This window comes from Squalius cephalus, assembly GCF_949319135.1.
Source record: "Squalius cephalus genome assembly, chromosome: 9".
Classification (NCBI taxonomy): domain Eukaryota; kingdom Metazoa; phylum Chordata; class Actinopteri; order Cypriniformes; family Leuciscidae; genus Squalius; species Squalius cephalus.
In genome coordinates, this window is record NC_137130.1 from 39,506,575 (window position 1) to 39,578,663 (window position 72,089).

The 72,089-nt window shown below is 39.8% G+C and overlaps 1 protein-coding gene and 1 long non-coding RNA gene across 3 annotated transcripts; both read right to left on the reverse strand.

Annotated features, from left to right (window-relative positions):
• Nucleotides 1-10,737: 10,737 nt before the first annotated feature.
• LOC307164364 lies at nt 10,738-21,118 on the reverse strand. 2 transcript variants are annotated; one of them, XR_013822264.1, is made up of 6 exons: nt 21,059-21,118; nt 15,829-15,990; nt 15,117-15,236; nt 14,974-15,030; nt 11,951-12,029; nt 10,738-11,275 (listed from the first exon to the last, which is right to left on the reverse strand). It is a non-coding gene; the product is annotated as an uncharacterized lncRNA (long non-coding RNA). The 2 variants fall into 2 exon arrangements; XR_013822265.1 differs by having other exon boundaries at nt 11,890-12,029.
• A 1,025-nt stretch (nt 21,119-22,143) lies between these two features.
• LOC307164535 (membrane-spanning 4-domains subfamily A member 4A-like) lies at nt 22,144-27,562 on the reverse strand. Its single transcript, XM_079881469.1, has 7 exons — nt 27,521-27,562; nt 25,111-25,281; nt 24,838-24,963; nt 24,696-24,752; nt 23,425-23,571; nt 23,098-23,235; nt 22,144-22,646 (listed from the first exon to the last, which is right to left on the reverse strand). The coding sequence occupies exons 2-7, from the start codon at nt 25,261-25,263 to the stop codon at nt 22,638-22,640; spliced, it is 630 nt and encodes a 209-aa protein (XP_079737595.1). The 5' UTR covers nt 25,264-25,281; nt 27,521-27,562; the 3' UTR covers nt 22,144-22,637.
• Between the last annotated feature and the right edge of the window lie 44,527 nt (nt 27,563-72,089).

Here is a 72,089-nt window from a genome sequence, read left to right on the forward strand (position 1 = left end):
ACGTTCAACTTGAAAGGCGACCATTACCTTTGATGTGTTCAAAAGCAATTTACAATGAACATAAAAGGGTACATAAGCACCATAAAAATCTCATTAATGTTATATATATTTATAAGGAAAAAGGTTGACTTATGTCCACTATAAATTAGACCAGAGGTTCCTACATTGATAATTCCTGTTTATTATTGTAAAGCTGCTTTAAAAATATATATATTGTATAAAGCGCTATAAAAATAAAGGTGACTTGACTTGAAGTGAATCAATGGATTTAAAAATGCATCCCTCACAATTCCACACAGTGAAATAAATGACCTAAATTATTATTGCACTTATAGCATTGATCAGGAATATTAGGCTTGCATTTATTTAACGTCACAGGGTGAAATGTACTGTAACAAACTTTCAGTCTATATCCACCTTTTCCCTGACGAACGTTTTAGATTAAGGGTGGCACTTCCGGTTTGGGGAATTTCCACACAAAAAGACTGAAACAAATCGTTTCAGATCATAAAGTTGTGCTACAAATAACCATTATCCAAATATCAAAAGCGCTTTTGCTTTCCATTTCTATTCCTCATGATTATATTATTTTTTTTCATTTGTATTCTGCTGTTACATATGAAAAAAAAAGACATGACATATACTGCACATTTGTCTTCTGCTCTCCCGATTTAAATTTATGATATATGCCATGAATAATTAATTGTAATGCACAAAAAATCTCTTGTTTTTCCCCCTAAATCCTTACACCTCTTTCCGGGTTTTTCACACGGATGCTTTAAAATGTACTTCTCTCCCCTTTTAACTTCTAATCTGTGTTTACTGGAATGCTTTTAAAGCGGATGAATACAATATTTACTGTCAAAATGACAGAAATATCATCACTCAATCTTCCCGTTAATGAACATTTTTGATTCGGCAATGTATGTTACATAATACAGACTTATTACTACAGTGACATTTAACACATCAGTAATATTTGTGTGGAAAAATCAAGCTTTTGGGGTTATTCATTGTCTGTTGTAGTCATTTATTAATGCTTTTGCAGTTTTAAATCATGAGGCGTAGGGAAATGGTGGATAGATCTAGGCTTATATAGACTATTAGTTGACCAAATGTAACTCTGATGTGTGTTAATACTCAGGAGGTGGCGCCCTCATGTGGCATGGTGGAACATGTCCTTATTATACAATTACATTGCATTAATCTCATTCGAGTATTAATGATTTGTGTGGTAAACCCCATGCAATGAAATATCCTCCAATATAAATCTCTCTCCATTATATTGTATAATTGGGTAACCCCACCTTTGCTGAAACAATTTCGAAACCATAATGCGTAATTCTAAAAACTCTAAAAATACTGAGTTTAATCATGATTTTATGATAAAAAACAGATACAGATAGGACATTTGCTTTGTTTTCTTTGTGTAAACTATAGGAGCCCTAAAGTTTGGAGTCATACTTAAAAAAAAAAAAAGAGTTTTACCATTTCAGAGCTACTGATAAACGCATTTATAAATTAAATAAAATAGAAATAAAATAAAAAATTGTTGTCCTTACAGGACCCTGGAACATCTGATGAAAAAGCTGAACTCTTTTTTTGGACACAAACAATGCCAAGACACATGTTATAGATATAGAGAATATTAAAGAGAGCCATGAATGTGCCGTTATTCTGAGTCTTGATGCAGAAAAGGCATTTTACAGTGTCAATTGGGCCTTTCTGTACCAGGTGCTAGAAAGATTTGGATTTAACGAAAATTCAGTACAGTGTATTAGAACAATTTATTCATAACCAACAGTCAGAATCAAAGTTAATGGTCATTTATCAGCCACTTTCAATCTAAGTAGGGGTACAAGATAGGGCTGCTGTCTGAGCCCCACTCTTTTTGCTCTTTATATTGAACCCTTGGCCCAAACAGTAAGGCAAAGTGAGGAATTGGGTGGGATAAGAACTGGAAATGACCATCATGTAATTGGGTTGTTTGCTGATGATGTCATTATTTATCTTAAGGAGCCTGAAACTGATCTCCCATTACATATGAACCTACTGGAAGATTATGGGAAACTATCTGGATATAAATTAAATGTCTCAAAACTCAGGTTCTATCATTTAATTATTCCCCATCACAACTAATTAGACAAAAATATAACCTAAAATGGGATGCAAAGCACATCAAGTACCTGGGGGTATTTCTAACAAAAGAATATTCAGAACTCTATTGTAATAATTATAATATTATTAATAAGGACATCCAAAGAGACATTGAGAGATGGACGACTCTACCTATGGAATTCAGCTCGCGAATAGAGGTCGTGAAAATGAATGTTGTCCAGAGATTATTGTATCTTTTCAAAGCTTTACCAGTGTTGTAAACTTTTTCAGCAAAACCAGGAGACGTTTGGGATCACGTTCAAGAAGTAATTCTTTATTGAGGACGTTGCTGCAGGTCTTCCAAACAGTCTGACTAACTTACTTTACATGGTTTCTTTATAGGCCTTTCAGTGGGCTGTCCTTAAAAACACCTGTGAATTCAAGTTCTTCTATGGCGAGCAGAGTGGCGCAGCGGAAGCGTGCTGGGCCCATAACCCAGAGGTCGATGGATCGAAACCATCCTCTGCTAAACCTTTTTTACTTAAATACATGCTCTTCTCCTACTTGAAGAAAAGTTGCCTCAACTCTATGCTAAAAAATTCTGTATCTTTCACCTGATCTAATTTATGACAGGAGCACTTCAAATGTGCCTAAACGCATGTCCTTTTGAAAAGTTGTGGGTATGGCAGTTTTGTTATCAGGAGCAGAGTGGCGCAGCGGAAGCGTGCTGGGCCCATAACCCAGAGGTCGATGGATCGAAACCATCCTCTGCTAAGACTGCTTCACTTATAAACATGCTCTGTTCTTACTTGAAGAAAAGCTCACACATGTTCCCTTCATGTGTGCCTAAACACAAGTCCTTTTGAAAACACCTGTGAATTGGAGTTCTTCTACGGCGAGCAGAGTGGCGCAGCGGAAGCGTGCCGGGCCCATAACCCAGAGGTCGATGGATCGAAACCATCCTCTGCTAAACCTTTTTTACTTAAATACATGCTCTTCTCCTACTTGTAGAAAAGTTGCCTCAACTCTATGCTAAAAAACTCTGTATCTTTCACCTGATCTAATTTATGACAGGAGCACTTCAAATGTGCCTAAACGCATGTCCTTTTGAAAAGTTGTGGGTATGGCAGCTTTGTTATCAGGAGCAGAGTGGCGCAGCGGAAGCGTGCTGGGCCCATAACCCAGAGGTCGATGGATCGAAACCATCCTCTGCTAAGACTGCTCCACTTATAAACATGCTCTGTTCTTACTTGAAGAAAAGCTCACACATGTGCTCTTCGTGTGTGCCTAAACACAAGTCCTTTTGAAAACACCTGTGAATTGGAGTTCTTCTACGGCGAGCAGAGTGGCGCAGCGGAAGCGTGCTGGGCCCATAACCCAGAGGTCGATGGATCAAAACCATCCTCTGTTAAACCTTTTTTACTTAAATACATGCTCTTCTCCTACTTGATGAAAACTTGCCTCAACTCTATACTAAAACACTCTGTATCTTTCACCTGATCTAATTTATGACAGGAGCACTTCAAATGTGCCTAAACGCATGTCCTTTTGAAAAGTTGTGGGTATGGCAGTTCTGTTATAAATAAAAAAAAATTAAAAAAAAGATGGCGCTGGTGAGGTCGGCTGCCGTCACGACTGCTCCGACCACCTTTTCTTTGTTTTGTTTTTAAGTTAGTTTTTAGCGTTTTAAATCAGTCAAATTACCACCATTGAGTACATTAGTTATGATAGAGACACTCTTGTTTCTATTGGTGTACAATGTACTCACAATTCAACGTTTTTAACTCTGGATCCGAGCTGGCCGAGTGAGATCCTGAGGGAGAAAAATGGACGCGACGCGAAGCGGCGGCCACGAGGGAAACGAGCCGGCGCCAGGAACAGGCTGAGAGCCCGTGCACACCGCACACCTCTGCCCAGTATCCTGCTCGCCAACGTCCAGTCACTGGAGAACAAACTCGATGACCTCAGGGCCAGGATAAAGTTCCAGAGAGACATTCGGGACTGCAATCTCCTCTGCTTCACCGAGACATGGCTGAATCCAGCGGTGCCGGACCACGCCATCCAGCCGGCCGAGTTCTTCTCGGTTCACCTCATGGACAGGACGCGGGACTCGGGGAAGTCAAGGGGAGGCGGCGTGTGCTTAATGGTGAACAGCAGCTGGTGCAACAGCGCGAGCGTTGTTCCTCTCACACGCTCCTGCACACCAAATCTGGAGCTACTGTCCATCATGTGTCGCCCTTTTTACCTTCCTCGGGAGTTTACATCGGTCATAATCAGCGCCGTTTATATTCCACCACAAGCGGACACGGACACTGCCTTATGTGAGCTGCATGAGGCACTCACACAAGATCAGACACAACACCGGGACGCTGCGCTTATTGTGGCGGGGGACTTTAATAGTGCCAACCTCAAACGCGCAGCGCCGAACTTTTATCAGCACATTACCTGCCCCTCCAGGGGCGAAAGGATACTGGACCACTGTTACACTACGGTCAAGGACGGCTACAAGGCACATTCTCGCCCCCCGTTTGGTAAATCCGACCACGCCGCCATCTTCCTCATGCCAAAATACAAACAAAGGCTGAAACAGGAAGTTCCGGTTCAGAGGGAGGTCGCGTGCTGGACGGACCAATCGGTGGCCGCGTTACAGGACGCACTTGATGACGCAGACTGGGACATGTTCAGGAACAGCTCCAATGATGACGTCAGCGTGTTTATGGAAGCGGTTGTGGGATTCATTGGGAAACTAGCGGAAGATACCGTGGAGAAAAAGACTATCAGAACGTTTCCCAACCAGAAGCCGTGGGTGGATAAAACCATCCGCGACGCTCTGAGATCTCGCACCGCTGCCTACAACACGGGACTTGCGTCGGGGGACATGGAACTGTACAAGGCTGCGTCATACAATGTGCGGAAGCCGGTGAAAGAGGCGAAGCAGCGCTACGGGAGAAAACTAGAGTCACAACTTCAACAGAGTGACTCTAGGAGCCTGTGGCAGGGACTACGGACAATAACGGATTATAAAGCAAAAAAAAAACGGTATGACGAACGCGGACGCGACTCTGCCAGATGAGCTGAACACTTTCTATGCTCGTTTCGAGGCTGCAGCTAAAGACGCTAGCGATGCTAATGCAAGCGGCGCTAATGGCTGCAGACAGGAAAACACTGCCAGCACCGGAGGCGTGTTCGTCATCACCGAGCATGACGTGAGGAGAGCCTTCAGGAAAGTGAACACCAAGAAAGCAGCAGGACCAGACGGCATCTCAGGCCGTATTCTCAGAGCCTGCGCAGACCAGATAGCACCTGTGTTCACTGAGATATTCAACATCTCTTTATCTCAGTCGGTGATCCCCACATGCTTCAAAGAGTCCATCATTGTTCCCGTTCCAAAGAAACCTTATCCTGCTTCCCTCAACGATTATCGCCCTGTAGCCCTCACTTCAGTGGTGATGAAGTGCTTTGAACGCCTGGTCAGAGACTTCATCATTTCTTCATTACCTGACACACTGGACCCACTACAGTACGCTTACCGTTCAAACCGCTCTACGGATGATGCAATCTCTCATCTCCTTCATACATCTCTTACTCACCTGGACACTCGGAGAGGGAATTATGTGAAAATGCTCTTCATCGACTATAGTTCTGCATTTAATACCATAATTCCCTCCACACTCACCACCAAGCTGGAGCACCTGGGACTTAGCTCATCAATGTGTCAGTGGATCTCCAATTTTCTGACTGGCAGACCACAGGCAGTAAGGATGGGCGGACATGTCTCAGCCTCACTCACTCTCAGCACTGGAGCTCCCCAGGGGTGTGTTCTGAGCCCCCTGCTGTACTCTCTGTACACCTACGACTGTGTGGCCACTACCAACTCCACCACCGTCATTAAGTTTGCTGACGACACTGTCGTGGTGGGCCTGATCACGAACAACGATGAGTCGGCCTACCTAGAGGAGATTGGAAATCTGGAGAATTGGTGCCAGAGGAACAATCTCCTCCTGAACGTCAGCAAGACAAAGGAGCTGATAGTGGACTTTTGTACAAAGCAGGAGAGGAACTACCAGACCCCCGTCATCAACAGGAGCCCAGTGGAGAGAGTGGACAGCTTTCGATACCTCGGTGTATATATCACGCAGGACCTATCATGGTCCTGTCACATCAAAACCGTGGTGAAAAAGGCCCGGCAGCGTCTATGGCCGCGAATTTTATGGCCGCGAATTTGAAATTTGTTATCAGGAGCAGAGTGGCGCAGCGGAAGCGTGCTGGGCCCATAACCCAGAGGTCGATGGATCGAAACCATCCTCTGCTAAGACTGCTTCACTTATAAACATGCTCTGTTCTTACTTGAAGAAAAGCTCACACATGTGCTCTTCATGTGTGCCTAAACACAAGTCCTTTTAAAAACACCTGTGAATTGGAGTTCTTCTATGGCGAGCAGAGTGGCGCAGCGGAAGCGTGCTGGGCCCATAACCCAGAGGTCGATGGATCGAAACCATCCTCTGCTAAACCTTTTTTACTTAAATACATGCTCTTCTCCTACTTGAAGAAAAGTTGCCTCAACTCTATGCTAAAAAACTCTGTATCTTTCACCTGATCTAATTTATGACAGGAGAACTTCAAATGTGCCTAAACGCATGTCCTTTTGAAAAGTTGTGGGTATGGCAGTTTTGTTATCAGGAGCAGAGTGGCGCAGCGGAAGCGTGCTGGGCCCATAACCCAGAGGTCGATGGATCGAAGCCATCCTCTGCTAAGACTGCTTCACTTAAGTACGTGCTCTGTTCCTACTTGGAGAAAAGTTGCCTTAGCTGTGTGCTAAAACCCTCTGTAGTTTTCACATGTTCTAATAGATGACAAAAGAACCCTTCAAGTGTGCCTAAACGCATGTCCTTTTGAAAACAGTAGGGTATGGCAATTTTGTTATCAGGAGCAGAGTGGCGCAGCGGAAGCGTGCAGGGCCCATAACCCAGAGGTTAATGGATCGAAACCATCCTCTGCTAAGACTGCTTCACTTATAAACATGCTCTGTTCTTACTTGAAGAAAAGCTCACACATGCGCTCTTCATGTGTGCCTAAACACAAGTCCTTTTAAAGGTGCTAAACTTACACACAGACTTAGGGCTGACCACTACATCTAATCATCAAAAGACAATAGAGGCAATTACCCCCAACTGAGATAATGGTATAAACAACAAATGGTCACGAGACCTAAGACTATGTAACATTCACACACAGTTCAACTCTTAGTTGGAAGATCAAAGACTAACCAAACTCCTGACTATTACAATGTTTAGACAGCTGACTTACAGCGGACTTCTGATCAGTAAATTGATGCCATCATGTTCACCTTGAATGCCCATTACAGTGTAGTTCATCTTAGTTTTTCATGTGATGTTATGTAAGGAAGTAGGATCCGCAGATCTAAAACATATTCTTAAATTTGAATACTTCACCAGTAACGATCCCTAAGATTCAGTTCAGGGCTTGGGACATGATGATTTCAAGATTTATTTGGGAGGGGAAAAAACCTCGAATAAGATACACAACGCTACAGCTAGCAAAAGACAAAGGTGGACTAGCCCTACCAAATCTACTGGAATATTTTTACGCTGCACAAATTAGACCATGTTTATGCCTATGTAACCCTAGCTACATATCGAAATGGAAGGATATAGAGCTCGCAAACCAGAGTGTACCTTTTAGGTGATAAAGAAAAAATGTTGGCATCAAAAAAGAATCTAGATCAAATATCAGTCACTACACTTGAGAAATGGTTTAAACTAGTTGAGCAGTATAACCTAAAAAATAAGATAAAATTGTTACGATGTTTGGCATTTGATAACATTTTTAAACCAGGGCTCCTCGATGTAGGATTTAGGAGAAGGGTAACTAAATGTTTGACTGCTTTGTGCACCTTTGTTACACATGGAAAATGTAAAAGTTTTTCTGAATTAAAAGAAAATTATGATTTTGAAAAAAAATGATTTTTATCGGTATCTACAAATAAGGGATTACTTTGAAAAGGAGTCTAAAAAAATGGATAGTACGGGGCTGAATACACTGGTAGAGTTGACTCCTATACAAAGAATAATCCCAGAATAATCTCTTCTCTCTATCGGGCTATGATGGAGAATAGAAAAAACACATCTAGTTATATTAAGCAGAAATGGGAAAGAGAATTAGGGGAAGAAATTCCAAATGAAGAATGGTATTTTGCTTGCAAGACACAACATACGATTACCTATTCACAGAGATGGAAAGAGTTTGCATGGAAAAATTTAGTGCGTTATTTCATTACCTCCAAAATTAAAAGTAAACAATTATCTACATCACAATTATGCAGGAGGATATGTGGGCATACTGATGTTGATCATTTTCATGTATTCTGGAGTTGCCCAAAAATATTACCTTTCTGGAACATGGTTTTGATGGAGATCCAAAAGATTTTAGGTTATAAAATATCAAGAAATTTCAATACATTGTAACTGGGAAACACTACACATTCAGTGTTGAAAGGAGATATATATCTTGTTAATATACTGAGTGTAGCATGTAAGAAGAGTATTACAAGGCATTGGTATAAGACGGACACCCCCTTGCTTGGAGAATGGATAAAAAATTGTTAAAGAAATATATAATATGGAAGAAATGACTTTTATTTTGAGACTTAAAAGGGACTTATTTCTAAAATACTGGAAGAAATCGATTGAGTACTGCAATGTAAACAATCAATGATTATATGTAAAACTATGCTTGCCCCTGAACAGAATGCATACCCCCTGTTCTATTGATTGCTTCTATTTTCTTTTCTTTCTTTTTTTTTATTTTCCTCCCCCCTGTCTTTCTTATTGTTGAAAGCTTGAAAAATCTTCAATAAAAATACAGAAAAAAAAGTACATTTTCCCCGTAACCGAATAAGCGTTCAACGGGAGCAGTAGAAGGCAATGTGGTGTTATACTTCATGAAGAGCTGCTTGACCAAGAGATAAGAATTAAGAGATTTCATGTTTTTTCAGGATCATCAAGGAATCTCTGAACCTCTTCCTCCACTTCCCGCACTTTCTGCCTTTTTCGAATGCTTCATGGCTGATGGCATCAAAGCGTTTGTCAAGTGCTTCGAGGACTGCATGATGTTAGCTGTGTAAGACATGTGGACGTTTGTCAGAAAGTTTTGATTTGAGGATTGTTTGATTGTTGGGATAAGAAGGTAGTATATTTTCTCCCCCTGTAGTAGATCAGTGGAATGGGAAAGAGGTTGTAACACATCCACATACTCTCTCAGAAAAGTCACCTCAGTTTGGTAACGCCAAGTTTTCCACAGATGTCAGTCAGCTGATCCTCTCGGAGACCAGTCAGTTTGGAAATGGCTTCATACTGTGATTTCCATCTAGTAACACATGGAACAGTAACTCTCATGAAGAAGACCTTCTCTCCAGAGTGTAATAAACATTATATTTTAGTTAACATGATTTCTGACTAGTCTTACCTGCAAATGCTTCTTTAGGTTGGATGTTGAGCCCTTTGATAAAGAAAGAGTTTTTGTTGCTGTTGTTTGCATTTTCTTTTATTGAAAACAAAATATTAGCGAAATTTCCATGAACTGAAAGTGTCTTTCCCCGTGGGCAGTCTCGTTTCAACTAGCATTAGTGATTGGATCTGCGTCTGATAGACAGCTGTTATTTGCGCATGCGCCAGCGGGTGGCGCACGTGAGTCACGACTGGCAACAGAACCAGGAACTACTGTATAATCTAGCAGCGCTTAATATACTGTTATTATGCCAAAACACTGATTTATTTATTTTTAAATGAAACCATTGTAATCTTGATAGTATTCCCTATTTTTACTATTACTATTCCCTATTAAACATTACTATGTTTTTTATGTAACTGTAACAAATTACAGTTACTGGATTTGTGTATCCTGATCCTACAATGCTGTCGTCAAAAAGGCAAGGCAAGTTTTATTAACTGATGTTGTTTACATTGATGCCACAGGGAGCATCTTACAACAAGCCAAAGGAAGATCAGCCCTTTTTTAATTCAGTTTATTTCAGAAGATTTGAGCTGCCATGGAAAAGGTCCTGCCTACCAAAATCTCTCAAAGAAAGTTGAGAGAATGTAATCAGTTGGACACACAGGTCTGCGCTTCACTGTTTGTACAGTGCATCTCTTCTTTAATACATCTGTGACGGTTGTTAAACTTGCAATGTATGTTTTAATTAGTTTTTTTTTTTTTTTTAATTTTTTTTTACAATTATAGCAATGGCAATAAAACGCAAGGCATTATGGAGAAAAGCCATTCTGACCTGAAATATGTGCGCTTTCAAAGACGCAAGCTCACAAGGCTGGATGATTTTTTCCATATGTATCAAAGAAACCATAATGCCCTGCTGAAGGAGTTTTCAGAGTCTACCCCCAATAAAAAAGTTCTAGTAATAATTTGTCTCTAAAATACTAAATTTATGGCTAATTCCAATTATTATGTAATCATGTTTTCAAAAATGTTTCCAAACATATTTGTAAATGTAGAGAGACAGAGTAGATGACTACAATAGATTTCTGGCTAGAAATGACATCATAAGTTGAAAACGATGATCAAAAATGTACATTTACACACAAACTGACGACCAGCCACAACTTTCAGATGACATCTTTATTTTTCTAGCTCAACTGTCACAGAATGGAAAGCACAGAATTGTGGGATATCAAAGGCAACAAAGGATACATCTATGCTGCCTTCAAAATCCATCAGATGAAGGAATCTCAGGAGACAAGTGAAACTAACTATTGTATTCGGACATGCCTTGATGCCTTCTCGACCTCCTCCGAAGGCAGCATTTGTCAGTTTTCGGACGCAGCCCAGGACTGATGTTGCCCATCCCTGGCCCTCAAGGTCCTGCAGAGTTTTGCTCCAACCCTGATCAAACTCCCCTCCTGATAGTTTCTAGAAGTCCTGAAGACCTTGATCAGCTTGTTCAGATGTGTTTGACCAGGGTTAAAAACAAAGCTCTGCAGGTTAATCTTACAATAATTATAAAATATGCACAAATATTCTTGCTCTATTGTTACAGATTATTTTTTTTTCTGTTCAATTCCTGTAAAACTGAGATCCAGATGGAGATGATGAACTGAAGGATGGAGAACACCAGCAATATTCCTAAGATCCCCACATCATATCTCTAAAAACATAAAATAAATACATAGCACTCAGGTACAAGTCCTGGGAAAACATGAATCACAACACTCCATAAAAGAGCTCAAAGCTAAAATGGCATGGTTGCTTTAGCAAATGCTTTTTTATCTCACGTTCGATTTGTTAATACTATCGGCTAGGTTTAGGGCAAGGTTTAATTTAGGTGGTACTTTATTTTTTAAACTTTTAGCACCACTCACTAGACGTCATTTCCGAACTGCATTCACATATTCATGTCATCTCAGGAGAAAATTTAACATCACTTGCAGCACATATTACTTCTAAAGTGAAAAAATAAGCTGGATACTGCCATCAAGATGACAGCTTTTATGGGAAGCAAGACAATGCCAGACCTCATTCTGCACATGATAAAACATGAGTGGTTTCTAGATACTCTGCACCACAGAAGTGCTTGACTGCCGGCCTGCAGTCCAGATCTGTCTCTTATTAAAAATGTTGGTCATTGAAAACTTTGCAAATCTTTTCTTTGCACTTAAAGGTTCAAGAGAATTAATAAAATCACAGATTCTTGATTTTATTGTGTTTAAAAAGATGTCACAACTTTTCTTGATTTGGGGTTGTAAATTATACATTTAGTACCTCAAACTTTAAACACATTGAGTCTTCAGTTCGACCAAAGAGTCTGGGACAACTTTCATACTTGCTGGTCTCTGAGCTGAGTCCTATCTCCATGGATATGAGAAGAATGGCGAGAGAGGAATGACAAGAGAGGAATTCACCTACACAGAAGGAAAAGCTGAAAATTGAAAAATGACATGGCATACACTTGTAAAACGTCCTCAGCTCAGTTTTTAAACTGTCTTGATCTGGTGATTAAAGGATGAATGTTTTATTGAACTAAGAAAACTTCAAGCAATGTCTAGAGAAGCATTAGCCACACAGCTTGCACTCTTTGAATTTAGAATTATTCTATGAATTTTCGTTGTTAAAAATCGACTGGTATACTGTGAGTATAAAGCTCAATGTCTGCACTTGTAGCAGGCCTTTCTCTTGTTAAACACCAAAGCATCAGTGCATCAGTTCTACAATAACAGTATGTGCTAGTTACAGACACTGAGGTGAAAGAGAGTTTACCATGGAAATAATTGTGGTAGCCTTTTATATTGTTTATGCAAATCCACCAATGGAGTTCAGTGAGTCTAAAAGGCTTTGCATCTCTAAGAATGATGACTTTTTCTGATCCCATTGTATGCATGCACATACATATGAAAACCCATTCTCACACCCAAGTCATACAAAATTGAAGCATAGTCAAGCTACCTGTGAGTAACGATTAACCCTCTATGTGATATTATATTTTGTGATAGAAGTGCTATTTGGACAGAGTTTGTTACGACAGAATACATAAAAAAAAAATAAAAAAAAAGGAATGTGAGTCACCTGAGTCAATGTGAGTTTGTGATATCAACATCAAATTTGGAACACAACTTGGTTAGACATATGGTTTTGATTTTATAGTAATTTTATAGTAAAAAATATTTAGTAAAAAAAAAAAAAAACATTTTAAATAAAAGAAAAAAAATATTTAGTACATTTGATTTACAGTAAATTTAAACTTTTTTATAGAGACGGAACTGACTATTTTCTTTAGCTGAAGCAATACAATCGTTTTTAAATCAATAAACTCCTTTTATTTTGTGTCAAATTATTGATTTATTTGGTAGGTAGCCATGTAATAAGCTGGATATTACCCGCTTTTTACATGGCTATTACACAGGATATACCCGCGTGTCGAGGTCCTGATCAGCCTGTCGGGGTTGTATTCGCTATAACAACCACCTGGCTCTACATTATCCCTTACTTAATATATATTTAATCTGCTGAGTGTCTTCTTTACAACAAGACCAAACTTAGGTCTTAGGTCCAAAGCATTCTTGAATTACAACCATTTAGATTTGGATAGTGCATTTTCATGTCCATTCTCAAAAAGGGTGGTGACATTAAGGGGTGTACATTTCCATAAAGATATGACACATTATTTAACATTATATTATTATAATATTATTTATTTTGCATTTTTAGACAGGCTCCTGTACAGCCATGTTTGAAATCATTTCCCAGAACTCAGCATGATACCAGGAAAAGGGCTTCCAACAGCTCCTGGTATAAGAACAATTCATGGCTTGAATATTCTGTAAGCCAAGATTCAGCTTACTGGTTTGCCTGTAGGTATTTTCTCTGCCCATTATAAGACTCAGTGAAGTGCAATTATTTTTAAGTGTTTTAATTTTTAATTTGTTATTTTGATCTGTAAGTTTGTGATTGTAAATGCTGCCCATTCTTGGCCAGGACAGAGATTTCTTGTGAAAGAGATTATCCTGGTTAAATAAAGGTAAAAAAAAATATATATTAGATGTACATTTCAGTGGGATTTTGGTTAACTTCTCAAAGTGCTTAGTAATGCCAAATGTCTTTCTGACATGCTCCAATCAAGCTCTCTTGACCTAGCAAGTGCTGTGGACATAGTAGGTGGCTTTACAAACACATTACATAACTACAGTAGTGAAGGTTTCTTTGGAGAACTAAGGAAAGAGACTGTAGAGCACTACAAAATAAGTGTACAAACAGTGAGTAAAAGACAATCTAAAACAAGCTTAAGATTTTGTGACTCATTGATGATGAGCACTGTAAGACAGAAAAATAGTGACCAAAGTGATGGTGAGAGCTTCCAAAGAGCTATATTTTATCAGGGACTTGACAGTCACACAGCTGAATTACAGAGGCGTATTTCAAAGAAGAATTGTGAGATAATGCAAGGGGTCCAGTCTCTCAACCCAAAGAATACAACATTCTTGAATGAGGAATCTCTGTTTGCCTTTCCTCGGATATTTGAGGACCTCAAACATGAGGTTCATCAAACATAGAGGCTTCTTGATAGGAGAGAAAAATGTGGAAGTGACAGACGGTCTGCTCTTGATACTGTGGACAGGTCTGGGCAGTCCTTCTGGGTTGAGTGTAGGGTAGAACCCTCCCCCCTACTGTCGGGATTTTAAAGAAGGCCCCTTCATTCCCTGTTGGAGCCTAAACTGATCTCTTAGAACCTGGCAAGTAGAGATTAATTTGCCTTCTGGCAGCTCTTCCTGTTATCAGGAAGAGATGGAGTACAAAGAAGGCAGGAAGGTTGAAAAGGCGGGGACTTTCCTTGTCATGGGTCCTTCAGACAAAAAAAAAAAAGGTAATAACGTCTATTGCAGGCGTTCTCTTATACACATGGGAGCTCCTGTATTGACGTCATGTTGGCCAATTAAATTGTCGTGTGTATACACATGCTTCAGACATCAGTCACATTGATGGCGTTCCCCACAGCACTGATCCAAGACGCAGTGTCTCGTTCCCCTTCTCAGGGAACCATGGTTACATTCGTAACCTGAGACATTTTCTAGCCCAAAGTTATGATCCAAAATGCAAATTGCTTTGTTATACCTCTACCTCGTGTCAGACGAGTGTGTGTTTGTGCGCCTGAGTAATGGTGGGCCAACTTAAACCCAAATTTCTTTAATATGCATTTTGTCAAGTACAATTCAACAGATATCCTGTGCTCAAAGAATAGGGAGTGGTAAATAACTGCATAATGGAAATCCGCATCGTACCAAACAACACCCGTTAGGTTTTCTAAAATCACTGTAAATCACAACTTTTTGAGGCTGGGTATTATGTACATACCACACACGGATTAGGTTTATTATGCGCAGCAACAGACAGAGCTCCAGCACTGATGTTCTGAGAAAGAAACAAAGGACACTTCAGAGTTCATTCTGGAAATTAAAATGAGACACAATAAAGCAAAACCATTAAATACAACTTACAACAAGGGATCCCCAGTAGGTTATGCCACTAAACAAAGAAACAGCAGGGAAATTGTAGACATCAGTGGTGCGTACAATACCAAATAAGAAAACCATCACTCCAGTCATTATCTGGACAGCCTAGAGAGGGCAGATATGGGCCAAGTGTTTATATTTTTTCCATATTATATTTCTGTCATGTTATGTCTTTCATGTTTGGACACACACACACACACACACACACACACACACACACACACACACACACATTAAAACCTAATGCATGGATCTAATATCCTACTGGTTTTTACTCAACTGTTTACATTTACTTAAGAACCAATTGCATTTACATAAATGGTCCACACAATGGGCATTTTAACATAATTGTGTGTGTATGTGACCGTTCAAGTATAATAAGACATGAAAGAGAACTGAATTTGGGATTGCACACTGTCTGAGAGAGGCATGTTCTGTGTGTGTGCTTCAGGTGTGTCAGTCAGCGTAAGCACAACTCTGAGTTCTTTATGCATGACTTATTGAGCTTAACTCTTTTAAACTTCATGTGCATACTCTTTTTCTGATTTAGGGATTTTTCTTTATCTCTCTAATGTGTCAATAGCTTTATGTAGTACTATGTTTACATACCACAATATAAATGAAGATAAGTATAACACATTATATTGTCACAACAATATATCGTCATACTGTCCAAATTCATTATTAAATGCATTACCCCCAGTGCCTTTGGTTGTGCTTTAAGAAATGTGTGATATGCTCCTCTGGCCTCCTGTCCATCATCACTAATAACCTGTGGATTTACTTGGATGACAACTGTTGCTTTGTTCGTTGAGATGACCTTGCTGGTTTCCATTCTAGGCAAAGTTTTGGATTTCCCCTGTAATTAAAGGACAAGTTTGCACATTTTATGAGATGTTTTATGTGTTATGAGCAATGTGTTATTACAATGTCAGTAATAGGGGTGAGCAACCTAATGAGGGGCTAGTTATAAGTAACACACATGGTTTACAAGTGTCCACATAAACCAGCATGACAAAACGTAGTGAATTTACTAGTTGCTATATCAAAACTATATAGAGAAAAAAATGTGCTAAAATTCAAAAATCTTTCAAAGATATCACTGTACATTTATTTAACCATAGCAAAAGTAAATTTAATTTAATAATAAATAAATAATACATTTAATTAATTGAATAATAAAAAGTTAATTTTTGTCACATATAGTTAGTAGTATAGTATAAATACAAAATATATAGTTTGTCTTGTATATGTTTTTGTATTAGATCAGATAACATTTTAAGCTGTAATATGGTCATGTTACAATGTGGGGCATGTTGTCACATTTTCCTTCCATTCTTTTGGGGTACATAAGAAAAAAGTAATGCACTGTATTGATGAAGAAAAAAAAACATACTAGTCGTGTACATTTAATGTGGGAAAAAATAAATACTCTGAACCCCAAGTGGATTTTTCACAAACTGAGAAAGTCAAAAAGCCCTGCTCTCCCTAGATGTAAAATAATGTGTATTATTTCTTGGTTACCTGGACCCAGATCTACAGCAAACATCCACCAGATGTATATAACTAACTAAGTTATAAGTAACACACATGGTTTAAAAGTGTCCACATAAACTAGATGTATATAACTAACTAACTAATATATATATATATATATATATATATACAACCCCAAATCAGAAAAAGTTGTGACACTGTACAAATTGTAAAAAAGGAAATGGAATAATTTACAAATCTCATAAACTTTATTCACAATAGAATATAGATAACATATCAAATGTTGAAAGTAGGGCTGTCACGATATTAGATTTTTCACACCACGGTTATTGTGGCCAAAACAATTCACGATATTGATATATTGCGATATAGTAGTTATCAGTCAAATTAATTTTTACTTTGTTTATAGTTTTTCTTTTTTACCCAACAAACATAAGGATACTGATAAACACAAGGCACATGCATTTTTACTTCTTGCGTACTCAATCTATGGCAAATTTTTGTGATGGAAGACAAGCATGTGAAGTTTATCTGGTTTCAAAATGAAGCAAAACACTGTCTGAAGGTTTCCTGAAGATCTGAAAAGCTCTTAAACCTATTGTTGCGCCGGCGCCAATAAAGTCATGCAGATAGCAGATTTGAACAAAAAAAAAATCAAGTGCAAATACAAAAATAAGATGAGTAAAGAAAACGGGGTTCTTAATTTTACTAATCACCCTTTATTAAATATATGAACACAGAAACCCCCTGTTAACAGTTAATGTCACGTTTCCCATTCCATGACTAGTAAAATAATAGCCATGTCGCGCCTCTCCGTCTATGACAACTCGAGGTATCGCACACCGGACGCGCACTTTCTCAGTTTATGGCCAGCAATATCATTATGTTTAAGGACATTATGGAATTGAGATAATGTCTGTACTATGTTATTATTATACTGTACAATTAAATACAATAGTTGCTGAGTCTGTGATCTGAACACTTTACCTCAGAGCATCCGTTAACTGAATGAATTGAGAATATCACCTGAAAATCCGATAACATCAGCAATTTTCATTCAAGCAGCTGATTTCTGTAAATGAATGTAAAATGTATATCGCAGCAAAGGGTGAAATCATTTACGATGATTTGAGACAAATATAATGTAAATTTAATATAAAACGATGGCGCTCTGTGTCGCGGCAGGATTTTGAACAAGGTCCTGAGCTGTTGCTGGGCGCCGCGGACAGACGCCGAATAGAACCGCGCTGTGCTTCTCGTCCGGTGTGTGTGTACACTCATACAGAATGTGTTCGAATTTTAAAGACGTGGCGCTGCGCTTCTCGTCCGGTGTGCGACCACCTTTAAGGTGCTGTTTTCTTTGAAGCCGAAGAACTCTGTTGTTAATACTGGCGAGCTCACTTTTTTCGGGTGTGGACAGAGTGTTTCACTCTAGCTGTGCGGGCGCGGACGAGCGCTGCGTCGTCGTCGTCTTATTTGATAGGTGTCCGCCTGTGCAATACAGACACCTGAGAGGTCAACGAGGTACTGGCACTGGAGTATTTACGTGTCATGTTATCATAAGAGTCCTATTCATTTTAAACATTGTGGTTATCGCCAATACCGGTATATTGTCACACTCTAAATTAACACGATTTCGATATTTCATGCTTTGAATATCACGATTATCGTCAACACCGGTATATTGCGACACCCCTAGTTGAAAGTGAGACATTTTGAAATGTCATGCCAAATATTGGCTCATTTTGGATTTCATGAGAGCTACACATTCCAAAAAAGTCAAGATGGGCAGAGGATCACCAATTCCCCCAATGCTGCAGCGAAAAATAGTGGAGCAATATCAGAAAGGAGTTTCTCAGAGAAAAATTGCAAAGAGTTTGAAGTTATCATCATCTACAGTGCATAATATCATCCAAAGATTCAGAGAATCTGGAACAATCTCTGTGCGTAAGGGTCAAGGCCGGGAAACCATACTGGATGCCCGTGATCTTCGGGCCCTTAGACGGCACTGCATCACATACAGGAAGGCTACTGTAATGGAAATCACAACATGGGCTCAGGAATACTTCCAGAAAACATTGTCGGTGAACACAATCCACCGTGCCATTCGCCGTTGCCGGCTAAAACTCTATAGGTCAAAAAAGAAGCCATATCTAAACAGGATCCAGAAGCGCAGGCGTTTTCTCTGGGCCAAGGCTCATTAAAAATGGACTGTGGCAAAGTGGAAAACTGTTCTGTGGTCAGACAAATCAAAATTTGAAGTTCTTTTTGGAAAACTGGGACGCCATGTCATCCAGACTAAAGAGGACAAGGACAACCCAAGTTGTTATCAGCGCTCAGTTCAGAAGCCTGTATCTCTGATGGTATGGGGTTGCATGAGTCAGTCCCTCCAGTTTTTCGCGATTCCGCGATCGCTGAATACAACGCAAAATCAACAAATTGTCGCATTTTTTTGCGATCCTGCATAATTCCTAATTTAACCGCAAAATAATCACAAAAATGAAAAAGACCTCACAAAACATTAAATTATAATCACCCAATTGAAAAATCTCTAGTTTAATTAAAGTTTCAATGCATTTTACGTGGATACAGATGTTGCGCACGCGTGATGTCTGTGAGCGGTCTGTCAGAAACATGGCGAAAGAAAATTTCTCACCTGCCCTCTCATATAAGCGCCAAGGAGCGGGCTAAGCAATATCCTGATATATTGCACGAGAGCATGCACGAGAGTGGGGGTAAATTGTTTTGTGTTGACCGAGTGACTGCCTGACTGCAGTGTGTGTGTGTGCGTGTGTGTGCGTGCGTGTGCGTGTGTGTGTGTGTGTGACTGACTGCTTGTCACTGCCTGTCAGCGTAAATTCTCTTTATAGCGCTTGAACAAATACACATAGCAACAATTACTTCAAAATATTCATCTTGGCGAGTATTTACGTAAAACTATCAGTAATAACTGATTGGGACGTTTGTCATTACTGTAGTAGGTCTTAAAGTGACAGTAACCTAATTTACCTGCTGTTGTCAGTGTTGTTAATGTTAATCAAGCAACAACAATAGGCTACAGCACAATTTAAAAAAAAAACTAAATTATCCACTGTTTGTAACTGTATCCTTGTATTTATTTGTCCTGTTTTGTTTCTTTTTGTTATTTGTTCCTGTGTTCTTATTTCATTACTGAGTGTTTACTTGATTATTTAAATCATTTCTTGGATGTTCCTGGTTGTGCCCATAGGTTGTTTTAAAAGTTAATTTGATGAGAATTTGATTAGACAAAAATAAACAAGCTTTATGCATTTTGTTTGTGATTTATGTCATGTATGACTATTGTGCATCTGACATAATACTTTTATGGTAAATGTGATGTCCTAATTATAAAATATAAAAATCGCAAATTTTTTCGCAAATTTCTGGAAATTACCACCACAAAATCAGTCATTTTGATCGCAAAAATCACACAAAAAAATCGTGAAATCCTGGAGGGACTGATGAGTGCGTGTGGCATGGGCAGCTTACACATCTGGAAAGGCACCATGAATGCTGAAAGGTATATCCAAGTTCTAGAACAACATATGCTCCCATCCAGACGTCGTCTCTTTCAGGGAAGACCTTGCATTTTCCAACATGACAATGCCAGACCATATACTGCATCAATTACAATATCATGGCTGCGTAGAAGAAGGATCCAGGTACTGAAATGGCCAGCCTGCAGTCCAGATCTTTCACCCATAGAAAACATTTGGTGCATCATAAAGAGGAAGATGCAACAAAGAAGACCTAAGACAGTTGAGCAACTAGAAGCCTGTATTAGACAAGAATGGGACAACATTCCTATTCCTAAACTTGAGCAACTTGTCTCCTCAGTCCCCAGACGTTTGCAGACTGTTATAAAAAGAAGAGGGGATGCCACACAGTGGTAAACATGGCCTTGTCCCAACTTCTTTGAGATGTGTTGATGCCATGAAATTTAAAATCAACTTATTTTTCCCTTAAAATTATACATTTTCTCAGTTTAAACATTTGATATGTCATCTATGTTGTATTTTGAATAAAATATTGAAATTTGAAACTTCCACATCATTGCATTCTGCTTTTACTCACAATTTGTACAGTGTCCCAACTTTTTCTGATTTGGGGTTGTGTATATATATATATATATATATATATATATATATATATATATGACAAAACGTAGTGAATTTACTAGTTGCTATATGCTATATATATATATATATATCAATTAACAAATCAATTAGCCCATGATTTGGCGCAAGTCGACTTGCATACAGTCGTCTGCCGGAAGCTTATTTTAGTCCATAAATATTTAAATATAGTTATTTTTCTTGCACAAATGCATCGCTTCGCTTCAGAAGGCCTTTATTAAAACAAAAAAAATAATAAATCACAAATGTTAATTGATGCATAAAATATTTTACCTGAAATGAAATGAGTAGTTGATGTGGTTGTCTGCTCGCTCTTATGGCGTATCTTTGTGTGTGTGAACAGTGAAGAACCGCTGAGGAGGAGCTTGCTGCATATGAACTGGCTTAATACTTTATTATGTTCATGCCTTTCCTCCTAAAATTCAAAGGGATTTACATATAGATCAAAATTAAAAGTTGCATAAATTATAGCCATTAAACAAAATCTGTGCTTGAAAGCACCAGCAGATGTGTCTGTGTTCCTATTAATAATCCTATTGTTGGGCACTTATTTATCATAAAAAAAAAATGATGGAGAAAGGCTTTAAATTATTTATAAATTCAATTCAGTTGGGATTTTTCTGTATCTTTGAATGGCTGAATTGAATTATGATATCCCCTATGAATGATGAGTGTAAAACAAATATAATGGATTGAGGCATTTCTAAAAATATATATCATTAGGATGAGCTAATAAACTATATACCTTGAATGCAATCTAAATTGCTCTGGAAAATGATCATAATTATGTGGGTGTAATGTAGAAATGTAAAAGGGAATCGTGTAGATGTCTTGTTTTGCTAAAACTATAGCAGAATGCCCTAGTTTCACAGTGAGGTGAAAGGTAGATTTCCATTGTGGTTGCTTTATTTCCTTCCCATTCTGCGAACTGTAACTTTGCTCGTGTGAACAGAACTGTGGGGAGTGCTGTGTTTGATCAGACTGCAGTAATGTAATACTTGTACAACCTAGAAGATTTAGCTAACCCCTTCATGAGCATAGATAATAACATATAGGTAAAATTTCACCTGCTCTCCTAGTTATGTTTGTCACAACATGCTAACAATTATCATTTAGTTAGTTTAGTGAAATATCGGCACTAGATGCAGGTGTCTTTGCAGATACGGATGCCCTATGCGATGTTATGCCCTAAATTAAAACATGATTAACTAACTTTATTTTTCTATGTACATTTCTGAAATGCACTTTCTGTAAAGCTGCTTTGAATGTCAATTTCAATGTGTATTGTGAAAAGCGCAATACAAATAAATTTGAATTGAATTGAAAATTGAATTGAATACTGAGACTGGACTCAGAAGATGAATTGACCACAAACTTTAATGAAGTTTTCTTTTCATGCACAGGGACAACTTCTTGTTCATGGAACCTGGGTATTACTTGGCTAAACAGTTAAAAATTATGTCTTTATTGTAATTATTATTATTATTATGGGTTAAAAACCTACAAACATTTGATGTATACACATTATTTGATGTTCTTTCAATTCTCAATTCTCTTTTTTTCAGTTGAGTTCCTGTAACAGCTGAAAGGACCCAAGGACAGAATCCAACGGGTGGGCGAACGTATACTGTGTGTAGGTCTTTACAGCGCTTCTGTGAAGTTCACTTAATATAGTTTCAATTTGATTCTAATGCCCTGCTGGAGAGGGCGGGGTGCACAGATGGGTGAGGAGAGAAGTTTTATATAAAGAGAGAAGAAGTTCAATAAACTGAGTTTTATTGTTTTATTGCAGGGGGTTTGATCTCATCTTCTTACACTTGATATTGTAATTCCTGGATCTCCTCACTGTGACTCAGTATCCCTGGAAAGTAACAGACAAAACTTAATATCAGTTTTAATTTTACCATTGAGATCCACGCGCCACACAGACTGACTACTGTCACATCATGTCAAGCAAGGACAAGGATCTGCAGCTTTTTACTTTATTAAACAAAACAAAAACAGTAATCCAACAGGCAATCATAACCGTGACAGCTTCACACTACAGACAAAGAGGTGAATGAAACTGAGGGCTTAAATACACTCAAGATAACGAGAACTAAACAAGACACCGTAGTAACCATAGTTTAGACTAGGAAACGGGAATTAAAAAAATCAGGAACATACAAACTAAAAGTCCATGGAAATGAAACTGTAACCAAGACATCATCATTAAATTAATGAAGTGGAAAACCCTACTCTAACCCACTTCAACAATCTAGCAATAGGAAAGAGGATGTAGTTTACAATGAAGCATTATTTGAAATCATTACCTGGTTTAGTGTCACATTAACCACTGTAGAGTCTCTGTTGCTGGTGGCTTTGCAGGCAAATGCTGAGATCCAGATGGAGATGATGAACTGAAGGATGGAGAACACCAGCAATATGCCATTGACCCCCAGATCATATCTCTAAAACATATTCAACATGATCATATGAAAGTTGTTTCACAAATAATATCCCATCAATTATATTGAGTGAATTCATATATATATATATAGATATATATAGAGAGAGATTTTTTAGATGTCATCATTCAGTGTCATCATGTCATCATTCATATAATATTAATATAGTATTGCACACTGTACATTTAATACCTTAAGATCGAAGCAGATGCGAGGAGAACTATCATAAACATCATTGCAAATTTCATCAGAAACCAATCCTATTTCTATTGACACCAGAAGAATGGCGAGTCCTGCAGTTATGGCACTGATCACATTCATTATCAGAGAAGCTTTCACCTGCAGGAAGAGAATCTGACATGTGAAAGGCGAAATAGTAATGGTGTACACTTATAAAATGTCCTGAACTAACTTTTTTAATATGTAAATGGATAATGAGTCCTTTCCACATCTTTATAGGATGAATGTTTGGTAACACTTTACTTGAAGGGGTGTGCATAAAACTGACATGGCACATGTCATGAATATGAAGGAGGTTTTATGACATTTTTAATGCAAATATGACATTGTTTGAGATGTCTTTGTCATGACAACTTGACATTACCAATACATCATAACCTGTCATAAATGTGTCATAAACATTAAATAGCAGATTAATTGGTATATATTAATGGGTTAACATTACATTAAACTGTCTTGTGGTTAGTTTTGACACTGGCTGTCATGAGGCCATTTCAACTGTCATGAATATATTTCTTGACCTCAGCTACAGTGGTGCTAATTGAATTTGTCATTGTCAAATGTTGTAATGGCCTCATGACAGCCAATGTCAAAACTAACCACAGGACAAGTTAATGTTATGTTAACCCATAAAGCTAAGTGGTTTCTTAAGTTTGACAATTAATCTGCTATGTCATGTTTTTGACACATTTATGACAGGTTATGATGTATTGGTAATGTCAAGTTGTCATGACAAAGATATCTCAAACAATGTCATATTTGCATTAAAAATGTCATAATTGAGCGAATGACACTTAATGACAGTTGTCATAAACATGCATAAAACCTCCTTCATATTCATGACATGTGTCATGTCAGTCTTATGCACACCCCTTCAAGTAAAGTGTTACCCATGGGCTAAGAAAGCTAAGTTTTCATAAATTAAATAAATAAATAAAAACCTATAAATGAAGCAAGAGAAAGGTAGATATAGAAACATGCTGTGTAGAGTTTTGTTATTTAGTGTTTAGGGATGAAAATAAAATCACACAGGCCTTTTACCTCGTAGCCCCATTTTACCCTACTCTTTACCCTAAGTCTTTACTTAAAGAACAAGACGACTGAAAACACTTTGTGCTCGCACAACAACTCATGAATGATAGCATATGTATACAGTAGAAACAATGTGACAAAAGAAGAGTTATGAGCAACAGATTTCAGCACAGCATACTGTATGTACATACCACACAGAGATGAAGTTTATTCTGCGCAGCAACAGACAGAGCTCCAGCACTGATGTACTGAGAGACAAACAGGACATTTCACAGTTCATTCTGGAAATTCAAATCAGAGGCAATAAAGCAAAACCATTAAAGGAGAACTTACAACGAAAGATCCCCAGTAGGTTACTCCACTTATGACAGAAAAAGCTGTGTAATAGTTATAGAGGACGCTGGTGGTGCGTACAATACCAAATAAGAAAACCATCACTCCAGTCATTATCTGGACAGCCTAGAGAGGGCAGATATGGGTCAAGTGTTTATATTTTTGCAAGATGGCATTTCATTGTGTGATGTTCATTTGATCACAGAAGAAAATGAGATACTAAAAATATTCCCAAAATCATGCATACTTATAATTCATCATTGAATGCATTACCCCCAGTGCCTTTGGTTGTGCTTTGAAAAATTCAGTGAGAGCCGTATTGTGATATGCTCCTCTGGCCTCCTGTCCATCATCACAAATAACCTGTGGATTTACTTGGATGACAACTGTTGCTTTGTCCGTTGAGATGACCTTGCTGGTTTCCATTCTAGGCAAAGTGTTCACCTGTAATTAAGATAGCAACTCACTTAAGATAGCTTCTTTCTGCTTTTCATGTACAGTACAGTATTTATTTTTAGTCACACTTTATTTCTGTGGTCTGCTTTAGGCACTCTACTAACCATCAGTAACTTTGCAACTACATGTCAACTAACTCTCATTAGAGTATTAGTAGATTGTAGTAGACGGTTAGTAAGCCTGACGGGACTAGTTTAACATGGAGAGGTGGGGTAAAGTAATTATTACTAGAGCCTTTCAGTGATTTTAGTCCCGTCTGAATGTGCATCTCAGTGATCATTACAGACAATGTCAGTAAAGATTACGGCGACTTTTACCTTCTATAAAAAGGTCCGGACATTAATGACTTTAGATAATACTAATTACAGACCTGCTGTAAATACGTAAATATTCAGGCATTTCATGTTTAAAAGTAGTTTTCCGAGTTTTTACAAGTATGGATGCGTTCTAGAAGGACGAGCCTGTGGCAAAACTCAAGTGTTTTACACACACCATTCAGATCACAAAGAAGGTCGAACGCACTTTTTAGAGGCACAAAACTTCTTTTAGCTTTAGGTAAGTGCCTATTACCAACATAATGACTATTATGTTAAACGCGTCAGTTAAACGCGTTATTAACGGCGTTAACGCAAACCCGTTTTAACAGCTTCAATTTTTTTATTGCGAGATTATGTTCTTTTTGACCTAGCAAACTTTGTCATTTTTTTCACATGCTGTTGCAACAACTAGTAACGTTAGAAAAACTACAACACCACACCGGAGCTAGACCGGACACAAAACAACAGGCACACACTTGTTTGGGCTTGCGAGCCGGCCAAAGAGTAGAAGGCTAACGTTACGTTTGAGTGGATGACGAGCGCGAGACGCCGAATTGGATGCCAATAAGATTCTGAATGGAAAGTTTACTTTCCAAGTTCCATTGACAAGACCAAAGTGATCTGTGTGTTTTGTCGCTGTGAACTGAGTGATCATCGCAGCACGTCCAGCCTGAAACACCACTTGACGCGAATGCGAATTCTCTGATGCGATTATTTGCTCCGAGTGAGAATGTTAGTGTGAAACTGAACACTACAGTATATGCCAATGTTGTTTTCAATAAAAAAAAAAAACATTTGCACAAAGCAAGCCGATCCACTTTTCCATGTTGATAAGAGCATTAAAATGAGAAAAAAATATCAAGAGACATTTAGAATAGATAAAAATGTGAGTTTACTATGACATTAATGCAATTATTCGCGATTAAATACTTTAATCATTTGACAGCACTAATGTATATATATATATATATATATATATATATTTATTTATTTATTTTTCCATTCCTTAAGCAACCTAATACACACATGACGACAGGAGTGTCGGCGGTGTGTAAATCGAGTTCCTCTCCCACTTCTGCTGGTTTTACTGAGATTTCTTATCCTGTGTGAACTGGCCATTAATATGTGGTAAATGTGGTAAAATTACATGACTCCATCTACCCTTTAAAAACAAATCCTGTCCGAATAGGGTTAAAGTTGACATGTAGTTGCAAAGTTGCTTATAGTCAGTAGACTATAATGACCATCACAATAATCAGCAGATATTAAGCTGACAGAGCGTTAGTTTACAAGTAGTTTTAAAGTTAGTTGTAGTTTGTAGAATGTCTAAAGTGGACAATCAAAAATAAAGTGTTATCTTATACTTAACGCATTTGCCAATGCCCTTGTCCAGAGTGACAAACTGATACTATATAACAAGAAAATTACTAATGCTTACATTAGCTTACAATGTAATACAAAAGTAAAAGTAAAAAGGACTCTTATAATAACTCTTATAATACTCTAATATATACTCATTTCATAATCATTTGTTTTTCTGAGATAAACAGTTAAGATAAATGCAGTTTTAGTAAGAAAGCCTTTGGAGTTTCTTCTCTCTTCTGAAAAATCAGAGAATAAAATTGACATTGTTCGCAAATATTTTGCATGATTGTATTTTCTGAAGCCTAATAACCAAACAAATCCCAAAACTTTTAAATGAAATTTTATTAGCCAAAAGTATATTAATGAATGAGCAACAATTAAAACAATCACTGGAGTGAACGATCACAAAAGTAAAAAAGATAGATAGTTTAAATGATGTATCAAAGTGTGTAAATAATTATAGGCATTTTAATGTAAATAATAATAATAATAATAATAATAATAATAAACTTTAAAAATGTTACTTGATGCTTGAAATATTTTACCTGAAATGAAATGAGTAGTTGATGTGGTTGTCTGCTCGCTCTTATGGCGTATCTTTGTGTGTGTGAACAGTGAAGAACCGCTGAGGAGGAGCTTGCTGCATATGAACTGGCTTTATACTTTATTATGTTCATGCCTTTCCTCCTAAAATTCATTTTTACATATGAATAAAAAAAATTAAAGTGGCGTAAATCATGGCCATATCTGTCATTTCATGAGTTCATATGTACATCAGACTAAAGGTTATGCATATCTGGAGTCCGAGGGATTTGTCCTGATCCCAGAGAACTCCCTCCATCCCAGGCTGATTTCACGAGTTCACACGTATATATAATCAGATGGACTAAAGGTTATGCATATCCGGAGTCCGAGGGTTGGGCTCAGAGCTCGGGATTTGGAGAACTCCCCCCATCCCAGGCTGTGAGAGGAATAGTAGAAGTGAGGAGATGTGGAGGAGGAGGGATAAACTGTCAATGAACAGAGGTAAGTCTGCTGGATATAGACCTCTTAATTCGTCAATTGAGTTGATTAACGAAACGTGCTCCTCCTGAACTTGTTAACGATGTTAATAAAGCATCATTAAAAGCACCAGCAGACGTGTCTGTGTTCAAAACAAACACACACACACATACACACAAACTCATTATGTAGACTTTCCATAGACAATGGTTTTTGTACTGTATGAACCGCATATTCCATTCCCTAACCCTAAAACAACCCCTTAACATAGAAACAGAAAACATTCTGCATTTTTATATACAAACGTAATGGCCTAGTTTCACACCAGTGAGGTGCCAGGCAGTTCACCATTGTGGTTGCTTTATTTTTCCTTTACATTCATCACTTACCAAGCCAAAACCATTTTCTTTGTTTAGAGGAGCATTTCTCAGTAGATGCAGGTGTTTTTGCAGAAACTGAAACCGGATGCAGAGAATCAGTTGACCTCAAACATTTCCCAATGTCATGAACCGGGACAGCTTCTTGGTCATTAAACTGAAACCTTTCATTTTTAGTTGAAAGCAAAATAAAAGAAAGAAAGTGCAAGTCTTTGTTACATCAAGTAGTTTGATATACTTCATTTCTCAAATTACCTGTACATCAATTAGTATGCTGGTATCCCTGACCTAGAACAGAACTGTGTGTGTGTGTGTGTGTGTGTGTGCAAATATTCAAAAGCAAATATTCTTGCTTTTTTGTTACAGATGTGTGTTTTTTTTTTTTTTTTTACGTGATATTATTGCAACCTTTAAAGGGTTGGATCTCCTCATTGTGACTCAGTATCCCTGGAAGTAACAGACAATATATATATTAGTACACAAGAGATTAACAAGATCCACACACCATAAATACTGTTGTAGGCTATACAGTGATGAATAATAGGAGGAACGCCTATCACCCACTTCAACAGTTTAGATGGAAACATTTACTGTAGTTTACAATGAAACATGCTGGTTTTTGCAAATTAGTTCTTTTCTTTGTAGCATAACTACATTTCAACAATTAACTAGAATAAACTTCTTTTGGTAACTAACAAGAAGTACATTAACACCTAAGTTAAAACTATTAACTAATATGGAAGCAAGATTAACTAAGCAGTAAGTAATAGAAGATTTAGTACAAAGGTAGATCCTTATTAGGTATTTGATTATTACAAAATAAATATATCCTCATTGAGAACTACTGGTGAACTATGACCATTTAATAAAGAATAACCAATTAATTGCTAATCACAAAAGTAACATGTCTAAAAAGTGAGCAATCTTTTTACTCTTAACATGGTCATAACATTTCAGAAGCTTGTTTCTCAAATGGGTTCTTTGTGGAAACCAGTTTATGAATATTATATCCCCCAAATACGTCAGCTACAGGTTGAGATTGTGACTACAACTCCTACCAAAGGATGGATGTATGTTCTCTGTTTATTTCAAACTAAAACATTGAATAATACTAATAATGATAATTTGTTTAAAAGTTTCAATAATTAGGAAGTGATGCTGACACTCTCTTGATTGGATTAGTTCACTATTATGAGCTCTATACGCTGATTTCACGCAGCCGCCATTTTCAAATCGAAAGCGAGGCTCCGGTGGGAAGAAAACCGGAAGTGTCGCCTTTAATCACAGGAGAGTCGTGAATGCGATGGCGTATTGTTGTGTTTAATGATGTTATGTCAATTCTAAAACTGTACATACATTTCTTTCATACTTTAGACTATATACAGTGAAATTCATTTATAATTTTTTTTTTTTTTTTTTATATAATTCAGAAAGTAAAAAAAGAAGCAGGAATGAACTATATACATATCCTATATTGGATATTAACATCCAAAAGTGTAAATCGCGGCAGCAGCTTCAGGTTGGTAGTCCAAAGGCATTGTTGTTTATCTTTACTTCCGGGGTTTTTCCCACCGGAGCCTCGCTTTCGATTTCAAAATGGCGGCTGCGTGAAATCAGCGTATTGAGTATCAGTTCAATGTCTCAGACTCCAAAGACCTAGCTTTAAGTTACAATAGCCTCTTCAGGATATGAATATAAATATTGATGTTCTCTTGTCAAAACAATTTGCATCCTTAATGAAGACATTGGCTGCATTTATGTTGCGTTAAACACAAAACCACATCTTCCAGATTACAACGTTTGTTAGAATATCAGTAATGCCTCACAGAAATGTATGCCTGTACAGTATGTGTCAAATATAAAATTAAATAACTTATTATATTACTCGTGAAAACATGTCAACCTCTCACTTATTACTCAATCGTTACCTTGTCATCCCGCAGGACCTACTAGTGATGTGGACCATTATTTTAAAGTGAAAAACATGTTCAGTCCTCACTGACATGTCACCCTGCAAGATCTACAACATAACACAACTGCAGTGATTGGGTCTAACATCTTTTAATTAAATGCACTGGAACATTTCCATGAAATCGTAAAAGAAAATAGTGCATTATTCAAAAAATGCACAACTGGGCGTGCAAGAATAAAGCACTGTGCAAAATATAATGTCTGAATTAAACATTCTAAATTAAATTAAATTTGGCACAATGATGAACCCTAGCCATAAACTAAACAAAAATTGTGTATTTTGGAATGAAACATTCAACACATTCAACAAACTGTGATGAGAAACTGAGCCAAACATAATGGCTAAATAAAGAAAATAACAATTAGATTGTGATGATAAACAGAATGTACATACAGCCACTGATAACATGTTATTTATTATTTTGTGGAATGTCTATTATTAGCTCTCCATTTCTCTTTTTGTCCTCTATGGGTTACACTGGTTCCCTTGTGCACAACTGTCAGCAACAGTCTGCGAAGTCGGACAGCTTCTGCCGTTTCTGAAACGCAGCACGTGATTTGACTGAAAACTGACTGAGACCCTGGTTATAGACATTACATCATCACCACTAAATCATTAGTGCCACATTAACCACTGTAGAGTGTCTGTTGCTGGTGGCTTTGCAGGCAAATACTGAGATCCAGATGGAGATGATGAACTAAGATCCCCCAACCATATCTCTAAAAAGACACATTCAGCATATCATATATGAGAGCAGTTCGACAAATAACATCCTGGCAATTATATTAAGTAAGTTTCTAAAAATGACATTGCATTACACAATAATCTATCATTCTGATGATCAGGGTTTACAAAATTTAAATTGTGTCATCATTTACTCACCCTCTATTCATTTTAAAAACTGCATGATTTTAAATAAAAGGATATTTTGCCGACTACTTCTAATCACAATGAATGATAAGTGGAGCTTTTACACTTCAAAAAGACCATAAAAAGACCATAATAGCATTTTCAGGGTGTATCTGTGTTTGTTTTGGGTGAATTGTGTTTAGTTCAGTGTTATATACCATTGGTTATTCATGAAGTTATGGCGCTGAACACATTCATTCCAAGAGAGGCTTTCACCTGCAGGGAGAAAAACTTTTTAAAGGGGTTATGATTATGAAAATTGATTATGATTTCACTTTTCTAACTTTAGTTAGTGTGTAATCTTGCTGTTTGAGCATAAACAACATCTGCAAAGTTACAACGCTCAAAGTTCAAAGCAAATGGAGATGTTTTCTTTTACAGAAATCGCTTTTTAAGGACTAAAACGAACGGTTATTTCAACCTAGAAAATTGGGTTATTCTTTTTGACCCAACTTCTGGGTTAAATACCTGACACAAATGTTGGGTTAAAAAAACCCAAACATTGAAGTTAATATAACCCAACTTCTGGGTCAAAAGAACAACCCCAATATCTGGGTTGAAATAACCCAAAAATTTGTTGATCCTCTTTTAACCCAGGAGTTGGGTCAAAAATAACCTAACTTGGGTTACTATGCCAGTATGCCTTATTTAAGAAAATAAAACTTTGTTTTACATTATATTACACACTTCAAGCACTTTTACATTTTTATTGCATTAAATTAAATTAAATTAAATTATATATAAAAAAACACACACTTGGACATATTTATTTTCCTATTTATTTTAGGTCACACTGTATTAACAATTAGAAATTAGAAAGAAAAATAGAAAAATTAACAACTCCCAAACATTCTCTCTCAAACATCGACAACATTCAATAACTGGACAGGACTTGAGGCTTAAAGTCTTCAAACATTGGTTGTGTCATTTACTGCAGCTTAACACAATTAAACAGTTCTGCAATTAAGCAAGGCAGTCTTAAGAAATTTGACTGGTTTTGATTCAGATTCCTCAATCTGATACACAACTTGCTGCAGAAACTCCCATGCGGAAGCACACTGATTGGGGTGGTTGATATCAAGAGCATAAAATGCCTTGAAGCACACGTCAACTGCCCCAAGCAGTGTGCTCTGAGGGAGTGCCTGACCAGCTAATATCACAAATGCCTGAGAGACAAATGCTGGGGATCTCCCAGCGCCAGGACAGAGGGGAATGGCTTCAATTGCTTGAGGTATTCCACCATATTTGTTCCAACCTAAAACAGACAGACAGAAAGATAGATAAAATAAAGTGAATATTGTGTAGAAGGTGAATTGTAAGCAAGATAATAGACTACCAGTTTGTTATAATGCTGATACTAACTGTACAAGGAAGCCAAATGAGCTGTGGTTCTTAATTGGTGTGTTCATTTTGAGTGGGTCATGAATGTGTACAAGAAAATGTGGGTTGAGAACCACTGAGTAATAAAACTAGTCATATTGCTACCTTGGATGGCATCACCCAAAACTGAAATACAACTGTGAGGAACCTTGGAGTTGTTGTTTTTTAAAATCAGGATTCACCCTTTAGCTTTCACATGAAACATGTCACTTGGATTGCCTTCTTTCACCTGTACAGTATAGTTAGAATTAAGAAAATTCTCTCAGAGTGGTGCAGAGAAACTGGTCCATTGTACTTACAGGCATTTGGTGTATGAACGCTGTCCGGGACTCTTCAGTGGAGTGCCGGATAGTCTTCTTCCCAACCCTATAGATGGCCTGTGGCACCATGGTGGGTAGCAGTGTTAGAACTAGTTCCCCTTTGGCATCTGTAGGTTAACAATATTCTAGGTATCAGTCTATGTGTGGAAAATAAAACTGTATAGAAAGACTGTATAGAAATATGTAAATGAACAGATATTTGTGTCTCAACATACAGACAAATGTGACCAAAAGGAAAGGAATCCCAGGACCCTTGCCATATAGTGTCCTCATCTAAGAGAAGAAATGCCTCCTCATCTATGTCTTCAACTAAAAGACAGAAAACAAGACAACATGAGTATTGTTAATAAGTCGAGACAATTGTGAACCCCTTAGGTTCATGTGTTCGAATTTTAAAGATGTGGCGCTGCACGGCCATAAACTGAAGGGGGTCGCACACCGGACTTAGCGGTGCTGCGCTTCGTGCCACGTCTTTAAAATTCAAACACATTATTCTCTATGAGTGTACACACACCGGCGGTTGTATAGCAACGATTGTATTTAATTGTACAGGACAATCAGAACATAGTACAGACATTATCTTAATTTCATAATGTCCTTAAACATAACAATATTGCTGGCCATAAACTGAGAAAGTGCGCGTCCGGTGCGATACCTCGAGTTGTCCTAGACGCGACGCGGAGGTTCTCGTCCGGTGTGAGACCCCCTTAACGTGGAACGAAGTCGCCACTAGCTGCACTGTACTTATCGTATTATTACCGGTATTATAACAATGAGATAAGTACAGCACAGGTTATGAAAAATAGAATTTAAAGACTGTGTAAAGTGAATTCAGTCATTTTCTTTGAAACACATTAAATAAATAGGTCATAAATGTATTTCTCAACAATATGTAAAAAGCATTTCAACCATTTCAACACCTAATTTCATGAACTTATCATTATTTTTAATCATTCAAATTTGTCTGGGTGGTCAATAACACTTTCTTCTTTAGTCTGACAAACTCAAAACACATATTTATTTTGACTTTACACGGACTTTAAACTAGTTAGATGTTGTCGCGATAGCCGCGGCTACATGTCAACCACAGAATTACCTCGGCTAACGCTAGTCTCACCGTAGCAACTAAGCCATGGTAATTTTTTCAGCAAATGGTGCTAAACTAGCAACGTGGACATGGACACAGAAAAGTTCACATTACATCAACACTGAAAATACTCTCTTACCTTGAATACACGATGAAGTTCCACCGAAGAAGCACAGGCCAAAACGGATCGAGCGCGAAGGGATGGTTATTTCAAATGACTGTTGTGAGAAAATTCCAGAACAACTGGAGGGGAGGAGGAGGGGGGAGAAAGAAGAGAAAGCCTATAACCCAGAACATGGGTTACTCTTTGAAAAATAACCCAGAAACCCAAACAACCCAGGAATTGGGTCAAAATATTAGCCCTATAACCCAGAAAATGGTTACTCTCTGAAAAAATAACCCATAATTTTAACCCAATACAAATAACCCCAGAAAATGGGTTGAAGAAATAACCCAGGAGTTTTTAGTGTGTAATAGCGAGATACAACCACGATCGGATGATAAGAGCAAATCATTTGTAACTCTAATGAGAGCAGTCTCAGTACTATGGTACGGTCTAAATCCTGACTGAAAATCCTCACAGATATCATTTCTTTCTAAAAGGAACATAGTTGTGAGGATACCGCCTTTGATTCGAGATCGGCCTGTAATTGACTAATTCTGTACGATCAAGTTGCGTTTTTTTAACGAGGTTTAATCATAGCCAACTTAAAAGTTTTCGGTGCATATCCCAATGACAAAGATAAATTGATGATAGTAAGAAGAGGATCTATGACCTCTGGAAACGAGTTTAGTAAATTCTTCCTCTTCTATAGCAATGAATGAATTGAATTTTTCCTTAGGGAGACTACAATGCACTGCCTTATTCGATACTGTAGTAGACGGTTGCATGGTTATAATTTTCTCCCTGATATTATCAATCTTATAAGTGAAGAAGTTTTAGGTTCTGGGTTTACACTTTGCTTTGTTAATGACTGGGAAAGAAGAGCAGGCAGTGTTAAGCGTTTTTTTTTTTTTTATACTGCAACATGAAGTCAGAGTAGGAAGTACAGGGTGGGCCATTTATTTGGATACACCGTAATAACATGGGAATGGTTGGTGATATTAAAGTCCTGTTTGTGGCACATTAGTATGGCCACCATGGTCACCACCCATCTTGAGGAGTTTGCCCCCTCACATATACTAATGTGCCACAAACAGGACTTTAATATCACCAACCATTCCCATGTTATTACGGTGTATCCATATAAATGGCCCACCCTGTAGAATGAACAAGAAGACGCGTCCTCTTATAGAGTCGTAAAGACGCCTAACCTTAGCTTTCATTAGTCTGAGCTGAGGGGTGAACCAAGGGGAAGAATGATCTGTCCCCTCAAAAACAAATATTTTTGATTTGTTGAAACAACATTTCAGTGACACAGATTTTTCTAGCATGCCATTAGCTGATTTTTATGGCACACTTCCACACGCTGGTGAGGATCCCTTTGATTATTGGCTGAATAGGGCCATGGATATGGCTGAGGACTGTCTCAAGAGACAGGACAAGAAGATTGACAATCTATCCCATGAGCAGACCTGTGGAGCAATGGACAGCAGCTGATGTTCATGCACGTTTGGAGGAGTGTGGTAGAGAGAGACGAGGTGGCTCTGTTTCTATAGTGCTCCCAGCCATTGTTTTTTTGAGGCAGGAGGTTGCTGTTCGGCCTGATGAGGCGGAGGTTGGGACGGCTGTTGGACCTGGATCTGTTTTGTGCCAGGCTCAGCCTGGAGAGCCCGTTGAGCCCATGGGACGAGTCTTGGAGCTGTTGAAACGTGTCTTGGAGCATGGGCACTCAAGTCGTAAGGCTGGTACAAAGCGGCATGTGTATAAATCACACAGAAACAGAGTGAGGCCTACCCTACCTTGTGAGGTGTGTGGAGATGTTGACCACACCACCCATTTTCACTGCAGAGCAAATCATCTGTGTTTTCTTTGTTACAAAGCAGGTCATGCACATGCAGAGTGTCCTAAAGCCAAAGCCTGCACTGCTAATGTGATGCCTGAGACAGATGCTGTTCCACATTCGGGAAACGACTAGGCCTGCATGTGGAGGAGGTGAGTGCAAGGCCAAATGATGACCCCCCATCATTGTTGGATTATGATCTGGAATCTGTATATAAAAGTGTATGTGAAGAGTATAGTTCTCAATGTACAGTTGTCGTGCAAAATACTCAGAAACTTCAGCCATACGATGATCTCTTCTACACTTCAGTGAATATTGGTGGAAAAGTAGAGGCAAAAGCAATGTTTGACACTGGATCAATGGCTTGCACCATGAGCTCCAAGATCTTACCTCAATTGCAGAGTATTGGTATGTTGTCAAACCTTTCACTTGCCCCAACAGATGTTGTTTTGGTTGGATGTGGGGGCATCAGAACGAACCCATTAGGAGTGTGTGCGAGCTAGATATGAATTGTACGGCTGTCATGTCACTGTTCATGTCACTGATGATCTAATTCTTGGCAGTAACCACTTGAAATATTTGATTCTTCAGCTGAGAAGTTTTTCAGAGTTACTAATAGGTGTGTCTGAACGTGAGTGTGATATCAATGAGCAAAACAAGTTACTTGATTTACTAGCCAATGTGGAGAAGTGGAAAAATGGTACTGTCCGTGACTTATTGGGAACAGTAAAAATCAAAAAGGCAGTGTCGCTCAAACTCATGACTGAAAACTTAGTTTGGGGCAAATTGCAATGCACTCATGACATCTCAGCTGGAAGGGCTGTCATTTTGGAACCCAGTAGAGTAAAATCAAGGCCAAGGACAGTGCTGGTTGGAAAAACAGTAGCTTTGATACGTGAAGATGGATGGGTTCCGCTTAAAGTAATAAACCCTTCAGAGAAAGCAGTGACTTTGAAAAGGAATTCTACGCTTGCTGATGCTTTTCCTTGCATTGCCTTGCAGGATTTTGACTGCTCTGAGTTTTCTGATGGTTCCTCATTTGATTTAGAGCAAAACGTTCAGAGAACAGCTGATGTTTTGACTGACATTCAGGATGAGATGAGTGTAACAGATGCTCTGAGTTTACCAGTCAAATCTGGACCCAACAACTCTTGTTCTGCTGATGACACGGCAGTCTTACACGACTTGGGCTTAGCTGACTTGGATGTGGAGTCTTGTGATGTGTCTACAGACTGCAAAGCAAAGCTGGAGCAGCTTATCTCTCAGTATCATTCTATCTTTTCCAGACACAAGTTGGACTGTGGAAAGGCAACAAACGACAAGCCCTTTCAGTTGCCGTATCGACGCCTTGCTCCGAATCAATATGACAAACTTCAGCAAGCTTTGAATGAGATGGAAGAACGTGAGATCATACAAAAATCTAGTAGCGAGTTTGCATCACCTCTTGTTCTAGTCTGGAAAAAGTCAGGAGATTTGAGAATATGCACAGACTTTCATTGGATTAATGCTCGCACGATCAAAGATGTGCATCCCCTTACCCATCAAGCAGATGCTCTTGCTGCGTTGGGTGGAAATGCCTATTTTTCAACAATGGGCCTCACATCTGGCTATTACAGGTGCTGGTCATAAAATTAGAATATCATCAAAAAGTGGATTTATTTCAAGAATTCAATATAAAAGTTGAAACTAATATATTATATAGACTCATTACATGCAAAGTGAGATATTTCAAGGCTTTATTTGTTATATATTTGTTTATTTTGTTATGGCTTACAGCTTATGAAACCCACGAAATCAAAATCCCAGAAAATTAGAATATTACATGAAATCACACAGTAATTACACAGGATACCATGGTCATTGAACCAGGTTTTGGTTCTTTTGGCAGTGTGGGCAGGGTCAAATCCTGCTGGAAAATGAAGTCAGCATCTCCATAAAGCTTGTCTGCTGAAGGAAGCATGAAGTGCTCTGGAAATGTCCTGGTAGACGGCTGCGTTGAGTGGACAGCACAGTGGACCAACACCAGCCGATGACATGGCTCCCCAAACCAACACAGACTGTGGAAACTTCACACTGGACTTCAAGCATCTTGGATTGTGTGCCTCTCCATTCTTCCTCCAGACTCTGGGACCTTGGTTTCCAAATGAGATGCAAAATTTGCTCTCATCAGAAAAGAGGACTTTGGTCCACTGTGCTTTATTAAATCCAGAGTCAACGCAGCCGTCTACCAGGACATGTTCAGAGCACTTCATGCTTCCTTCATTCTCCAGCAGGATTTGCACCGGCCCACACTGCCAAAAGAACCAAAACCTGGTTCAATGACCATGGTATCACTGTGTAATTACTGTGTGATTTCATGTAATATTCTAATTTTCTGGGATTTTGATTTCGTGGGTTTCATAAGCTGTAAGCCATAATCATCAAAATTATAACAAATAAAGGCTTGAAATATCTCACTTTGCATGTAATGAGTCTATATAATATATTAGTTTCACCTGTTAAGTTGAATTCTTGAAATAAATCCACTTTTTGATGATATTCTAATTTTATGACCAGCACCTTTATAATGTAGAAGTTCATGAAGATGAGTGGAAATACACAGCGTTTACATCACCTTTTGGGTTATACGAATATAATCGTTTACTGCAGGGCCTGTGTAACAGTCTGGCCACTTTCATGCGGATGATGTTGACTATATTCGGGGATCAGAATTTCAACAGCCTATTATGTTATCTGGATGACGTCCTGGTATTTGCACCCACCGAAGAGCTGGCGTTAGAGCACCTGGAAATGGTGTTTAAGAGTCTGGAGACTCACAATCTCAAGCTTGCTCCGAAGAAATGTCACCTCTTGCGGAGTTCTGTAAAATTTTTAGGTCACATTATCAGTGCGGACAGTATTGCTACAGATCCAGAAAAAGTCACAGCCATTGCTTCTGTCACTGAGGATGATCTCATGGTTGAGGGTACCAGTGCCAACACTGTTACACAAGCGAGAGTAAGTAACTCAGTGAGATCAGGGAGAAAGCTTGCATGATGTTTAGGGGGTCTGTAGATCAGCAATATCAAGAGTAGCATGGGACCAGCAATTCTAAATTAAAGATATTCAAAGCTAGTAACCTCATGAAAGTCAATGTTGGTAGTTTTATAATTGTTCTTAATTGAGACGTTGTTTAGACATATGGCAATATCCACAATGCACATTACACTGCACTGAGAGTACTGTAAGTCACATCTCTGTCCAAAGGTCTGAGAATACGAGTCATTTTGCTGCAGTGGTGCTTCTTATAGTTATGGTGATGCATCAATCTATTTGACCAGATCACAGATATCGAAGAAGGAGTGGAGCAGTCATATATCAACCAGTGCTTGGGAGACCGATGAATATAACGAGGATGATGAGCAATCCCAAGAGATTTACACCATTCATATGTAAAAATAAATAAAAATACAGTTAAGAAAAACAGTTCAAACGGTGCAGCTGTGACGAGGTGAAAAGTTTAGTTTAGTTTAGTTTATTAAGATCCCCATTAGCTGCTGCAAAAGCAGTAGCTATTCTTCCTGGGGTCTATAGACTTCAACAATAAAAATATTCTTATAACATAAAACAATACATTATACAGACAAAAATGGAGTGCACACATTCATACATAACAATACAGAAACGTACTAAAAATAAAACAATAAAACAACAGCTCTACATTATTCATTATCACAGTACACAGTTACAGCTATACTGCTATAGGGTTCATAATTTTCACAATGTTATCCCTCTCTTCAACCATTAATATCAAAAGCAACAAATTTAAATAATAACAATTATTCTAATGTAAATAAATAAAGTCTTAATCTTTTACGAAAAGTCATTGCATTCATTCCCAAAATCAAAAACTGCGGAAGAGAATTCCATACCACCATTGCTCTATACAGCACTGTCCTTTGCATAAGGTTAGTTCGACACGGAGGTAACAAAAAGCGACTCTCTGTTGACTGACGAGTGGAATATTGATGCACAGCACTAAAAAAAGACAGTCTGCTGTATAGTATTTCTGGCATTTTTGTAACAATAATTTTTCTAACAAAGTTAACCATACAATAATTAATCCTACTTTTTACACTTAGCCAAACTAACCTAGTATTCAATTCTCTAACACTTGTCCTGAAAGGGCAACTTAAAACTACCCGAGCTGCTTTATTTTGAGCAACTGGCAATTTTCTTAAATTCATTTCAGTTGTACTTGACCAAATAATTGAACAATAATCCAAATGTGATAAAACTAATGATTCTACTAATATTTTCATCACTCGATTTGGAATAAATTTTCTACAATGCTTAACAACTGCCAGACTCCTGCCCATTTTCAATAATATTTGATTTATATGACTATTCCAATTTAACAAACTGTCAACAGTCACACCGAGTAGCTTTACCTCAGTAACCTGCTCTATTACAATACCCCCCACAGTCAGACTCAACACAGGCGCATCTTTTAACAAATACTTGGATCCCAACACCATACATTTGCTTTTCCCTGCATTAATCACCATTTTATTGTCCCTAATCCAATTTTCAATTAGTTTCAGTTCAACTTGTAAAATTTTATTAAGTTCAACAAGGGTTTGCGCAGACGTGTAAATTGTAGAATCATCTGCATATAGAGCCATGGTGGAATTCTCTAAAACAAAAGGCAGATCATTTGTAAAAATAGAAAATAAAAGTGGCCCAAGGCAACTCCCTTGTGGCACACCACAATCAAGAGTCTTTATATCAGAATTACTCCCATTAAATGTTACAATAAATTCTCTATTGGCAAGATAACTTTTAATCCATTCAATAGCAGATTTTTCAAAACCATAACAGATTAACTTTTCCAACAAAATTTCATGATCAAGTACATCAAAAGCAGCACTCAGATCTAACAATACTGTTCCAACAATCTTTTTATTTTCAATATCTTTTAACCAATCCTCAGTTATCTGAGCCAAAGCTGTTGTTGTAGAATGTTCCTTCCTATATGCATGCTGATAAACAGAGTTTAAATTATTTATACTGAAATACATACTGATTTGTTCATAGACAATTCTTTCCGTAATCTTACTCAGAATGGGTAAAATACTAATAGGTCTACTATTTTTTCCCGACAATGGTTCCTTATTATTCTTTGTAAGTGGCATAATTTTAGCTACTTTCCAACTAGTAGGACAAATACCTTTCTCTAGACTTAGATTTATTATATAACTTATAGGCATAGCAATCACATCAGCTACTAATTTTAATAATTTTGCATCAAGGTTATCAGCACCTGATGGTTTCTCTTTCATTACTTTTAATAAATTCTCAACTGTAGTAGTACTTACTCTTTCAAAGTCAAATTTGCATGCTTTATTTCCCATTATTTTATTACATATTATTCTATTATTTAAATGACTTTTTTGTTTCAAATTCATACCATATCTTAAAGTTAAAACTTTAATCTTGAAATAAGAACTTAAATGATTTGCAATATCACTGGGTTTAGTCAAAAAGGATCCGTCCACTTCAATAAAAGATGGCACTATTTCAACTTTTCTCCCCATTATTGTATTAAGCATACTCCAAATTTTATTACTATCAGATTTTGCCTCTTTAATCTTATTTTCATAATAATTTCTTTTTTTTGATCTGTTTAGTTTAGTAACATAATTTCTTAATTTCCTATACTTATTCCACAGGATACTGTTGCCTGATGTGATTGCTTCAGCCTTTAATTCATTTCTCAGCTTTATGTGCTCCTTAAGTTCTAAATCTACCCAAGGAGCAGCAATGGTTCTCACAGTTATTCGTCTCAAAGGCGCATATTTATCCATGATTGGCATTATTAAACTAGTAAAAGCCTCTAAGGCTCTATCAGGATCATCCTCAACTAATATCTTTGACCAATCAACATTTCTGACTTCTTCACAATATTCATTTTCATTCATATGTTTCAATATCCTTTTAACAATCATTTTCTGCCCTGATTTGGGAACCTTAGTTTTCCTATTAATTGAAACTAAATTGTGATCACTAAAACCTACCGGCATAGAAATTGCTTTTGAACATAAGTCTGCGGCATTTGTAAAAATTAGATCAATACATGTAGCTATTTTTGTGCCATCAGATCTATAAGAAACTCTAGTTGATTTTTTAACAACTTGTGATAAATTACAGATCTCTGTTACTGAAAGCAACTTATTTTTTAACGAACAATTATTCAAATGCCAATCAATATTCAAATCTCCTAAAAAATATATTTCATATTTTGTATCACAAACTTTGTCTAACATAGTACAAATCTTATCCAAATAAACTATAGGTACATTAGGTGGTCGATAACAAACACCAATTAGGACAGGCCGAAGATGTGGTAACTGTTCTTGTAACCACAATGCCTCTACACCCACAAAACCAAAATCATTTCTAATTTTTACAGGTATTTGATTTTGAACGTAAATTGCAACCCCACCACCATATGCATTTCTATCATATCTATACAGATTGTAACTATTTATATACAATAACGAATTATCCATTTTTGTATCTAAATGGGTTTCTGATATTGCCAGAATATGCAAATGATTATTTATTAGAGTTTCCGAAATATCCTGAATCTTATTTCTCAGACTACAGACATTTAAATGTGCAATGCAATTAGCCTCTTTAGCTGTCATGTCTGTAGCGATCACCTGCTGAGCGAGGTCCACTTCTCCGTGCTTTGTTTGTGCTTTTCTCTTCTTTGGGGGCATAGCATACGACGAACCTCAGGCTTTAAACAAATTTCATGCTAGATCAGAATGTTATTTATCATTACCACAGTTTTTGTCAAATTTGTCGGAGACTGGCGTTATCTGGCATGCCTAACCTTCGCGCATGCTCACGTTAACCACCACGTCACCACCACCTCGATCCAAAAAACGATCCAAATCCATGAAACAGGAAATCTTATTCTTTTATCTTATTCTTATAGTTTTCATTAGGTCGGCAGGGCACGTCTAAGTTGCTTTCACAGTAGGACATATACATATACATATACATTACATACAGTATAGTATTTGCTCCCATCTGTGCATTCTTCATGGGCCCAGCCGTGGCATGATACACAGCAAATTCAAACCTCCTTTGATCTGGAGTAGCTTTCCAGGCAGACAATGCAGAAAACCTTCTCTTCACTTTCCTCATCATCTTGTCTTCTGTTATTTACTTTATTCTTCTTTCAGGGTTCTCACGAGTCCTTGGAAGTTTGTGAATCTGAATTTTTTTTTTTCAAGGCCCTGGAAAGTTCTTGAAAATAAACATGCATAGATACAGGTCCTTGAAAGTGCTTCAATTTATTTTGTGCAAGAAGTTTTCTGGAAAAAAATCCATATTATTCTCTCCGGTCCTCTAATGTGTTATTTCACCTGAGGCAGATATTTGCCTCACCAAAGTAGATAAGATTTTTACAAAGATTTTTTCCTCTTTGCGTTCCGTATCAAATCAATGCGGGATGCGATTTGTCCCGTATTTTACATATGCTGCGTCCCAATTCGCCTACTTAAACTACGCCCTAAAAGTATGTACTCTTGTTGTGAAGAAAAAGTACATACTTTTGAGTGTGTAGCAAAAGAGTAGGCAAGCTTTGGGACATACTACTTCATCATCTTAAACGGACAGATCTGTCGCGTGCGTCCTGTCACCGTAAACTGCCCTGTCAATCATCTTGTCACAGTTAAAATCCTCCATTCAATCTAATTATTTTTATCAATCTACCATTTCGGAGAGAAATGTAGCAGCACGTTCATCTGCCAGTCGTGGGTCTTTCATGCGGATACTCCTCATGTGTTTGCAATTTGAATATAATGATGCATTTAAAATTGAATGGCTAAACGTATCTTTACAAAAGTTCACAATGCTGCTGCAGATGCAATATAATGTAGACAACATTGAATAAATAAATTACTGTCCGTTTAGACACTGATAATTATTCACTCAAACCCCTTTATCTAAACCTCTCTACATAACCGCCAGACTCGCCTGTCCTCCATGTCTGTAGTTTTATTTAAACACTTTTCACTCGTGTTTGTCATTCTAACCGAATCCTCGTCCAATGCGCCATGGGTTGTGGGCAATATTAGCCGTTAGAGGCACATCGATCTGCACTTCGGATCCTGACCGGAAATAGTAGACCATCCGGGTCTCTTTGGAACACTCATTTCAACATACTACAATTTGGGATGTATTAATTCTATTCTCCAATACTATTTAGGACGGATAGTATGCGAATTGGGACGCACCACATGTCTTGTGCTTCCCTAGGGTTGTGTCATGTTTTATTGGTTTATTCTGGTCATGTGTCATGTTCTCTAATTGGTTCATTGTCTTGATTGTGCACAGATGTCCCTTGTCTGCTCATTAGTATTGTGTATATATTGTCAGAGTTCTGTCACTTCTGTTTGTGTTACATCTTGGGTTGGTGACAGAGCTCTGGCATTCCCGGTTTGTCATGTGTTTGTGTATGGTCTGGTTTGTTGTGAGCACATGGCTTGTCATGTTTTTCCTTGTGCCATGTGCTCTCCTGTCAATTGTCTAGCCCCTCCCATCTTGTTACCTGATTATTGATTAATTTGCCCCACCTGTCTGTCTCGTTACCCTCTTTTGTTTGCTTCCCTATTTAGTCTCCTTGTGTTTGCAGTCCTGTGCTGGTTCGTTGTCTAAGTTCCCTTGTGTTTCCTGTTCCTGCTCCTGTCCTGTTTTCCCCCACGGGGAGTTTTTGTTTGTAGTGTTGTTTTATTTATTTTGTTAATAAATTCCCATTTGTTTCCTGCACTTGAGTCCTCGCTCCTTTCATCAACCCAGTCTGTGACATATATAGCCCTCTTGTTTCATGGTTCCTTTTTCTAGCTTTGTCTTTGTAACCTCTGTTGATGAACTGTTTTCATGTTTATGTTATTGACCATGTCAAGTCTTTGTTTTGCTCACTTTGGATTGTAATAAACTGCACATGGGTTCAGCTGCAACTCGCCTCAGTGGACTCTGTTGTTGATTTGTAATTCATGAATGTATAGCCGTGTTTTGTAAATTATTAGTTTATCATTAACTTCTAAGTGACATAACTGATTTAACAAAACATTAATAAAATGTTAACATATCACTTATTAATCATTTATGAGTCATGTTTTGTAAATTATTAGTTAGTTCATCAGTAACTAATAACTTATGAATGACTTATAACTGAATATATTTATGTTTTGTAAATGATTAGTTCTTCAGTAACTAATTACTTATAAATTACTTATAACTGAACATCATTATAAAGTTACCAAGAATGTTTGCAGGACATTTTGTTTTTTACCAGCAGGTAATTATTAAAAAGGCTTTAATCATCAGCAAGTAGGCCTACACGTAATTTAATAAGGCTTTTTAATGATCAGCAAGTACAGAACAAAGAGCAAAAGAAAAGAAAGGATAAAACCCTTTCCAGCTATACAAGCATTAAAGATATGTGGCATATATACTGTATGTTAAAAACATTACATTGAATATGTCAGCGTAAGCTATTTGTTAATATTTTTCTTATTGTTTCATAGCTAGACAGCAATGATGCACACTCAGAAATTGCTAATTGTTAAGCTTCTGTAGACAGTTCTATTCCCTCCTCCAAACTTTCTTGTTCTGAATCTCTGCAGCAGGTCGATTTTTCACATCCGCAGATGTCGTACACAATCACAACACACACTGTTGCAATGCTGAAGACAATGAGTAGTACATAGCTTATGATCTGTGAAAAAGCAGATAAATTTGTGCATTATCAATAGTATATTGTATACTACTAATAGCTGTAGTTTTATGAAATATTTGATCTTTTTAAGTTCAGTTAGTGAATTGAGGTGTTTAAAGGGGTTTATTTTAATGTTTAAATGGTTTAATACATAATAATAATAACAATAATAGCCTACTAAATGCTCAACTGGAGTAAAATGTATTCTATAAAAAGAGTTACACATGGTTACATCTATTACAACTTTACATATGCAGTGCAGTGGCAAAAACATTTTAAATAAAGTTTGTTTTTACTTACAATTTCAATTATATTAAAAATGCAGGATAAGCTACAGATTTGACACTTACCTTTGACAACACTATATAATCAAGAGTCACATCTCGTAGTTGAGTCTCTCTGTTTGCGTTCTTTCCAGTGGGTTTACACCATTTCGTATGCAGCTCATCATCATAAACATACACTCCATTCCATTCCGTCACGCCACAGGCAAGATAATCACCATCATAGAACAAGAGCATCACCCAAACCACTGGTGGAATCAGGCAATGCAGCAAAGATTTAAAACAAAGCAAGACAGTTTGGAACTTTTTCACTTTGTCCTGACGTGTTCCAATACAGATCATGCATCCTAGGCAACAACAGATAGAGGTGTTTTTTAAGGGTCTTGTTAGAAGGAACATTAACATGAACACAAAACAAGGAGGTGCAATGAACATGAGGGCTGATAGTAATGCATTCCACCAAGTTGAACATGGGCATGAAAACTGGACATCAATCAATGCCTCCAATCCAAATAACAAAAGGCTCAATGGAACAGAGGTGAAAACAGCAGTTGCTTTCAGCTGGTCCTTAAAGTACTTTAAAAGGTTTTGTAGCAAAGACATCTTTGAAGTGCCAGACACCACACCACAGCTATTGATTTTATTTTATTTTTTAATTGTTGGTTTTGTCTGTGGAAAAACAAAATAGTTGGTGAGCAGATTCTCTTTGATGAACAATTATAATTATTAAGAGTAGTAATTTATCAAAATAGTTTTTAGCAAGTTTTTAAGTAAGTTAAGAATGAACAAATAAATCATCATAATATTAAAATTCCATCTTAAATATATCAACAAAAGTTAATAGTTAATATGAAGGATATTACCTTTATAGATAGTGTGTATAGCTTCTCAGAAAAGAACAAAGAGTAGTCCAATAGATGTGTTATCAGGTGATGCAGTAGACAATGGCTTAGACTATCTGCACTGCTGTCGATTCTTGTTTTCACAGGTCTCCAACTTGGGTATGTGCTTCAATATGGGTGAACCTTCCGAATGAAATTCACTGCATATACATTTCCTTCTTCCCCTAATATTCCTTCCTGTAGCCTTCTGCTGTATGTGCATCACATTATACATTCAGTCCTACATGTACACTTGAGTAATACCTTACCTAACATTACTGCCTAAACTTTTAGATTCACTTTCATTTTTTTTGTGTTATCTTAAAGGGTTGGGTTGTATTGTCAACTTTGTGTAGGCCTGTTGTCACATTTCAATGCCCCATCTACAGTGTAAACCAAAGACGGTGCACTCATACTCATAAATGGGAGAAAGTGCAACACACAATAAGGTGGAATAAGTCCTGCCTTCTAAATAAACGAGCCAACTGCAGATTAGTAAAGTCATCGGGTCACCGCAGCTGCTGTTAGAAGGTCTGGTTGCTATACAAATAGTCCTATTGTCACATTTAAATGCCCCATCTACAGTGAAAACCAAAGACTTTAGATCAGGGTTCCCACACCTTGGTTAACTTCAAAATCAAGGACTTTCCAGGTCCCATACCCTCAAATCCAAGAACTTAATGTGGGGACACATTTCAAGTGAGAGCAAGGTTACATAGTGTTACTTTGTAAGATACTGTACATTGTTACAGTTTTTTGTGTCAAACACAACTATGCAAAAAATTATATATATATATATATATATATATATATATATATATATATATATATATATATATATATATATATATATTTACACGTGTGAAAATCGCAAAATGTTTATCTAATTAAATAGATTAAGCAAGTTTTTAATGAAAAGGGAAAACAACAATTAGTCATTAACATTAGTCCTTAATGGGATAGCTCAACCAAAAATTAAAGAGTCCAGATGTAGTTCCTGATGTAGTTCCTGTATAGATGGGAGGAAGGTCCTTGTGATATTTTCTGCTGTCCTCACCTCCCTCTGGAGGGACATCTGGTCTGAGGCCGAGCAGCTGTTATACCAGACTGAGAGGCTGTTGGTTAAAATGCTCTCTATCGTGCCTCTATAAAAAGTTGTGAGAACAGGAGGGGAAGGTTTTCTCTCCTCATCCGCCTTAGAAAGTGTAGGCGCTGATGAGCCCTCTTGACCAGTGATGTAGTATTAGTGGTCCATGACAAGTCCTCAGTGATATGCACCGCCAAGAACTTGGTACTTCTCACTGAATCAACAGTATTACCATTGACAATGAGTGGGTTCTGAACCGTATGCTTCCTCCTGAAGTCAACAGTGATCTAGTTAATCTTGCTTCCATATTATATAATAGTATTAAGTTCAGTGTTAATGTAGTAGTACCTATTACTTGCTATATATATGAAAATATATTGCTAAAATAATCTGATTTTCAGGGTTTATCTGTGTTTGTTTTGGTTTTGGTGAATTGTGTTTAGTTCAGTTTCCTATGTTTCTGTTATCTACCATGGTTTGATCATCGTTTGCACCTGATGTTCAGTTGGTTAAGTTTGTATTTAAGTCTTTGGGCCCTATTTGAACAATCTAAGCACATGGTCTAAAAGCACAAGGCGCAATTGCACTTAGAGTGTGTCTGAATCCACTTTTGCTAGTTTAACGATGGGAAAATGGTCGACGCTCCCAGCGCATGGTCTAAAAGGGTTGTCTCTATTCTCTTAATGAGTAATGGGTGTGTTTTGGGCGTAACGTGACATAAACCAATCAGAGTCTCATCTCCCATTCCCTTTAAAAGCCAGTTGCGCTCGCAATAAGCAGAGTGGATGCACGTTGTGGACCCGCCTATAGGCGCACATTACTAACGCGCTGTTTAAATAACAAAAATAAATAAATACTGCGCCACTGACTTTAGACCAGGTTTCAGTTGGTCAATGGCTCAGTCTATTTCTGTTGCCTCAAAATAGCAACACACCAACAATGAACACACCTCGTTTTTAGACCAGCACGGCCATGGGCGCACAAGAAAATTAATCAAGAGAGCATCAATACACAAGAGTATTGCGAGAACCACTATTAGTTCACATGACATGGGACATAATTCTCATGAGAACTTTGATGTTTCCCGTGCCGTGCCGTAATTCTCATGTTTAACAAACAAAGGGCAGAAGCAAACATATAAAAGCTTGAACAGAAGGCTTCTAAACCATTTCGCTTTGTGCTCTGTGTGCTCTCTCTTTATGTTCTCTATCTCTCTCATTTGAAAAGGACATCTAAGCAAAGATTTTCTAGAGGAGAATGTGTCTGAGACAGACAATAATATTGAGGAAGATTATTAGATTATTAGATATCCTCCTCAGATGAGAAGTGTTGACCCTCATGTTGTCTCTCAACCACCAGCAGACACATTACCTTCCAAAAATGGAAAGTTATTGTGGTCCTGCTCCCCACTTGAACGTCAGGGTAGCCTTAGTTCTGCTAATGTCCTCAAAATGGTTGCAGGGCTCACCAGATTATACCAAGATATACAATCTGCATTTAAACTTTTCATTACACCATCAATTGAAAAGGATATACTTCAAATGACAAACTTAGAGGGGAGACGTGTGTATGGGGACGGTTGGAAACACTTTGATGCGACTGACTTGCAAGCCTACATTGGGTTGCTCATTTTGGCAGGAGTCTACCAGTCAATAGGAGAAGCAACAGCAAGCCTTTGGGATGCTGACACTGGAAGGGCAATATTTCCAGCCACCATGTCTCTAAAGACATTCCATGTTTTCTCCTGTGTCATACGCTTTGAAGACAAAGAAACAAGACAGGGCAGATGAGAGCGTGACAAACTCGCAGCAATACGGGATGTATGGGACAAGTGGGTCCAGCGATTATCCTTTCTTTACAATCCAGGCCCCCACATCACTGTGGATGAATGTCTGGCTCCATTTCGTGGGTGCTGTCCCTTCAGACAATACATACCAAGCAAACCAGCCAAATATGGCATAAAAATTATGGGCCGCATGTGATGCACAGTCCAGCTATGCCTGGAATATGCAGGTGTACACGGGTAAATCCCCTGGAGAAGCACCTGAAAAAAATCAGGGCATGAGGGTGGTACTAGACATGGCTGAGGGACTGAATGGCCATAACATTACATGTGATATTTTTTTTTCACATCGTACGCCCTGGATGAAGAACTGCTAAAAAGGAAGGTTACCATGTTGGGGACAGTGAGAAAAAAATAAGCCAGAACTTCCCCCTGAGCTTCTTGCGATGAAGATGTTACCTTCCTGTTCTTCAATGTTTGCCTTCACTGAAAAAAGCCACTGTCGTCTCCTATTGCCCCAAGAAAGGGAAAAATGTCCTGCTAATGAGCACTATGCACAAAGATGCTGTTCTGAGCACCAGAGAAGACCGAAAACCAACCAATGAGACAAGAGAGGGGTTGATAATTTGGACAAGGTCACAGCCACCTACAGCTGCCTCATTCAACATCATTGATGTGAGCACCTACAATGCCTTTGTGTTATGGAGTGAAATAAACAAGGATTGGAACCAGGGTGGGAATTATACCGCGGCCACGCGGCCATGGCCGCCGTTGCCCTACACTTTGGCCTTCATGCCCCGTGAAAAAAAAATCATCGTACGGCCACAGTGGCCTGTGTGCCCTGGCCCTGTCCAAGTTCCATGTATAAAGCGGAGTGGAGCGGGAGCGAGCGGGGAGCGCGAGCGGGCGGATCTTGGACAGAGCGCAGAGCGGCAATTTCAAAAGGACGGAGCGTCGCCCTATTTCCCGCTCCAGTTTCGCTCCGCTCACACCACGAGTCTGAAGCATGCTCAGTCAAGCCTGACCCTGAATCCATCTGTCTTGCACAGTCATCAACAGTAGACTATTTTCAGTCAAAACTCAGCTCAATAATGGAGTTCAAAAACTCCAAACCATTATGTAGCCTACAATTAATAAGTCGCTCCGGAGTATAAATCGCAACAGTCAAAAAATGCGCCATGAAGAAGAAAAAACACATATAGGCCTAGCCTAAGTCGCACTGGACTATAAGTCGCATTTAGAAATTTATTTCACAAAAAAAAAAAAAAAAAAACAATGTTACAGACTGGACAGTTCTCCGTTACGGACGTGAGCGCTCTGCGGCACTAAAAGACTGCTTTATAAAACTTTCACAGAGACCTCAAGCAGAAAGCACAAAGCCAGTCTTTAAATTTAATTTCGTTTTGTATTAATTGTATCTTAATTTTAATCAATGTTTCATCAACCAATTGTCTGGATGGATTTAATAAATTAGAAGTGAATATATTAGAAAATAGATAATCACAAGGCGCCGGCGAAACTGGAGCGTCTCATAAATGAACCGAAACTCCGCGTATAGCCTATACTTGCCTCACAGACCTAAGACATAAAGCTTGAAATGTCTACTTTTAAACAGAACAATTCAAAACGAAAGAAAACAGACTTCTCTCTTGTAATCCGTATGAAATGTGCATTTCTCTCTGGCGCGTTCACTGTTGCGAAGATCGCGAGTCAGCATCTTTCCAGCCGACACAGACATAAAAAAAAAAAAAAACTGGTTTATTAGTAAACAGTTAAAATGTCTCCTGCTATATTTTACATATTCATAATCATTAATTTTGCAGGTTCCTTGTGACAGCTTTTAGGTGATTTATTGGCAGCAGCTCCCCCCTTACATATCATCAGCACCGAAAACATAGAGATTCTTTTCTTTTGGGGGCATTTTGTTTGTGTTCAGACTTTCTCAGTTGTTTTTAGGCGCGATGTTAGAGGACGCTGCTAATAAAGTTGCTATAGGCCCACACATTGGATTCACGTTTATTATTATAGGCTAAAAAAAATATATATATATATTTTGTTGTATTTATCCGCCACACCTTGAAGGCCGGTCCGTGAAAATATTGTCTGATATTAAACCGATCTGTGGCGCAAAAAAGCTTGGGGACCACTACAAGTGATATACATGTAGATTTTTTTTTTCTTTTTTGGAGCGAGCGGGGGGCGATTTGAGTGGAGCGCGAAGCAAACTGCGTTGAGCGCTAAGCGATAATGATTGTGAGGGTGTATACCTTCTGGGTGAAATGGTTCTCTCTCACACACTCACATGATATATAGAGGACTGAATGAATATTTTGAATGCTTTTATTGGCATTTGTGTTGTTTCTGAATGCTTTTATTGACATTTATGTTGTTTCTATTGTTGTGTGAGGGTGTAGCCTATACCTTCTGGATGTAATGGCGCTCTCTCTCTCTCTCTCTCTCATTAATTTTTTTTTAATTAAAAAAGTCATAATCCATGTCTTATTCCAAATTAGGATGTTATGGTATCAATCTGAATGGGAAAACCATCGAATTGTACTCAATGGCCTTTGTGCCCTGTCATATGGCCTTGGTGCCCCTAAAAAAAAAGAAAAGGTGGAGGCCAAATGGCCTTGCCCCTAAAATTACATAATTCCCACCCTGATTGGAACAGCGGAAAACTGAGTCGAAGAAGAATTTTCCTGGAGCAGCTGGGTTACGTGCTAGTGAAACCTCACACTGAGAGAAGACAGTGCCTTCCAAGAGCATCAACGGCTGTTGCAACTGTTGTGAAGGACATCCAAATGGAGACGCACACTCCACTGGTTCAATCTGCAGGCAGGACACGTGGCAGGTGCCAGGTCTGTCCCAACAGAAACTACACCAAGACCAGCAAAAAATATATCTGCAAAGAGCATGCACACACTTTCTGCACATCATGTGCAAAGTAGTGCAGGCAAAAGGCTGGAATGTACCTTATGTTGAGCTGTAGGGAAAAATATATATATATATATGCTGTTCATATTCTGTCTATGCTGTTTGCATTCTGTCGAACTCATATATTTGCATAAAGCACTTACAGTCTCATAAAACAATTCCTGACACAATGCTCAAATTTACTTTTTATAGGTGGTTTTGTAAATCTTTCTTTCTTTCTTTTGTTAATGAACTGTTATGTGTTCCTTACTGATGTTCTGATGGTAATGATGTTCTGTTTAAAGATAAAATCCTTCTAAATGTTTGAAATTGTGTTTGTCTTTCCAAACATAAATTGTGTTACTATTCTTGATTAAATAAATTGTTTTTTTTTTTTCAAAATGTTATAAATTACAGAAATCTATACTTAGAAATATTATTAAACAAATAAAACACCAAAAATATACTTTTCCAATTTTAGGTCAATCAGTTCGATTTTATGGTGATTTGTAAATTTGTCCATAGTCGTGCAACAGGTATTCTGGATGTAAGGGGTGGAGGGGTGGAGGGGTGGAGGGGTGGAGGGGATGTCAATTTAAAAGGCTATTTAAGTAGTCAACAAAGACATAAATTACCAGAGACACAAACCTTTGTAAAAAAAAAAATAATAAATCATATTCTGGAGGTTTAAATTGCTGGGGTCAAATTGACCCCAGTGGGTAAAACATGTTATCAGATTTGAGGGTAACAGGAAGGTTAAGCATCTTGTTGTCGGGTAAACGTACCCTTAGTTAATCAAACCAAAATGTTAACTCATTGAAATATTAAATATTAAAGCAGTAGTTACTCACCAAGGAGGTGATCCGGCCCTGCAGTGTGCCCTCCCATAAGCAAGTCCCTATGCTACTTTTTTGAAGAATGAAAGATTCATGCGTCCCCCCAGTCCATCGGGCTACCATGTTTAGGAGGGATAGTCTGGCATCACAAATGATTTGCACGTTTATCCAGTGAAATGTTTTGTGATTGGTGCGCCTTCAGCCGCACATGGGTACAGTCAATTACACCAATCACATTAGGAAACCCAGCAATCTCATCAAATTCTCTCTTAATCACAGTTTGCTGAGCATCGTCGTAGAGCAATTGGATACATTGACGAGAAAGGGACTTAATAGCTGCCAACACTGCTGGCATAGTTCTGCTGATAGTTGGCTGTGAAATACCAGATCCCCTATTGCCCACTAAAAGGTCCCGGTGGCTAAAAACCCCAACGAGGAGAGCACCCTCACAGGAATGGCATGTGAACGCTGGGTTTCTCTCCGTAACTGCGGTTTCTATAAGGAGATGCCTCAGGAGACGAAAGCGACTCAAAAGCCACTCATCACTCTCCTTCAGCCTTCTTGAGTCAACGAACACGCCAGCGCATGTTGGTGGATTTTTTCCACATAGCAGCAAAATCAATTCAAAATACTTTTGTCATACGAGAGGTACAATCTTCGCCGTTTGACCTCATTATTGCACAGTGCAGGCGATTCACACGGTAATCATCCACGTGAGGTATGCAAACCTGTAAACGCCCCATCACCTCAATAAACAAAGCATCAAGCTTCATCATTCCTCTGAGCTTGGAAGACATGCTGTGAGTTTACCTTGAATTTACCTCAGAAGAGTGCAACTGATCCAGCGGAGGTAAGAGGATTGGCAATTAATTTGTTTTCCTTTCTTATTTTGTATATGCATGCAATATGTTGGTTAAGTTTGGCCTTGAAGAGATACAAAGTCATGGTGTGCATGCTGACATAACTACTTTAAAGGGCTCTGTCTTAGTCTGTCATTGACTTGCTAGACTTATATGAGCATGCCACTTTAAATTCTCAGTATATTTCTTGTTGCATATCAGTGATGCGCGGGTTGATCCAAAATGAGCGGGTGCCTGCGGTCACCTGCGGTTACCCGCGGTTACGAGTCATCCAAAAATATTTTTAATGATATTCGGGTCGCGGACGGTCGGGTCAAATTTTAAAGGAGTGTCTTGCAACATGTTACCTACTACTAACTAACTACCAAGTTCAAATAAAGTTTTGACAAAAGAGTTTTTATAAAAAGTTAAACCTTGCATATTTCAGCCTTTAAATCATTTTTTATAAAAAGAATGAGTCAAAAAAGATAAATTACTGACATTTACAATGTACATTAGCTTATCTTTTATTATTAAATGATGTTTTATTAACAAAGTTCGGGAGGAGCACGTTCAAATAATCAAGCAATCAATCAATCAACTCATCAAACAATTACCATGTCTACCCTATCAGCATGAGAGGAAGCATATATATATTCACTGTCAACTCACCTAACTTCCTTGACAGTTTTCAGCATTTGGCCTCGCCCTACCTTCCTATCATTTCCGAAATGAGCTCTCCCGTCCAATGAAGAATCTTTCGTCCTTCAGGAATCTTTGCCGCAATCCTCTGGTGTTATCTCGCGGGCGTCAGGCCAAACAAACGGGTCCTCACCACCATGGGCGAAACATCCGCGATTTCCTTCCGCGCATTGCTCTAAACCGGACCATTCAATATTTCCTGCAATAGAGAAATGGACTATAAGGCCCGCCGAGCACCACGCTCGCGTCTCGGGCAATGCCGCCCTCTTCACACGAACAAACGGGTCTTCCTCCAAGACCAGGCCGCCGCAGCAGGCCCTCAGTAAGCCGCGCCGCAGATTCAGTCCCGGCCGGCCAGCTCACACTCTAGACCCGCTGGCTCGACTCCGTGAGTGCTCAGCTCAAAACCTTCTCATTTTTGTCTCTGGTTAAATTTCGCATCGCTTCAGTCGAGTCTCAAGCACAGTTATGCCATCTGGATATTCATTTTGATCGGGGGAATACACGTTTTAAACGGTTTCTGTTCAAATTATTTGACGTCATTAACGCGCTGCTTCCTTGTGGCTTAAACTATCACGTACAAACAGTAGCTCGATCGCACATTAGATTGCAAGCACACAGAATCATTAAGAACCTATCGTTAACGTTGTCTTGCAATTTATCTACAAAATCGCTTCGAAACTTCGTTATAGCACAGCTGTATTTTATTTTAAAGTAATTTAAAACCACAGCTTCACCATTGAAAAAATCTGATTAAGAACGAACAAAATCGGCAGGTAATGTGACCCATAGAAATGAAGAGAAATTTTTAGATAAAATACACACAAGCAGTGTGTTTCCACGGCAAAGTTTGCAGTCCTTAGTGATTTTTAAAACACAATTGGATAAATTCAAGGCGCAAAATTCTATGAAAGCTCTTTGTCTTTTACAATAAGTGAGTCTATTTTGAACTTGATTAAATAAATGAACCAGCAACAGATAAAGGAACAAACGATCATCTAAATCAGATTGTACTTTGCTGTTTGATTATCAAACAACAATTACAGTATCAAATCGATGCGTTATCAAATCAGGTTATAAACCATTTAGGCTTCTAATGTATTCATTCAAAATAAATAAAATAAAAATAATTTAGCAATCGATCTCTCAGCCCCACACGGTTCTGGTGAGCTTTGGATTCCAGTCACCCAGGATAAACCATGGGTCTAGCCACATCCATTGAATTCTGGGCATTAACTTGGATACAGTTAATTTCCAGGCTGCACTGCACTGCAAAGGATATTTCTGGTTTCATCCACCTTCTCAGACATTTTAAACTGTCCTAAACACGAACTACTATCTTCGCTCGGCCACTTAAACTTCAGATGTGCATAATCCTGCAAGGCTGCCCTCTAAACTCTAAACCTACAAGCTCACCATATCCACCTTTCCCGTAGGATCCCATTTGCTTCTCACATTGCCACAGCAGTGTCATCTCCTCCGCTCCCACAGCAGCTCCGTCTCTGCCGTTCCTCTGGTTAAACTTCACTGTCACAGCAGTCCATTCTGCTCCCACTGGAGTCCAGTTTCTCTGGCTAACATTGATTTCACTGCCGCAGCAGTGATGTCTCCTCACGCTCCTGCAGGAGCTCAGTTTCTCTAGCTAATGTTCTCCACTGCCGCAGCAGTGATGTGACCATTGGCTCCCGCAGGAGCTTAGTTTCTGTCTAACCTTCCTTAAATAATTGAATGGCCTGAACTTTTTCTATAAAAAATCTGATTTCTCTCCCTGTGGATATCCAACTGTTCACCGACGCAGCTCCCTCTATCGGTTTCGGGGGATTCTACCAAGGCCGTTGGTTCAAGTTTACATGGCCCGCCCAGCTGTTAGACTCACCGCAGTCATTAACATCCTCAGCGCTGTTCGAGTTGTATCCTTTAGTGGAAGCAGCTTTCCTGTGGGGTAAAGAATGGTCCTCTAACAGCATCATAGTACACTGCAACAACGAAGCATCCGTGCATTGCATCAACAAGGCCGCTCAAATTTCCCCTGCAGTAATGCCTCTCCTAAGATGCCTCATTTGGATTGCAGCCTGCGATCAGTTCATCATAACTGCAAAACATGTTCCCGGGTCACGTTTTGCTTTCCAGAAATTCAGGTTGCTGGCACCAGACACGGACCCATTCCCAACCTCAGTACCTCACTTCAGAGCTGATATCCACATTAACCACCCATTGAAACCACTTCTTGACGCCTCTCTTAATTCCATTCTTCAAGCCGTTTCACCCAGCACCCTACAATCCTACTTAACCGCATGGAAGCTTTATAAGTCTTTCCACTTCCCATACAACCTGCCTTTTCCCAATTTCTCTGCTCGCCATCACTTCATTCATATCCTATCTCAACAGCATCAAGAACTGCAATGCTCTTCTAGCTGGACCTCCATCATGTGCAACTAAACATCTACAAAGGATTCAGAACGCTGCAGCTCGTCTTGTCTTCAACGAGCCCAAAGGGCCCACGTCACTCCTCTGTTCATCTCTCTGCACTGGCTACCTCTCGCATCAAGTTCAAGGCATTGACGCTTGCTTACAGATCTATCACAGGCTCAGCTCCCTCCTACTTTTACTCACTCCTACAAGCCTACATCCCTACCAGAAGCCTACGGTCGATCAACGAGGGACGTCTCGTGGTTCCATCACAGAGAGACACAAAATCACTTTCCAGAACATTATCATTCACAGTTCCATGCTGGTGGAATGCTCTCCCCACCCTCATCCGGAATGCAGAATCCCTGGCAACATTCAAAGACAAATGAAAACCCATCTCTTCCATGAGCAATTAACCTCATAACCCAACCTACTCGCCCAGATGCCAGACAACCAATAACGTTAGACATACTTACTATGCATCTCCACCCTCCGCCAAGGCTACCACTCTACCAACACTGCCCGCACACTGGACGCAATGTTCATAGTGGCTTTTTTCAGTTTCCTCAGATGCTCAGAACTCACCATCACTTCCAGCTTTAACCCAAAAGTCCACCCCACAATCACAGATCTATCAGTGCTAGACAATGAAACCATCTCCTACTCCATAAAGCAAAGTAAGACAGATCAAATTTTGCTCCATTCAGGCATCCCAGAAGACCACTTTTCCAGCCATTCATTTTGCATAGGCGCAGCAACAGCTGCCCAAAAAAGGCCTCTCTCAGCAGCAGATCCAAGCACTTGGCCACTGGTCAGCGGAGGCTTTCGAGTTACATCCGCTCAAATCGCTTCCATATCAAAGAAGCCCAACGAACCCTCATTAATTCTTTGACAACTTCTCATACACCCAACCCTACAGACCACCACTCCTGCAGGAGCCACGTTCCCCATCCTAACTCGCTTTACTGCAACAGCAGTGCTATTTTCCGCTCCAGCAGGAGCTCAGATCTCTGTCCCACTCACCTTTTGGATCACAGTTTGAAAGCAAGTTGTTTCCAACACCACAACAGCAGCATCATCTCTTCCAACAGGAGCCCATTCTCCACCCAACTGGCTCATCGGACAGTTAAAAGCAAGTCAACCAAGTCTACTACAGCTAACCTACTCCACTCCCGCAGAAGTTCCGTCACTCCATCCAAACTTGCTCTACTGCCGCAGCAGTGTCATCTACTCCGCTCCCGCAGCCAGCTCCGTTACTCCGTCCAAAATAGATTGGATATTTAAGAAAGCAAGTTTGGTCCACTGCCGCAGCAGTGTCATCTAGTCCGCTCCCGCAGCCAGCTCCGTTACTCCGTCCAAAATAGTTTGGATATTTAAGAAAGCAAGCTTGGTCCACTGCCGCAGCAGTGTCAGCTACTCCGCTCCCTCTGGAGCTTCGTTACTCCGTCCAAACTTGCTCCACTGCCGCAGCAGTGTCATCTACTCCGCTCCCGCAGGAGCTCAGTTCTATATCCAAAATTGTTTTGGATATTTAAAAGCAAGCTTTGGTCCACTGCCGCAGCAGTGTCAGCTACTCCGCTCCCGCAGGAGCTCCGTTACTCCATCCAAACTTGCTCCACTGCCGCAGCAGTGTCATCTACTCCGCTCCCGCAGGAGCTCAGTTCTATGTCCAAAATTGTTTTGGATATTTAAAAGCAAGTTGAAAAGCAAGTTTGATCCACTGCCGCAGCAGTGTCATCTACTCCGCTCCCACAGGAGCTCCGTTACTCCATCCAAACTTGCTCTACTGCCGCAGCAGTGTCATCTACACCACTCCCGCAGGAGCTCAATTCTATGTCAAATTGTTTTGGATATTTAAAAGCAAGTTGAAAGCAAGTTTGGTCCACTGCCGCAGCAGTGTCATCTACTCCGCTCCCGCAGGAGCTCTGTTACTCCGTCCAAACTTGCTCCACTGCCGCAGCAGCTTCATCTACTCCACTCCCGCAGGAGCTCAGTTCTATGTCCAAATAGTTTTGGATATTTAAAAGCAAGTTGAAAAGCAAGTTTGGTACATTGCCGCAGCAGTGTCATCTCCTCCGCTCCCGCAGGAGCTCCGTTTCTCCATCCAACTCGCTTTCACTGCCGCAGCAGTGTTTCCTCTTCCGTTCCCACAAGTACTCAATTCTCCATCCTTCTGCATCAGATAGTTGGAAAGCAAGTCGAAATCAAGTTTGATCCACTGCCGCAGCAGTGTCATCTCCTCCGCTCCTGTAGGAACTAATTCTCATCACACTTGCTCCATCACACTGCAGCGGTTATACCATTCTCTTCCGCAAAAGTACATTACGTACCATCCCTAGCCTACTACCGGAGAGGCACAACCATCCAACGTCATGACAACCAACTCCCATCCGATGTTACAAGAAGCCTTCCAGCGACTAACCCTTTCCCACTTCTGATACCTTAAGCTTTGCACTCTGCAAGTTTTTGGGGGGTCATCAACATCAACATCATTCTGGTGGCTGTCCGGCATTTATTTGCAGCTTTTGGGGGGAGTACTCTGGGTTCGGGCCAAATACCGAGCCCGGAGCCCTCTCCTCGGACAGCACGCCAAATACGCATTTATTCTATCTGACTTATTTGTAAGTGTGAACTCGTGAAATGATGTTTTATTAACAAAGTTCGGGAGGAGCACGTTCAAATAATCAAGCAATCAATCAATCAACTCATCAAACAATTACCATGTCTACCCTATCAGCATGAGAGGAAGCATATATATATTCACTGTCAACTCACCTAACTTCCTTGACAGTTTTCAGCATCCCTCCACCACCCCGACTCCTCACTCTTGGCTTGTTCTTCACAGCCAGGAATACGGGGGGAGTACTCTGGGTTCGGGCCAAATACCGAGCCCGGAGCCCTCTCCTCGGACAGCACGCCAAATACGCATTTATTCTATCTGACTTATTTGTAAGTGTGAACTCGTGAATAGTAGAATTCGGTCCGATTTTCCGTGGCGTCTGTCGTTGCTATGCAACCATGCACTGCGCTCTCCACAACGACAAAGAAGTTTTAAGAGCTAATGGATTTCCACCATCGAAAAACGCTTGCTGTAGCTCTGTTACTAGATTTATTTACGGAGAAGAAAAAAAAAAACACCCATAGTTTGGGTGCACCTCCATCCGTCATGTTGACTCGCTGCGCCTGGAATAAATGAGCGCGTTGCTTCAATTATTTGAATAACGAACTTGAGCGCGCAAAAGATGCGATATGTGAACGGCCCTTGGCAAGCTACCTCCAATCAGGCCACGAGCTACTGGTAGCTCGCGAGCGACGTGTTGGAGAAGTGGGAAATCCTTATTTACCTTTTGAATGTTGAGCGTTATTAACTTTTGAATAAATGCTGACGCGGGACAAAATGCCCGATTTCCCAACACGTTGAACTGAGCAATGCCATTGTACCATTTTAATAGGCTACTTTTAAACGCATATAGCTCAGTAATGTCAGTTTTATGTATTTTCTAAGAGGGGGCGGGATTTTTGTTGGGAAAGTCGGGGGAGAGCCCCCCCGCACCCTTAGTTCCTACGTCTATGGCCCAATGACGCTACGATGAGCATTTACTACTTTTAAAAAATGCGGGTCAGGAAGCGGGTCGGGTGCAATATTTTCTTTCTTTTTTTTGCGGTCCGAGTTGTGGGCGGGTTAGTTGAAAATGTCGGTCGGGTGCGGGTTGTTTATACATTGACCTGCGCATCACTGTTGCATATTGAATTTAGGAGTTATTGTGTAACACATCAATTTAACTTTAATTTACTAACTTCCATGTGGGCCATGTTTCTGTCTTTTTCAGGCACCAATGTAAATTTTCAGGTTGAATTTGAAATGATTTAGAGCTACAACTAGTCGTCTGTTTTGATGTAAATTGTATTGTATTAATGGTTTTAAGAAAGAAAAAAAAAGATATAGGAGATTATAGGGGTTTTCCCCCACAATTTTTGACCTCTTTTGTAGTAAACAACAAATTAAAATAATCATAAGTTTAATTGATAATGAAAATAATCATTAGTTGCAGTCCTAAAATTATTACTGTCTGATTTCCCATTCTATGTAGTTTAGTTATTTGAATTGACAAACCTGCTATCTCCACATACATGTTAACATTAGAAGAAAAAATGTAGATCAACAAATCAATATGCAACAATTTTTTAAAACCTAAATCTTTTTCCATCTTCACAGATTGAGATGGACAATGATGGCCCCAGCCATTCTTAAAGTGATCCTGGGAGACAACAGCAGTCAAAGAATGAACTTTCAAAACTTCGAGGTTCTCTCAGTGAACTTGTAACCGAGGTACAAAGACAATGTGGCGTTAAAACTAACTTTAGGCTTCAGTTTATGGATGCACTATTTGGAAACGAGTTCATGAACCTCATTTCAATTGATGAAGTACAGGACAGAGGAACAACCAGAATGATTCCCATGACAGAGGCCTCAGCTCCACAGTGTGCTGATATCCCTTCAACTTCAGAGACTGCTTTATGCCATCCCTTTTTGATGAATCCTCATCCATGTCTAGTATGTGTCTTGAAACTGACACACTCTCAATAGAGTCAGAGACATCCAGGTCTAGACAATTTTGGCCCACTGTCTTCCGTGTCCCTCAGTTGTCCTTTGATGCAGAGCTGAAACTTGAGCAAGGCAATGCAGCATACAAAGAGAAGGGTACATTTCTTATCCCAGATCCTAAACTGAAGTCGAACATTCTGAAGGCCTGGTTCAAGAAATTGTGAAATATAAAGTTTATGTCACTGATAAAGAGTTTAACACCGTTGGGGAGGCCCTCACCTCGAAACATCCTTGTTTAACCGAAAAAGGCTCCCTGACAGGATATGCTGGTTGGAAAGCTAGCTTAAAGAATAAACTTGCAATTTACCGCACTCACTTGAGGAAACTGGGATGCCCTGAGGTAGTTGTAAACTCTGTTGAGCATAAGCCAGAGGGCAAAACAAGTGCTGCTTCTGCCATCAAAAGACCACGGCGATCGGAAGTTAACTACTGCCCCCCTCATCCCACCGGAGAATCTGATGAGAGCCTGGAGAATCTGAGAGTGGCGCTTCTTTCAGATGTGAAGAAAAGCAACAACAGCGAGATGGTTAGGATAAAAATGGACAAGACATTTTCATGTAGAAGATTTGAGGTGGTTCGTGACACACCCATGATCCAAGACTTCAGGGCAAGATGGCCAGCTCTCTTTGATGTTAGCGAGGTATGTCTTTAATGAAATGATGAGCCTCCAACAAGAGACTAAAGAATATGTATCCTGTGGTGCATGTTACCTGTTAATGGTTAATGATAATAGTTTTTAACCCTTTTTCAGTGTATAGCTTTACAAATTGCGTTTCAACTGTATTTTGAAATGCATTTATTTATTTATTCTCTTTTCAGATAAATGCTGAATTTAAGCGTATTACCACCATGTCCCTGCAGTCCAGATTTTTGTCACAGATCAATTTGCTGTTTTGCGATTTGACAAACTTCTAGAAGTCTTTCAAAAGCGAGGAGTATTAGAAAAGAGTATTATAAGGGGTGTCTTTTTTTTCTCTACACATATACACATACATTTTTAAGCACATTAATTTTTACCAACCCACTACATAAATATCTGCCGCTCCCTCGTGTTGTGAAGCGATCCCTCAGCAGAGCGCGAAAGGTGTGTTCAAGAAGATCAACGCTTCGCTGCACTGGATCAGATGTCAGGTTTTTTTTAAACCACTGTAGATACCACTGAAAATTAGCTTTTGATGTGTCAAATATCAAGTAGTCTGAAAGAGGTACCAAATCGAAGACGACAACAGAAACCCGTCAATGACATTGAAATAAACAAGATAGTTTAGAGTGTAGACGTAATATCTGTTGTGTAATTGTTTGTACTGTGTATAGATTGAATGAATAATGTGCACGCAAAACTATTATGCAAATTAACACAAAGATCGAAACAGTTTTATTCCCACATGTGTTGGGTAAGAAGAGCAGAATATGCTACAGAAGATGACTCCCTCTCTAGGCTACTTCTGTGTTGAATAGACTGCTTCTTGAAAAAAAATTGTTATTTGCTTTTTAAACCTTCCAAATGTTTTCTGCGACTGAGTGATTTTATGTTTATATCATATTGTAATTTATTCAAAACATTATTTTGATATACTGTGTATCACAATTCTGTAGTAAATCAAAACTGACATTTGCTACAAGTTCATTATTTTAGCACAGTTATATGACCTCCCGTAGCTGTTTATTAATTTCCTTGTGGTCATGGCTTTATTAACAAGTGTGCCGTGTCTTTATTTTGTGAAAGCAGTTTCAATCCATTAAAATTCAGTTAGATGGATGTTTGCAATCAAGACCAATCTCAGAAAACATGAGGTTTAGCATGAGTTTAATCTCATGATTGATGACGTTTTATTTTGTCACCGTAACACCAGTGGGACGTTTGCCATTAGGCTATATTTAAAACAATATCTTAAACCAGTAGAACTTATAAATAATAATAATATTATTATTGACAAAACAAGCCCGTAGGCAGGGGTGGTTCGAACGAACACCCCCTCACTGCCAAAGGTCCAGAATTTAAGTCAATTTTTTTTTTCATGTGATTATTGTCATCATTGTTTTAATCAATGCTTGTGATAAATATTCTGGGTTGCTGTTTCAAATTAATATGAATATTGTAGCTGGACGTGTGTGTGTATGCCGCGCGATACTGTGGTCGCCAGTGCGTTGCAATTTAGAGGTACATCTGAGAAGCAGAATTCTACTGGCAATCCTGGAAAGTTTTTGGCCCTGATGAAACTACTTGCAAACCATGATGAGAAGCTGAAGCAGCACGTGGAACGGCCAAAGCTCAGAAATGCCACCTACCTCTCGCCCCAAACCCAAAATCAGATGATTGACGTGATAGGAAAGCGAATAATTCAGGCTCAGATTGTGGACGAGGTCAAAAATGCACAGATCTATTCTGCCGTGCAAAGGCAAAAGACCGTAACTTCGTTTTTGGTCGAAAATGAGTTATTTATATTTTTGGCACATTCAAGACCTTCTTTATCATGTGGATAAGTATCTTGAATCAATTCCGTTTTTTTTTCGAGAAAATAATGATTTGTCTTAACAGTAACTTCCAAAAGCCCATGAGAAACCAAGGCAGAACACCGTAACATCAGTTACCGCTCTTTGGCTTTGTTTTGGAACGCTCAAATTACGAGTTACGGTGCTCTGCCTTTGTTTAGCCGCGCGTCAATATGAAGTTACCGTGCCGGTGTTCAATCAAATAATGCTACCTACCAGATTGTACGGTTATCTGCCTTTGTTTTAATGTCCATTAAAATTAAAATTAAAATTACGGTGTAGCCTGTGTACTTTGTACAGCTGCCATCAGTCGCTCTAACTTCTGATGTCCTCTGAGCGGTCAGAACATTTAGTATGGTCTGCTCCATTGACAAACGTGCGATTACGATCGCGAAGGATTATGCAGAGTTGACAGAAAAACGTTACACATTCCGTATCAGATGAATACAACCAAGAATTAAAGCTCGGCAAACTAGCTGACAGAGTGCCAAAACTTCGCCTTCAGCCCCGCCCTAAACGCGGTCGAGTCAACGCTGGACTAATAGGAGGTATTTTGTCATGTCAAATGTATTAATAATGCCATCAGAATGCAACCAAAGCACAGGATAGCAATAAGTAGATGGCTATAAATAATTGTAAATCATACAAAATAAATGCCATGATCACTAGATTTTATACAGGTGTTACTATAATGATTTTGTTAATGGTGATCAGCAACTAAATATTGATAATGTGGAAGTTACTGTCACATGCTTGTCCTGTCCTGTGCTGCACATGGGTGTTTTTGTTATTTTGGGCCATGTGCTCATGTCATTGTCTGGTCCCTCCCCCTTGTTATCTGATTATTGTTTGAGTTCTTTCACCTGTTCCCCCTTGATTAGTTTCCCTTTATTAGTTCCCTCTTGTTTGCAGTCTGTGTCGATCGTTGTCTATGTTTTCCCCCTGTGTTATGTTCCTGATTTTTGCCTGCCTTGTTTTCCCCCACGGGGAGTTTTTGTTTGTAGTTTGATTTTTGTTAATTATTTAATAAATTTCCTTACCTGCACTTGTATCCTCGCTTCACTTTTGACGTTCCGTGACAGAACGATCGACCAACATGAGGATTCAGCAGAAGGACTCCCGCCAACCACCGATTGCCCCTGTTTCCTGCCCTCACTATGAGCGAATCATGAGATTCAGTAATTTGGCTTCTCTCCGACAACAGGGGACCAAGATGAAGGATTTCGCCCTGAGATTCAGTGCGGCAGCGGAAGGGCTCGGCCTTGGGGATGCAGCACTTAAGGACCTATTTAATTATGCCCTTGATGAGCCCAGAAGTTACTGGACAATGATAGGTCTGGAACGTCTGACTTTTGAGAGATTCTTAAATTACATAGAGCGTCAAGGGAATCCACCAGCTGGGGAAGTTGCAGATCCCCCAGAGGTAGCCGTAGAATCTGCGACGGAGACGGTAACTCCCACACCACGCTCTCGGAAGCGGAGGAGGAGGAAGCACATGAGTTCCATCCAGCCAGAGACTGTTCACGTCACGTCTGCTGATCCAGAGACTGTTCACGTCACGTCTGCCGATCCAGAGTCTGTTCACGTCATGTCTGCCCAGCCAGAGACTGATCACGTCACGTCTGCCGAGCCTGTGTCTTCGGACAAGATGGCCGCCGCCGAGCCTGTTCACGTCACGCCTGCCGAGCCTGTGTCTTCAGACAAGATGACAGCCGCTGAGAGTGTTCACGTCACGTCTGCCGAGCCTGTGTCTTCAGACAAGATGGCCGCCACCGAGAGTATTCACGTCACGTCTGCCAAGCCTGTATCTTCAGACAAGATGGCCGCCGCCGAGAGTGTTCATGCCACGTCTGCCGAGCCTGTGTTCCCTGACAAGATGGCCGCCGTCGAGCCTGTGTCTGTTCCTGAACCTGAGCCGGTGGTGTCTGTGCCTGAGTCTGTTCCTGAGCCTGTGCCTGTGGCTGTCCCTGAGCCTGTGCCTGTGTCTATTCTTGAGCCGGTAGTGTCTGTTCCTGAGCCGGAGCCAGTGTCTGTTCCTGAGCCGGAGCCAGTGTCTGTTCCTGAGCCGGAGCCAGTGTCTGTTCCTGAGCCGGAGCCAGTGTCTGTTCCTGAGCCGGAGCCAGTGTCTGTTCCTGAGCCGGAGCCAGTGTCTGTTCCTGAGCCGGAGCCAGTGTCTGTTCCTGAGCCGGAGCCAGTGTCTGTTCCTGAGCCGGAGCCAGTGTCTGTTCCTGAGCCGGAGCCAGTGTCTGTTCCTGAGCCGGAGCCAGTGTCTGTTCCTGAGCCGGAGCCAGTGTCTGTTCCTGAGCCGGAGCCGGAGCCAGTGTCTGTTCCTGAGCCGGAGCCAGTGTCTGTTCCTGAGCCGGAGCCAGTGTCTGTTCCTGAGCCGGAGCCAGTGTCTGTTCCTGAGCCGGAGCCAGTGTCTGTTCCTGAGCCGGAGCCAGTGTCTGTTCCTGAGCCGGAGCCAGTGTCTGTTCCTGAGCCGGAGCCAGTGTCTGTTCCTGAGCCGGAGCCAGTGTCTGTTCCTGAGCCGGAGCCAGTGTCTGTTCCTGAGTCTGTGCCTGTGCTTGTGTCTGTTTCTGTTCCTGAGCCGGTGGTGTCTGTTCCTGAGCCTGAGCCGGAGGCATCTGTTCCTGAGCCCTCAGTAACCGCGACACTGGCCATTATGGCCACAGCCATGTGGTGTGTGTGGGCTACGCACACACTTGGACCGGTGGTGTCTGTTCCTGGGCCGGTGGTGTCTGTTCCTGAGCCGGTGGTGCCAGTTCCCGAGCCGGTGGTGCCAGTTCCAGTGCCTGAGTCGGTGGTGCCAGTTCCAGTGCCTGAGTCGGTGGTGCCAGTTCCAGTGCCTGAGTCGGTGGTGCCAGTTCCAGTGCCTGAGTCGGTGGTGCCAGTTCCAGTGCCTGAGTCGGTGGTGCCAGTTCCAGTGCCTGAGTCGGTGGTGCCAGTTCCAGTGCCTGAGTCGGTGGTGCCAGTTCCAGTGCCTGAGTCGGTGGTGCCAGTTCCAGTGCCTGAGTCGGTGGTGCCAGTTCCAGTGCCTGAGCCATTGGTGTCTGTTCCAGTTCCTGCGCCCTGGCCGGCCGAGGGAAAGTCTCCGCCCTGGCCGGCCGAGGGAAAGTCTCCGCCCTGGCCGCCCGAGGGGTCGTCGCCGCCCTGGCCGCCCGAGGGGTCGTCGCCGCCCTGGCCGCCCGAGGGGTCGTCGCCGCCCTGGCCGCCCGAGGGGTCGTCGCCGCCCTGGCCGCCCGAGGGGTCGTCTCCGCCCTGGCCGCCCGAGGGGTCGTCTCCGCCCTGGCCGCCCGAGGGGTCGTCTCCGCCCTGGCCGCCCGAGGGGTCGTCTCCGCCCTGGCCGCCCGAGGGGTCGTCGCCGCCCTGGCCGCCCGAGGGGTCGTCGCCGCCCTGGCCGCCCGAGGGGTCGTCGCCGCCCTGGCCGCCCGAGGGGTCGTCTCCGCCCTGGCCGCCCGAGGGGTCGTCTCCTCTGTCCAAGCCACCTGTTGAACTGTCATCTCCGCCCTGGTCGGCCGTTGGACTGTCTGTGCCCTGGTCTGTCACTCCCGCCCCGCCCTGGTCTGTCCCTCCCGTCCCGCCCTGGTCTGTCCCTCCCGTCCCCCGCCCTGGTCTGATGGAGCGTCTGGTAGCCGCTCCGTAGGGAGGGGGTAATGTCACATGCTTGTCCTGTCCTGTGCTGCACATGGGTGTTTTTGTTATTTTGGGCCATGTGCTCATGTCATTGTCTGGTCCCTCCCCCTTGTTATCTGATTATTGTTTGAGTTCTTTCACCTGTTCCCCCTTGATTAGTTTCCCTTTATTAGTTCCCTCTTGTTTGCAGTCTGTGTCGATCGTTGTCTATGTTTTCCCCCTGTGTTATGTTCCTGATTTTTGCCTGCCTTGTTTTCCCCCACGGGGAGTTTTTGTTTGTAGTTTGATTTTTGTTAATTATTTAATAAATTTCCTTACCTGCACTTGTATCCTCGCTTCACTTTTGACGTTCCGTGACAGTTACTGCCTTTTGCCTTGGCATGACTTCTCACTTTTTGCTGACAATACAAAGGCAGAGTACAGTAACTTTAAAATAGTGGTCAAAAGTCAAGTTTGAGCTCAAGATTTTTTTATGTATATAATTTCCATTACTAAAACATCTATTTGCCAGATTTCCAGTGTCCTACCTATAATTAATTTGGCGGGAAAACTAAAAATCTTTAAAGTCATTTTTCTCAGTTCCACACTCTAGCGACTTAAGGTCTTTTGCCTTTGTAGGGCAGTATACAGTCATGGCTGATGAGGTGACATCCCATAATGTAGAGCTGATGCCATTGTGTGTAAGGTCTGTGGACAAAGACCTAAATATCAGGGAGGAATTGCTGGAGATTTGCTCTCTGCCACGAATCACAGGCAGCCACATTGCAACCGCAATTAAGGATGTGCTGAGTCACCTCAACATAGAGATTGGTGATTGCAGAGGCCAGGGGTATGATGGTGCCAGCAACATGAGCAGTGAAAATGTTGGTGTCCAGGCTCTGATCAAGAAGGACACACCTAAAGTAGTGTACATGCACTGTAATGGGCATAGCCTGAACCTTGTCATTGCACGCTCCTGTGCTCTTCCAGTAGTGCGCAACATGATTGACAAGATGAAGTCTCCCATCATATTCTTCACCTACAGCCCAAAGAGGGAACAACTACTCATGGAGGTTGTACATAAGGATGCACACTCTATGGGACAGAGGAAACCACTGATTGACATATGTCGCACAAGATGGGCAGAAAGACATGACGCATACAGCCACTTTTATAGTGCCTTCGTCTTTATTGTTAAGGCTCTAGAAGTCATCGCACTTGGTCTCCATACAGAAGATTACAGCCAAGATGTCACCACTGGATGGCAGGGCAAGTACAAAGCAGAGGCCTATAGTCTCTTGTCTGGGCTCCAAAACGTCGGTTTCATCCTGACCTTCCTCACCGTCTATCAAGTCTTGTCCCACCTTACAGGCATCACAGTGAAGCTGCAAAAAACCTCAGTTGACATCGTGGAGGCATTTAGCATGGTAGATGAGGTCAAGAATATCTACAAGGAGCTACGTGAGACAATTGAGGATGACTTCAACCAGATCTACAAGCAAGCCATCAGGATGGCTGCTCAGGTCGATGTTCAGCCTACCAGTCAACCAAGTGTTGCTGGAAGGCAGACACACAGAGAAAATGTACCTGCTGAAACTGTGAAGGACTACTATCGTCGCAACATGGCTATACCTTTCCTAGACCATGTCATCTTGGAGTTTGAATCCAGATTCAGTCCTCTATCTGTAACCGCATCAAGGCTCCTGGGTCTAATTCCGTCTATACAGTGCAACTCAGTGTGACAGTGGACATTTCTGAAGTAGTCCAACTTTACCAAGATGACTTTCACCAGAGCTGATTGACCAGGAACTGAAACGCTGGACACTGAAGTGGCAAAACAAGCCATCAGAACAAAGGCCAACTTCATGTGCTGAGGCAATCAAACAATGTGATGCGCTGATCTACCCAAACATCTTCAAGCTTCTCAAAATAGCTTGTACTCTGCCAGTCACCTTATGTGAATGTGAACGGTCGGCCAGCACTCTCTGGAGCAGTGGCGGCTGGTGATAATTATTTTTGGGGGGGCGCTTTTTTGTGTGTGTGTGTGTGTGGGGGGGGGGGGGGGGGGGGGGGGGGGGGTATTTAACCCTCTGATTATCTTCATTTGGTACGACACTAGTTATCTTTGGGGTCCCCAGACAATAACATTTAATTTTGTAACAGAATAAGTTTTTTTTTTTTTTTTACAAATGTAATTTTACACTGTTTATTAATGTTTTTACTCAACATTTGTGCAGTTTTTGGAAGATTTATGATATATTTTAAATTTCTTTAAATAAATAAATATTTATTTAAATAGGCTTTTTACAAAAAGCAGCATTTTATGTAAAATTCACTTTATAAAAGACCCATATTTCTAACTTTCATGCATGGGGATAACATGGATAATTTTACATGGTTTAGTGTAAACTTTTTGCCCATATTTTGTAAAATGTAGTTTTAAAAGTAAAAAATTATCATTTTAGCTACTAGATGGCTATAGAGCTCCTATCGGCACGTGACTCCTCACTCTCAATATGCTATTTGACTAACTGAAAGATATCTTTTCACAAGATTTTCCAGTTGGATTCATATCTAAATATTATGAAATCACAATTCTAACAATAAAAATGTTTTTTTTTTGTACTGAAATTTTGTTTTTTCAAATAATGTTACATTATGATTAGAATCAAACCTGAAAAGGACAAAAGTTTAAATTTTAGAGTTTATCATTTATTTCAATCATCTTTTTTTCATATAATTGTACAAATGTGATCTACACTTCAGTTACTAACTGTAACAGAACAGATATCTACAGTTAGATTATATATTGAGTACAAATACATGACATGAACATTAAAATGCAATGAATTGAACAGCATAAGTTAACAAATAAGCAAATAAAGCCAGCCACCTCCGTTTCTCATAACAAGCGCGGGTGAAGCTCCGGGTGTAGCGTTAGCTTCGTCCTCTGTCACTAGTGTGGCCTGTAAATCGGGTTGGTCGGGTCAGAGATCCTTTATTGTTTTTTTTCTTCCAGCGAACGCCTTGTGAAAGGTTTTTATTTGTAAATCAATGACAGAATTTGGTTTAACTTCTGCCATTCTCTCTACGAAAATGATCAGCCTAGCAAGGTTTTGACGGAGTCGGAGTGACGGTGTCGCCCGCGCACTCACTCTCGCAGTAGTCAGTGCCAAAGAGCGTTGAATTGAATGGCAGGTGACGAGAACCAATCAGATTGGATAAAATAACATGTATCCAATTCTGATTCGCCAGGGACGCAGCGACCTGCGTCCGGAGGAGAATCTTTAAGAAACCAATTAGAGACCAGCTTCAGGTCACATGCTGCCCGAAAATTTAAGGACTCAGATAGACATCCATTTGTCCGGCATCCCTCTCACATGAAACCGCATGAAACTTATTGAAAAACATAATAAAGAAAATAGTTAACCGATTAAAGCCAGTTGTTATTAAATGCTGAGGCTCTTACTACTTACATTGTATGAGTAAACTATTTTATTTTTTATTTTTATTTATTTTTTATATCATTTTTGTATACATGTATATTTCTGGAATTTTGATGGGGGCGGCGCCCCAGCGCCCTCTATTGACAAGCCGCTACTGCTCTGGAGACTGAACACATTCATGCGTAGCAGCATGGGAGAGGACCGCTTGTCATCCCTGGCCCTCATCCATACACACTATGACATGGCAGTCAATCTGGATGAAGCTGTGAACATATTCTCCAAATTGCACCCAAGAAGACTGGAACTGACCAGTGTACTAAATCCATAAGTGTCAAGACAAATACAGCAACAAGCAAAGAGGCATTGACAGAGAGTCAAGAAATGATGATGAGAAGAATTATTATTAATATTTCAGTAAAGTTCATTAAATGTATTCTGTTGTTAGTGTGGTCTTTAAA

Bases quoted from the DNA above. Each gene is read 5' to 3' on its own strand.
- LOC307164535 (XM_079881469.1), bottom strand. From the start codon at position 25,263: ATGGAAACCAGCAAGGTCATCTCAACGGACAAAGCAACAGTTGTCATC. The intron at 24,753-24,837 runs GTAAGTTCTCCT...TTTGTCTCTCAG, and splicing joins CCTACTGGGGATCTTTCGTT to TACATCAGTGCTGGAGCTCT. The intron at 23,236-23,424 runs GTATTAAATGTA...AATATGTTTTAG, and splicing joins GCATCTGCTTCGATCTTAAG to AGATATGATCTGGGGGTCAA.